Here is a 72,089-nt window from a genome sequence, read left to right on the forward strand (position 1 = left end):
TAGGGAATTCAGTATTCCGAGATCCACAGTGTCAAGAGGGTGACGAGAATACCAAATTTCAGGCATTAGCTCTATCTCGGATAACGAAAAAAGTGACCGACGGCATTCACTTAACGACCGAGAGCAGCGGCGTTTGCTTAGGGTCGTCAGTGCTAACTGACAAGCAACAATGCGTGAAATAACCGCAGATGTCAATGTGGGACGTATGACGAACGTATCCGTTAGGACAGTGCTGTGAAATTTGGCATTAATAGTCTGTGGCAGCAGACGAGCGACGCGAGTGGCTTTGCTAACAGAACCACATCGCCCGCAGCGCCTCTCCAGGGCTCGTGACCACATCGGTTGGACCCTAGACGGCTGGAAAACCGTGGCCTGGTCAGAAGAGCCCAGATTTCAGTTGGTAAGAACTGATGGTAGGATTCGAGTGTAGCGCAGACCCCACCAAGCCATGGACCCAAGTTGTCAACAGGCAACAAGAAATAATCCACGATCGGGAAAAGAGAAAAGCTGCTTGCACAACAATTATGCAAAACACGATGTAAGATGCCTACTAAGCCTAAAGCGATTGCTTCAGTCGAAACCCTGGTCACAAACGAGGCCAAAAACCTGCCAGGTGTACAGTGCCGCGTGTATGTGCCACATCTGTGCAGGTGAACCTGTACAGACAAACCGGAACGTGTGAGTAGAGCTTTAGTTTTATTTCATCTCTTTGTCTGGAATTTCTTTCTATAACCTCAAACGTCAATTAACGGAAGCGAGAAAACTGGTATCCACCATCTGTTTTCGCATTGCATAAGATGTGTTCAGTGTAGATTAGTATTTTAACTGCAGTGTGTTGCCAGTCTACAGCGGAGACTGGAAACCAGGGTCACATTTGCGTAGGCAACCATGCCTAAAAACTGCTATCTGACTCGTTGATGTGGCAGTGAAGGTGCTATTGATCTGTTGTGTGTGTTCCATACGATTGTGGCTTACTTTTCTGTCTCCCAAGTCAATAAGTTGCATGAACGGCAACTGTCACAAATGAAATTACCTCCACGGAATATTATAGTGAATCTCCAACAGGCACATTGTAACACTTACGGTCTGTCTGAGAATAATATGGTAAAATTTTAGAAACTCGTTCTGATGAAAAAATTGGCGAAATCTTCTGGTGGAATAATAAAGATGTCACCTAAAGCCAAGGTGATTCCCTAAATGTCGCTTGCTCCCTGCTCTCGGATACACAATCCCCTATCTCAAGACGACGATGATGATGATGTTGGTTTGTTGGGCGCTCAACATCGTGGCCATCAGCGCCAGCATAACTTCCAAATCTTTCCGTTTCTAATTTCGCCATTTCCCGAAATGATGATGAGGACAACACAAACACCCAGTCCCCGAGCTGAGAAAATACCCGACCCTGCCGGGGATCGAACCCGGGACCACGAGGCACCAATGCTAACCACTAGACCACGAGCTGCGGACCCCTATCTCAAGAGAAATTTTCTTGTCGCAGTGACTCGTAGTGCAGACCTTTCTGCAGAAACTTTGCTACTTGAATTTTACTGGGACAGGTGAGACAGTTAGTCTATAAATAAATAGTCAGCATGAATTTTAATGCAGTTCAGATACATTCTTCAGACACAAATGAAATTTGAAGCAGCCCTTCCACAATGTCGGAATGTTAGAGGAAATAGCTGTGTTACACACGGGAAAATATTTAAGCTGAAAAAATAAAAAGATAAATAAATTCGCTTGTTCAAACCTTACTATATTAAACGGAACTACAAGATGACACAGCCTACAAAGTAACTACCGTGATAGAGCAGCAAATAAAGAAAATGATACGAATGTTGAACGCAGTTGGGAGGAACTATATGGAGAGAGATAGAGTGGGAGTTGTTACGTACCCATGAGAGTTCTAGAGATCCGTTGCATGGGGCGGCACTGGCAGTTACGCTTCCAGATTAGCGGTAGCATGTAGGTGGCCAACAGTTCGTTGCGTCAACACCAGGCAAGCATGGCCTCATCCCAAGAAACTTCTCTGACCTCGGCCTCAGCTCTGGCATCGATCAGTATTTTATTCTTGCGACTCGACTGGATTACAAGACCTACTTTTTTTTTAGTTCCAATGTACCGCGCAATGGAAACTCCAGTGAAAATCAAAAATGTTTTATTTGTAACATTTAACTACACCTTCCACCTACTTCTCTATATTTTCACCGCTCTGACTTAGACATTTGTCTTAGCGTGGTACCAAATTTCCAGTACCCTCATCATATAAATCAGCCCCCTGTGCTTTCCTCCAGTTCTCTATGCTGGTCTGCAGCTCTTCGTGTGTGCCAAAAATGCTGTCTTCATTGCCAGCGGCTCATGTGAGCAAAGAGATTAAAATCAGAGGGATCAGGAGCGTCTTTGTTGTGGCTGCAGTGTGCGGCCGAGCATTGTCATGAAGAAGGACAATGCCTAATGACAACATTCCTCCGCGTTTTCAGAGTTTCCCTTCGTACACGATTTTTTTGAATCGCCTGATCCACTCGCTGAACATCAGCATCGGCATTTCCTTTTCTGACCGCTCACATCATGCACGTCTGTACATCCCGCTTCACACGTTCATGCACCATTGCCGCACTTTGCTGTCAGACAACAGTTACGTTATGTGGGCTGCAAGATATCAGGCAGTGCCCCTCAACATGAAGACATCGAATGACAGCAGGCACTTCATTCTTGGCAGGAGACGATATGGTTCTAGGAATCTTAACGTGCTCAGTGCGCTCTCAGAACTGAAAAGTCACTGTGCAAAACATCGGATTTCCAATGTGGTTTTAATTTCGAGACCAATCAGACCTTGTGGGAAAAAAACAGTCATGTGCGAGTAGGACTCGTGCTCTGAGGCTTCCGTACAGGCTTCATTATGATACAGATAGTTCATCCAAGCTTTGATGAGTAACTTTGACTGCATTGAAGTAAAAGCTGAAATTTTTTACACTGCCACGCGACCGTAGGCATTAGTATTGGACATAAATTTCAGTTTGATACCTCTACCAGTTCCTGAGAAGAAGGGTTCTTAACAGACGGACGTGATTGCATTTGCTTAAAAATAGAAGTTTCTTACGCTGCAGAGGGACCATAGGCCTCAGTATTTGATGTAAATTTCAACTTGATATCTCTACCCGTTCCTGAGATTCAAAACATCCGAGGTCATGAGTCCCCTAGAACTTAGAACTACTTAAACCTAACTAACCTAAGGACATCACACACATCCATGCTCGAGGCAGGATTCGAATCTGCGACCGTAGGGGCCGCACGGTTCCAGACTGTAGCGCCTAGAGCCGCTCGGTCACATCGGCCGGTCGTTCCTGGGAAAAAGGAGTCTTAACAGACGGACAGACAGACAGACCGACCACAAATCGCAAAAAAATACTTTTTATGTGGAATAATTACAAATTAACAGCTTTCGGATTTTTTCCTTTACTTTTACTGTGAAACCTTGCCCACCGCCAACTTTCATTATTCTAGGTCAATAGGAATTACCCTATAGGTTTTTATGAGTAAGTTTGCGAGTGTCAAAAATATGGTAGAAATGGCGGTATCTTTTGACTGCATTGACTTAGAAGCTTAAATTTTTTACACCGTCGGGAGACCATAGGACTTAGTATTTGACACAGATTTCAACTTGACACTCGTATCCGTTCCTGAGAAAAAAGGGGTCTTAATAGACTGACACACAGACAGACACCAAAGTGATCGCATGGAAGCTCCGTTTTTACAAACTGAGATACGGCACTTCAAAAAGAACTGCTTAACAGGCAGGCAGGACTAGGCAAGCTTGACAACAAGGCAATGGAGATCAAAGCGTACTGTTATCAAACATGGTAACAGACTGCCGCACCAGTGTTGACGTCACCAAAGAGCGAATGAGCAATGAAGAACTACAGAAGAACGAGAAATGCATGAGAGACGATGGTTGGGCGGGGGGGGGGGGGGGGGGGGGGAAGCGGTGTCTCGGGCTGTTTTATAACCTGAGTTACGTGCTTCTACGGCTGTAAACATATTCTGTGTTGCCAACACTGCAGGGGCGGGGGGGGGGGGCTATATTAAACTATGTCCTTTACGTGTCTGTGGGGAAGATGAGAACTTTTTCAGGGTTGAGGTTGTCCCTCTCCACGCGGCGCAAACGCGAGGACACACAGACGAACGTCTCCACAACAATTGGCAGTTTCAGAATTTCGCACGTAATTAATTTGCTTTGAGAAATTTGCGTACTAGGTTGATGTACTCGTGTAACACGTATGTAATCGATCCGTGACTGTGCTCAATGGATTCGTAATTTCATCACTTGCCAGAATGTGTGTACGTAATTTAGGGCAACTGATTCTTTGTATGGGCTGGATGTAACAGTCGATGTGGCCTCCACAATTTGAGGGTGAATTGGCCTGCAAAAGTTTATGATCTACGCCATTACCCACCTGTCAACATGGCAGTCATCCTTGGCCATCGTTTGCTGTCTAAGTATCCAGGCACACATCGTACGCACCGGCATCAAGAGTCGACGGCCAGAAAATACTTCGAAATGGAAGAGGATCTGCAGAAGATAGATGTTTGCTGCAGGAACTGACAGGTGACCCTCAACGTAAACGTATATAACTGTTACACATAAATGGGAAGATGGATCGGTATTGTTCGATTACACACTTGTCATTTATTTACTAGAAGCTGCAAGAATCTAGGTATATGCGGCCGAAGGGTGTCAAAGAGAGGCTGACAAGCCTTATTTAGACTTACTTCAATAGTGTGCCAGCGCAGACAATTAATCCTGATTCTCTAATAGATGCTTCGGAGTAGATCGTCGGAACAATGCGTCCATCACTCTAACTACACTTTATCGATGGATTGGTCGCTTTGAATTTGGCTCCTCTAGTGGCGTGGTACGTTACTGTCAGCCATGGATTAGCGTTCCGTCGTGAGTTGGGAGGGGTGACTGTCCCCCATCCCCCATAAATATTACTTCACATCACTCACACTTTTAACGTGACAAAGATGCCTACCATTTTAACAATAATAAGAATAAAAATATATAATATTTTTGTATAATAATAATTATTAGTTTACATCTGTATTTAAAACAGTGCTTTAGTATAACATTCAAGAATCTTCAATTGCAAGAAATATAGCACTTAAAAAGCATTCGCTTGAAAATTTGAGATGAACATGTGCCGACTAAATAATTTAGAAACTATAACAGGAACAAATTCCGTATTCAAATGCAGCGATATGTAAACAGGCAGAATACGGCGCTGCGGTCGGCAACGCCTATATAAGACAAGTGTCTGGCGCAGTTGTTAGATCGGTTATTGCTGCAATAGCAGGTTATCAAGATTGAAGTGAGAGTGAATGTGGTGTTATAGTCGGCGCACGAGCGTTGGGACACAGCATCTCCGAAGTAGCGATGAAGTGGGGATTTTCCCGTACAACCTTTTCACGAGTGTACCATGAATATCAGGAATCCGGTAAGACACCAAATCGCCGACATCGCTGCGGCCAGAAGATGATCATAAAAGAAGTGCAACTCTTCCGCAAATTGCTGCAAATTTCAATGCTGGGCTACCTACAAGGGTCAGCGTGCGAACCATTCAACGAAACATCATCGATATGATGACTGCACGACACAAAGCTTTACGCCTCGCCTGGGCCCGTCAACACCGGCATTGAACTGTTGATCACTGGAAACATGTTGTCTGGTCGGACGAGTCTCGTATCAAATTGTATCGAGCAGATGGACGTGTACGGGGTATGGAGACAACCTTATGAATCCATGGACCCTGCATGTCAGCAGGGGACTGTTCAACCTGGTGAAGGCCCTGTAATGGTGCGGGGGGTGTGCAGTTGGAGTAACATGGAACCTCTGATACATATAGATACGGCTGTGGCTGGTGACACGTACGTAAGCGTCCTGTCTGATCACCTGCATCCGTCCATGTCCATTGGGCATTCCGACGGACTTGGGAAATTTCAACAGGACAATGCAACACCCCACACATCCAGAATTGCTACAGAATCGCTCCAGGAACAGTCGTCTGAGTTTAAACACTTCCATTGGCCACCAAACTCCCCAGACATGAACATTTCTGAGCATATATGGGATGCCTTCCAACGTGCTGTTCAGATGGGATCTCCACCCCCTAGTACTCTTACGGATTTGTGGACAGCCCTGCAGGATTAATGGTTCCCTCCAGCACTACTTCAGACATTAGTCGAGTCCATTACGACAAGTTGGAAAAGAGAGAGTGGGAGGGAGAGACAGAGTAATACATATATACGCGTATCATAAACCCTTTCTCTCAAAAATAATTCTCTCCTTCATACTTCCTCTGTCTCACCAGAGATGACGTGTCACTGCTCTCATTTGCACTAAGACAGCAGTACAACGAGGTGCCTATTTGCTTCCACCGCTCTGAGTGCAATACGTAAGTTCTAATAAATGTTCTCCAATTTGCAGCCTTCTACAGTTGTTGTTCCCTGCGCAGCACGTAGTTCGTGAATTCGTTATCTTGAGGCTGTAAGAAACTCTTAACGAGAACTGTTATTTTACAAATAATTACATTTCCTATCAGTTTGTTTATACGGGATGCCACTCGCTTTTTTTAACAGAACATGAGAAACTTCACAATTACATTCCACTTTAGAGTCACAAATAATCTCTTTTCTTACACAGAATAATGAACTGCGGGAGGTCATCAGTCCACTAGACTTAGAACTACTTAAACCTAACTAGCCTAAGGACATCACATGCATCCATGCCCGAGGCAGGATTCGAACCTGCGACCATAGCAGCAGCGCGGTCCCGGACTGAAGCGCCTAGAACCGCTCGGCCACACTGGCCGGCCATTGTTACACTGTTCTCAACTATATGTTCCAGATACTCATACATTGCTAATAAAGTCTTAGCTAACACTGACCGCGGCGGACAAAATGTCTGTCCTTCGACACTGCCGAACCAGCTCTTAACAAGCCATAGATTCAAAATTGTTAAGGCTTTCGTGGCCACTTGTTGACAAACTGCCTATTGGCTTCTGTCTCGGGTTCTTCGGCCGACGTTCATCTAATGATTTTTAGATGAACGTCGGCCGAAGAACCCGAGACAGAAGCCAATAGGCAGTTTGTCAAACCATAGATTACTAATAAAGTCTTAACTAACACCGACCGCGGCGAGCAACATGTCTGTCCTCTAACACTGCCGCACCAGCTCTAATCTTACAGCCGAACCACTTCGCCCGCCTTTTCGGTTAGCAGTTGTTTATTAATACTTGTGAAATAATGGAAAGATAGAACGCTATTGAGAGATCCTTTAAATATGAAATTTATGTAAATACGCTGTTTAGTTTATCTAATATTAAAAACAGAAGTTTATCATTTTGGCGCCTAGGACGAACCTGTGGTACCACCACGATGGCTGTTCAGCCCATAGTGCACAAAGTACTATAGCATGTCTTCACGAATTGGTTCCATATCGTTGGATTGCACACAGAGGACCTGTTCATTGGTCGGCCTGTTCCCGGGTTTTGAAACCTGTTGACTTTTTTCTGTGGGGGAAGTTGAAAGACACTGTCTACGAGGACATACCAACAACACCTGATTGTATGCAACGACGTATTACTGCAGCCTGCTCGGATATCTCTGCTGAAATGCTAGCGTGTGTGCAGAAGTCATTCCATACAAGACATTGAGTGAGTATTGCAGCTGCCGATGTTCATTTTGAATACAACCTGTGATGGTAAATTGTCTAGTTACAGGACATAATCCACGTAACTAGTTTATGCACTTTTGTTGTTCTTTAGTGAGTGATACCACAGTCATTGTACAAGCGTCGGTTTGGGAACTTTTCCAGATAAGATAACTCGTAAACGACTCGCACTACAATCCTGCAACAAACACCACTGGCATTCTAATTTACCCTACTTTGAGTATGGTAATGCCAATAGGCATAATTCCATTTAGAAAAGTGTATGTTTGCACAAAAAATATACTTTCTAACTATAATTACAATGTGTTGATTGGCTAACAGTACGAGCCCCTAACTATGAATCCATTCTGTAAAAACCGCACATCAATAGCACTTTTCATTTTCACAATTTTTGCGGTGCAAGTTTTACGTGATTCACCCTGTGCATTTTCCTTACCGCATTACGTTCCTGCAAGCCACCAGGCGGCATTCAGTCTCACGGTAGGCAATGGTCACAATGTTTTCGCTCATCAGTGTATATCAGAACCAATATCATATTCTGAAACATCAAATTTCATATTTAGAAAAACACGAGGAAAACACCGTCAACGATCCAAAAATCCTTTGAAACTGAACATGCTTCAAGGTTTCCTTATAACTGCTATGAAGAATGGTTTTAATTTTAAGTATACTTTGTAGCTCTCTCATTACCTTCCTACCACAGAACTGTGCTTGTACAGAGCGCAAGATGAAATAATCAAATTTAATACAAGTCTAACAAAAATGAAAGCACCAACACTCAGCATACATTCCTCAAACATGCTGACATGGACGTGGAAACTCTCCATTTCTTTGTTATTACATCTTTTTAACAACTCTTCAAAGATTATTAATTACAGGAAATACACAGTAGCAGAACTTACATTCCTATATACTAAAATCTTCCTATGTTTAGATGAAATGGTATTAATACGAGTCCTAATTAATCATGTAGAATCCCAAACCCACAATTCCTGGGGATATACATATCTTGCACTTGTTGGTTGGCCAGGCAAAAACTTCGAGTAATGTTGTTTATGATAGTTCAGGTTAAAAAAATAAGACAAGTAAAATACACTGAAATATCTTACTGCAGTCAGTGTTGCCACCCTCGTACTAGGCAACAATAATACAGCTTCATCTTGAAAAATATGCATATCTGTAACTGTGAAAGCATCTACTCCCTGCGCGTTTGGAAAGAACATCAGAATGAAACTGGCTACGCCTTTCTTTGATTAATTCAAAAAATGGTTCAAATGGCCCTGAGCACTATGGGACTTAACTTCTAAGGTCATCAGTCCCCTAGAACTTAGAACTACTTAAACCTAACTAACCTAAGGACATCACACACATCCATGCCCGAGGCAGGATTCGAACCTGCGACCGTAGCGGTCGCGCGGTCCCAGACTGTAGCGCCTAGAACAGCTCGGCAGCCCCGGCCGGCCTTTTCATTAATTCCTCACTCGTATATTCGAACGAATCGTCTGTTTCGGGTACTGTCCTCTGAGCGAATGTCACCTGAATGCAATTTCCTAAATCTTCATCCGCTTTCAAATGTTTTCAGTTATCACGAAATAGAATTGGAAAGATTCTCCACCCGAGTGCCGAAAGCGACGTTGCGTTTCTGGAGGATATGGTGCTGACGCAAGCACAGAAGACCCGGAGGTAGCAACTTTGTTGTTGGTGGCGGAAGTTAATCCCTCAGCACAGGAAATTGCGGGCGGGGGGCCGGCTGCACTTAAGTCGGGACAAAGGCGCGCGGAAGCGCCAATAAAGCCTTTAACGCGTCACGTCGTGACAACTCAGTTACTCACATAAGCACGCAATTTCATTCACTCAAAATATAGGGGCCAGTTCACCGATTTGAACTTCCATCTCACACATGCTGATTTTGATTACTTCCTGCAAGCAGCTGTATTCTATTTTGACCATATGTTTCGACTACAAGTATGCTATCGCATTTTTTCTCTTTTATTTGTAGACTTATTAATAGATAAATTCTTCGCACCGGATTCAGTTCACTTAAACTTAACACGCTGGAAACTGAGAATTCCGCGTCAGGTACTATCTATTTCTAAGACGTCTTCATTCCATTCTTGTCAGATTTACGTCTCGGGTACATGTCCCGCTTGTACAGTGGTTGTTGCACTGATGAACAAGCATGCCAGAGATGGCTGCCAACGCTTCTGATTGTTTTCATTACAATGTATGTCGGATGGATTGTTGCAAACAAAGCATTAACGCAAATTTGAAGACAAATATTAATTAAACCGATCGTAACTTTGTGCTTGTGAGTATAGCTGTCCAACGTTAGACAAGAGTGATTTAAGTTAACCACTGGAATTCCATTTAACACTGGAAAAAATATACTTTTTACTTGCACAATACACAAAATGAAATAATCAACTTTAACACAAGTCTAACAAAAATTAACGCACGAACACTCAGGATTCATTCCTCAAACATGTTGACATGGTCGCGGAAACGCTTCATTTCTATGCTACAACACTTTTTAACAACTCTTTGAGGAATATTAATTAGGGAAAACACACAGTAACAGAACGGTCATACCTATGTACTAAGATCTTCCTATGTTTAGATGACATGGAATTAATAAGAGTCCTAATCAATCATGTAGAATCCCAAATCCACAACTCCTGTGGATATACTTATCTTGTGGTCGTTGGTTGTCCAGGCAAGAACTTTGAGTAACATTGTTTATTCCAGTTTAGCGAAAAACTACATCCATAGTATGTCACCACAACTGCCCACCTCCAGTTGAGGTTGTTTCTCTTATTCTGGTGACCTTTGGCGTCATTTCCTGCATCTGAGTTACGAGGTGCCTTACGAATCGAATTAAATTTCATGTCGTTTTAAGATATGTTGATGGTCAACTATATGGGTAACTCATTGCATCTAAATGCAGTTCGGAGTCCCTCACAAATTGCCGATTCTGTTTGCACGCAAACTGTGTTTATATTGATTGAACCGAGTTGGGAGGGGGATGGAAGCGCTAAAACGTACGAAAATTAAAATCACTAGATACATCCAATAATGAAACCAAACAGAATCTTATTGTGATATATTTCCTTTTGCTCAGAGGACTGCGAAACTGAAATTGGTTTTAAGTCCAGGCAAAATATTATGATGTTTATCAATATTTTAATTATTTACTAATAAGTAAGCCAACGGCCTTGCCGCAGTGGTGACACCAGTTCCCGTCAGATCACCGAAGTTAAGCACTGTCGGGCTGGGCTAGCACTTGGATGGGTGACCATCTGTTCACAAGCGACGTGCACTCAGCTCTTGTGAGGCAAACTGAGGATCTACTTGATCGAGAAGTAGCGGCTCCGGTCTCGTAAACTGACATACGGCCGGCAGAGCGGTGTGCTGACCACACGCCCCTCCATATCCGCAACCAGTGACGCCTGGCCGGTCGGTACCGTTGGGCCTTCCAAAGCCTGTTCGGACGGAGTTAGTTAGTTTCTTGTTGTTGTTGTGGTCTTCAGTCCTGAGACTGGTTTGATGCAGCTCTCCATGCTACTCTATCCTGTGCAAGCTTCTTCATCTCCCAGTACCTACTGCAGCCTACATCCTTCTGAATGTGCTTAGTGTATTCATCTCTTGGTCTCCCTCTACGATTTTTACCCTCCACGCTGCCCGCCAATAGTAAATTGGAGATCTCTCGATATCTCAGAACATGTCCTACCAACCGATCCCTTCTTCTAGGCAAGTTGTGCCACAGGCTCCTCTTCTCCCCAATTCTATTCAATAACTCGTCATTAGTTATGTGGTCTACCCATCTAATCTTCAGCATTCTTCTGTAGCACCACATTTCGAAAGCTTCTATTCTCTTCTTGTCTAAACTATTTATCGTCCACGTTTCACTTCCATACACGGCTACACTCCATACAAATACTTTCAGAAACGACTTCCTGACATTTAAATCTATACTCGATGTTAACAAATTTTTCTTCTTCAGAAACGCTTTCCTTGCCATTGCCAGTCTACATTTTATATCCTCTCTACTTCGACCATCATCAGTTATTTTGCTCCCCAAATAGCAAAACTCCTTTACTACTTTAAGTGTCTCATTTCCTAATCTAATTCCCGGAGCATCACCTGACTTAATTCGACTACATTCCACTATCCTCGTTTTGCTTGTGTTTATGTTCATCTTATACCCTCCTTTCAAGACACTGTCCATTCCGTTCAACTGCTCTTCCAAGTTCTTTGCTGTCTCTGACAGAATTACAATGTCATCGGCGAACCTCAAAGTTTTTATCTCTTCTACATGAATTTTAATACCTACTCCGATCTTTCCTTTTGTTTCCTTTATTGCTTGCTCAATATACAGACTGAATAACATCGGGGATAGGCTACAACCCTGTCTCACTCCCTTCCCGACCACTGCTTCCCTTTCATAACCCCTCGACTCTTATTACTGCCATCTGCTTTCTGTATAAATTGTAAATAGCCTTTCGCTCCCTGTATTTTACCCCTGCCACCTTCAGAATTTGAAAGAGAGTATTCCAGTGAACATTGTCGAAAGCTTTCTCCAAGTCTACAAATGCTAGAAACGTAGATTTGCCTTTCCTTAATCTATTTTCTAAGATAAGTCGTAGGTTCAGTATTGCCTCTCGTGTTCCAACATTTCTACGGAATCCAAACTGATCTTCCCCAAGGTCAGCTTCTACTAGTTTTTCCATTCGTCTGTAAAGAATTCGCGTTAGTATTTTACAGCTGTGTTATTAAACCGATTGTTCGGTAATTTTCACATCTGTCAACACCTGCTTTCTTTGGGATTGGAATTATTATATTCTTCTTGAAGTCTGAGGGTATTTCGCCTGTCTCATACATCTTGCTCACCAGGCGGTAGAATTTTGTCAGGACTGGCTCTCCCAAGGCTGTCAGTAGTTCTAATGGAATGTTGTCTACTCCGGGGGCCTTGTTTCGACTCAGGTCTTTCAGTGCTCTGTCAAACTCTTCACGCAGTATTATATCTCCCATATCATCTTCATCTACATCCTCTTCCATTTCCATAATATTGTCCTCAAGTACATCGCCGTTGTATAGAACCTCTATATACTCCTTTACCCATTCTTCTTCTACTGTATTTCTTTCCCCCACTCCTGTCAATTATTCTCTTATGCTCTCCCTGAAACTCTGTATAACCTCTGGTTCTTTCAGTTTATCCAGGTCCCATCTCCTTAAATTCCCCCCTTTTTGCAGTTTCTTCGGTTTTAATCTACAGTCCATAACCAATAGATTGTGGTCAGAGTCCACATCTGCCCCTGGAAATGTCTTACAATGTAAAACCTGGTTCCTAAATCTCTGTCTTACCATTATATAATCTATCTGATACCTTTTAGTATCTCCAGGGTTCTTCCATGTATACAACGTTAGTTAGTTAGTTAATAATAATTAAAACACCATCTTTTAGATAAAAATAGTTAGCAGAATTGAGTTGTTTTGAACTCTTGCTTTGATTGAAATACATCAGTTGCTTTAAAAGACTTTTCTCAAAAAGAGCCAAAATAAAGATGAGCAGTGTCCTTGTATCAAGCTATGCAGGTTTATTTTATGTAAGGTACCTCCCTCCCTCCTCGACTGAAATACATCAATCGCTTTAAAAGGCGTTTCTCAAGAAGTGCCACCAAAATAAAGATGAGTAGTGTCCTTATATCAAACTTTGCAGGATTATTTTGTGGAAGGTACACACACCCCCCACCCGCCACCCCCCCCCCCCCCCACACACACACACAAAACCCTACTATGCCACTTCGTATAACAGGTGGTTCTGACTTCCAGTACATGTTAGTATGGCTGTGTATGATTTCTAAAAGGGAAACTAAATACGAAAACTTAAGCCACACTAAGGAAACTGATAAAGAAAATACAAGTAATAGAATAAATTTGAAAACGGATATATAATTTCACATTACTTAAGTAGTGGTCGAAAGACTGTTATGTTACATCAGAACCAACTTTTTTTACGTAGGTTTTAGGCTACACTTCGCAAAGGATTTTTCACCTGAAGCAATCGGCATGAAACAGATCAATTGGTCACTGTCTCTCTCATTTTATGAAAAGAGCTTAGAGGTCAATATAATTGTATCGCAGTACCACATGAAACATTTCTTACTTGAAATGTTCAAAATGCCATCCGCTAGCAGTGTGAAAAGCAAAAACCCACAGTCGCACTGAATCCAGAATGCTGAGATGGATCCATAGAGTACTGCATAATGTTTCGCCGCCTTCTGCAAAAGGGATGCGAAGATTCGCTGCATATTTTACCACATTTCGATTCGGAAGAGTTTTAGAATTCTCCCACAAACAGAAGTCTAGAGGGTTCATGACTGGAGAACGTAGAGCCAGCGAGTTGGTTCATCCTTCTACATCTATATCTCCGTCTACTTCAATACTTTGCAAACCACAGTGAAGTACGCGGGAGAGGATATTTCCCATTAATCAGTTATTAGAGCCTCTTCTCATTCCATTCACGTATAGAGCAAAGGGCGAATGATTGCCTGAACGCCATTGCGTCTAACCTGGTCCTCGTGATACCTGCGTAGCCGATACGTGGAGAGGTGTAGTAAATTCCTAGATTCGTCACTGAAAGCTGGTTCCTAAAACTTTGTACGCAGGCTTTCACAAGGCAATTTGCATCCATCTTGAAGCATCTGCCAGTTCTGATTCTTCAGCATCTCCGCGACAGTCTCCCATGGGCGAAACAAACCTGTGACCATTCACTTCATCTTCGTACACGTTTAATATACCCTGTTAGTCCAATCTGGTTTTGGTCCCACACACTTGAGAAATATTCTAGGATGGATCACACGTGTGTCTGGTAAGCAATCTCCTTTGTAGGCTAACTGCATGTCTCTAATATTCTTCCAGTGAACTGAAGTCTGCCACCTGCTTTACCTAAGACTGAGTCCTTGTGATCGTTTCATTTCACAACCTTACATATTGTTACAGCTAGTCATTTGTATGAGCTGACCTATTCTAACTGTGACTCACTAATTTTGTCATCATAAGTTACTATTAGTTTGCCTTTTCTGAAGTGAACAGTTTTACATTTCTGAACCTTTAAAGTAAGTTGCCTGTGTTTGCAGCACCTTGAGATAGAATCAAGATCCACCTGAATATTTGTGCCGCTTTTCTAGACAGTCATTCATTACAGATAACCACATCATGTGGGAAATCTCCGAGATTGTTATTAATATTGCGTGAAAGGTCATTAATGTTCCTATAAGTCTGTTACGGAATCTGTTATTTAGAAGCAGATTGGTATTAACACTTAAATGGGGAAGAAGCATATGTTTCGTTGCACTGATAAGTTATATGTTCTTGCAGATCAAGTAGAGTATTCTGTAAGAAAGCTCTGTTCAGTTCGGCTGCTGAGTCTGGATGGAAGGCCCTAATAAAGATTCACCAACAGTGCGGACCCCAACATTGACAGAAAATCTTTGAGTGCTTCAATATTTGAGTGCGGACTCCCGTCCACCCACCTCTGCTGATTATGAAAATTTACAATATCATCAAGTTGAACACAACAGGACTAAAATATGATTTGCCACATTATTAAATAAACCACTTGCAAAAGTGAACCCGTGCAGGATTGTCAGCTGTTGACAGTATTTGCACACGCTATAAATGGTATGAATACAGCAGGTTACCACGAACGCTCGCCATAAAGCCGTGTGGTCAATGTTTCTTGTTGCAAATACTTGTCTAAAGCTGACAGTAGGATCATTGTCTAACCCATACAATTAATGGATATCCGTCAGCTCCGCATTTGATTACATTTCCATTTCACTGTTTCGGAAACCAAGACCGTGGTGAAGACTGAATACAAGTATTGTGCTCACCTATCATTTATATTGCAGATACTACATATAAGGCAATGAAGTGAGTCGCAAGTCAACGCAAGGAACAGTGTGATTCCCATGTCAACATCATCTTCAGCGAAATGGAACACAAAACACTGGAGGGAACTTAAGAACTACAATTTAAGTAAACTTAATCAATTTTTAACGTTTAATGTAAGAAACAGATTCATGCGGTATATTGGTGTATTCTATATTGGTGTTTAACGTACTGTGAAGAGCTTTAGAAATTTGTTTCTCATCACTGAAAAGTACGCGTTTCCGGGCCCACGTCCATACAAAATATTTTCTTTTTCTACGTGACTTGAAAATTTGATCATACCCCCTCATTACGCTCAGTACTATATCGTAGCCTTCCAGAAGTTGAATCCTTCCAAATGTGGAATAGAGTCGGACTGTGACGAGACATTTCGGTTAAGAATTAAAGGCATATTTCCAACGATATAAATCGTAATAGAGCTCTTAGCCAATTCACCAAACATAGGAACAGAAAACAAACATGACATTCTCAAGGACCATACCAGCAATCTCTCAGAGAGAGCTGGGGACGCGTTTAAAATTATATCTCAAGGTCGACGGATTAGGGCTCCACAGATTTTAAGTGCCATTTTTATATTGTGGCTACCATGTAGATTAGGCTGAACACACTGTGATGCACTTCACAGTGCTTTTCAGAATATAGATTTGGACGGAAATACACGAGGTGTGTACAAAGAGTAAGGTGAATTTACATTTTTATGAAAAAATATTTGTCTGTTCATCAATATTTATGTTGTCCCCTTCAAATTAATCCTCCCCCCCCCCCAGACACAATCCACCTGTGCCAACCCTTCTTTCAATCATAGAAGCACTTCTCAAAAGTACTTTTTGGTACAGCCTTGAGTACTTCCAGCGATGCAGTTTCTATTTCCTCAATCGTTGAAAATCTTCGTCCTTTCGTATGTCTCTTCAGTTTGGGAACAGCAAAGAGTCGCAGGGAGGCAGATCCAGTAAATATGGTGACTGAGGCATGATTCTCGTGCTCTTGGCCAAAAAATCTCTCACAAGCGACGACGAATGAACAGGTGCATTGTCGTGAAGCAAAAGTCACGAATTGTTTTTCCACTATTCCGGACGTTTTTTGCTTATTGCATCTCGCAAACGGCACATAATGTCAAGGTAATACTCCTTATTGACCATACGACCTAGAGGTAAAAATTCATAACGCACTATGCCACGGTAACTGAAAAAAACAGTGAGCAAAACTTTGACATTTGATCGCACTTGGCGTGCTTTTTTTCGGTCTTGGCTCTCCGGGATGCTTCCATTGGGACGACTGGGCTTTGGTTTCGATGTCATAACCGTAAACCCGTTTCGTCACCAGTTATGAGCCTTTTGAGCAAATCAGGATCATCATTGACGTCATTCAAGAGCTCCTGAGCGATGTTCATGCAACGGCTCTTCTGATCAAAATTGAGGAGTTTTCGGACAAATTTCGCTGACACATTTCTCATGCCCAAAACATCCGAAAAATTTGCATGACACGACCCGACCGATGTGCCAACGTTCTCAGCAACTTGTCTTACGGTAATTCGACGATTTTCCAAAACAGTTCTCTTCACAGCTTCGACGTTATCAGCTGTCGTTGATGTGCTTGACCGTTCAGAGCGAGGTTCGTCACTGACATCTTTTCGGTCATCTTGGAAGATCTTGTACCACTAGTAAACATTTTTTTTTTTACTTAGAGCAGTCTCACCGGACGCCACTGTCAACATTTCAAGTGTTTTAGATCACTTGATACCATTTTTCACAGAAAATTCTTTGTTCCATTTTTTATAATAATCGAAAATCGCCGAGCGCACTAAAACAAGTCTAACCTTTCTATCTGTCAGAAACAAAGTATGCGGTACACTTGAAACTGTGGACATATGTTCGGGACATGTGTACCAACATAACAAAAAAAGATCGATAGCCGAATGTACATTTTCTGCGGAATTTGAAAAGTCACCTTACTTTTTGAACAGCCCTCGTAGATGTAGAAGGGGTGAAACAATTCGTGGCCTTTACGTTCTCCGGACATACACTCACTAGACGTTTGTTTTTGGGATAACTAAAAAACTCTTATGTATCGATATGCGGTGGGAGATGCAGATAGTCTTCACACACTCTTTGCTGAATGTTGCGAAACGCTATGCAATACTCTAAGGATATATCTCAGCATTTGGGATTCAGTGTGATGGCGGTTTTCTGTATATCTTAATGCTAAATAAGTAAATAAGTGGAATACTGTTTCTTTCAATCTTTTCCGTCTGAATTCGGGAAGTCAGAATTTCCCATTTTTTTTCGTAGTTGAAGGTCTTTTCCTTTTTGCCTTCCCTTATTCAACCTACTGTGTTTTGCCGGTTCTACCTGTGGATTCGCGAACCCTGTCAGATTTGTTGGCAAATTTGGGAAGGGCAACCTGTGCGTATGTATCGTTATCTGGCTGGAATGTTACCAGTCAGGCCACACTTTGGCAGGTCCTCACACATTAAAGTGGAAAATATCCTGTGTTGATTGTAGCCTGTAAGTTCTAAGATTCCTTCCATATTCGAGACTCTTAGCTATCATTCCACTTTATTCTTCAAAAGTTAGCTCAGATACTTGGAAACTGATACACAGGGTGATTCCTGTAGTATTGGTCAAAACTAGAAGAAAAGTCCTACTATGACGTGTCCGGAAACCAATACCTGCTGGGATACGGGTCAGTTTGTTCTGTCATTCCCATTTCTCTGTTACATAGAAGCAGGCGCTACAGGCAGTCTTGCAAGTGGTTACCACGCGTCCCCACCCCTCTTTCAGCTTATCTTCGAGGGGAATCACGCATTCTTTCAGATGCATCTGGCTCCGTTCGCATTGCATCACATGCATCGGTCACACGTTTCTGTAACAACTACACATTGCCGATGGGTTGAGCACATACTAATGCCTTTAGGTTTCCCCATAGCCTGAAATCCAACAGATTCAGATACGGTGAGCGGGAATGCCATGCTGCCGGTCTTCCTCGACCAATCCATCGCCCCTAGAGGTACAGTCGCACCATACGTTCAAAATTGGTTGGTGCCCCGTCGTGCAAAAACCGTAGTCGCTGTCTTTGTGCAAAGGCAGTATTCTCCAACAGCACCTGTTCAGTGGACTGGTTCGTGAAATCAAGTGGAAATCTTGAAAAAGTTGTCAATTTTTTAAATAGTGTAGCTCAAAGAATGATTGTAGTAATCCTATGTAATTCTTACCACCTTTTAACAGATCATTTGGGAACAATCTGATATATGAACCACAGCTTTGGTCTTACTTTTTCTGAATTCAATTTTGCCTTGCAAGTGAAATAAAGCATGTTAATTATTTATGTACAGCGTAGATACACATATCTTGAAACAAAAACAAAGTAGAAGCTTTATTTTCTCTGTAAGTTCTTTACGCTGTTTTGTTTAAAGCTAGCTTTTAAAAAGATGTTGCTCTCATAAACTATGGTTCAAAAATTTTTAATAATGATAATCAAAAATTTCAGTAATTAACTCACAGTTTTTCTTTAAAAAGTCTTTAATTTTCTAATTTAAGTCATAAAAATAATCTGTTCCTTAGTTAAATGTGTTTTAAGACAATATGTAGAATTTCAGCCCTCTGCCTTCAATTGTTTTTAACCAGTGTGTGCCAGAACATAAAAAACGGAACTTCCCGAAAATTCAAGTTAAAGTTAAATCTTGTTTCTCTACCTACCCTGCGTAACACTAATGCGTCCCAGGTCCATATTCATCTTGTTTCTAGTGTTGTTCTCCCTCCCTTTTCTTTTTCAGACATATTCTTATTCTTGCTTCTTTGATGGCTTCCAACACTAATTTCTCTGCTTCAACGGGTCTCCTGAGGTCAATGGCAGTTAAAGTTCTTTGCATATGTAGTCCACCAGGCACTCCCGTCAATTCCATAACCTTAAACCTTGACACTGCACCCAGCACACCTATTTTCAAAGTACGTAGTCCTACCAGAGTAGTTTCTGGTATCCGTTCTCATATACAGTTGTTAAAGCTCTCATTTAGGTTTTGAGTCTTATCATGTAATTAATTCTCTAATAGTCAATGGTTCAAATGGCTCTAAGCACTATTGGACTTAACATCTGAGGTCATCAGTCCCCTAGACTTATAACTACTTAAATCTAACTAACCAAAGGACATCACACACATCTATGCCCGAGGCAGGATTCGAACCTGCGACCGTAGCAGCAGCGCGGTTCCGAACTAAAGTGCCTAGAACCGCTCGGCCACAGCGGCCGGCTCTCTAATAGTCTTATGTCCTAAGACATTAGGGACTAACATGTCATAAAAAAGAAACAAGTGAGAACAAAATTATGTGTTTAACAGAGCTGCTTGACTGACATGTGGCACCGTCATCTGTACAAACACTTTTAAAATCCTCTAATTTTGGGACTTTTTTCGGTACAATTTCCTCGAAGTAAACTTTTCCTCGTTCACAAAATTACAGAGATTTTTTAAGACAAAAATTAAAAAATAAATTTTTGACACTTATACCTGTACTAGTCCCCCTAATCTGTTTGGAAAATTGTATGGCCCTATGAGTCTGTCATCGATAATTCCTGTCCATTCTTTGATACTGAAGCAACTCTGATAGCTCACCTCTATGACTGCTCGAGGATTTTCAGATTATAACCATTCAGAAATGCGCAATGCACTGCAACGGTAAGACCGGCTACACCGCCGAATACTACACATTACTCGTCACAAGTAAGACGGCCCGTATCTGAACCTTTGACTAATACTACCTCGTATAGAAACATGTGACACTTTTTTAAACACTTCGTACGTAAAAATGGATCCGAACCTGGCGCCAAGTCTCTCTCGCGGCCGCCGGTCGCAGTGGGCTCTTGTCACGCGAGACACATTACGTAACGCATTGTTCCCAAGATTGGCCAGGAAACTTATTCGAAGATATTTTTCTGTACTGCTACGCTTGAAAAGATCGTCTTCGCTTTTTTTAACAAAGCAATGTTAAAATTATCAGTGCTCCAAAACCAATGACTAATACTCTGCAGTTTTTTCCATTCAGAAAGATTCAGAGATACGACTATTCAGCTGGAAAACGGACACCACTAACAGCGAACGCGCCGACTCCAACTGGTTCCTACCAATTTCCGCAGATAGTCTCCACAAAGACAAAACAGGATAACAGTTAAAACGCAATAGATTTTCTCTGCAATCACGGCTACGGCAAGAGCTGCAAAACGAAAATGACGAATATTCTTTTGGATTGATCACATAGCATTTACATCGAAATCTTTTAGGTTTAATCATATTAAGAATGTGTTTCTTGATGTTCACTGGGCTTATGAGGAAATACATCTTAACAGTCAGGTCTCTAATGCTCTGTTGCGTAACATTCGTGTTGAGGAAAGTGTAACTTCAAATTGTTTTCGTTTTCAACTGTGGGCTAAATAGAGCTGTGGGCTAAATACTGATTAGCAACAACCAGCTACCGACTGGTAACTTGCGACGGCGCATTTAAAATCCTCTTCGGTGCTCCAGATGGGGCTCGAATGTAAAATCTCCGCCTCGTTAGGGCATGATGTCTGCCCTTATTCTGGATCCTCTGCTCAATGTTTCCTAGTATTGGTCGCCGCAGCTTGACTCGGAAAAAACTGCATTGTCGCTTCTGTTTATTCGCATTCCAGCCGAATTTTTGCAGTCGAAGCAATAATCTCATATCTCTACAATTCCTGAGAACTTACCTCTGGTAAAGGGGCAAACTACAAGCGACAAACAGTTACGTCAGTTTAAAAAGGAAAAAAATGAGCGCGATCGTATTGTGTAGCCGAGGCACATCTCCACGCCGGCAATGCGCCATAAAATGCGGCGAAGATAAGCCCGCTAGCAGCCATGTCTGCGTCATTGTCAGCTCTGTCGTACACACTCCATTCCCCTAACCTGATGTAATCTGACGTACTTAACAATAAAAACAAATGGACTGCTGTAAATGCACAAGTTGACAAATTACAGCATTACATTCCCGTACAGAACAACACGGATGGCTCAAAATGACACCAACGCTGTGACTTCGACTACAATATGTAAACGTATCAAATCACTATAATCCAAACACTCAAACACACACACTTTCTCACAACACGTGCGTAAAACAGATCGTGACAGGCTATCGTTGCCCATAGCTGAAACAGATGTTGATTATGACTGCCTGTTGTAAGTGCATTTTCATATACAAGGTGTCAGTCGTATAGACTAGCATACCATAGAAACAAATACGCGACTAACGGAGTAACAGCAATTAACTGCATCGTAGGAATAGCACATCACTGACACTGGAGGCTCTTTGCGATGTCGATGAGAATTCTGGACATTCGGAAAATCGTCACTGTGGAGGACCACTAAACTAAAATAAGAGGCTGCCAACCCGAGACGCTATAGATCCATAATCCATTCCTAGGCCTTAGTTCCGGTTGACACTTCTACATCTACATCTACATCCATACTCCGCAAGCCACCTGACGGTGTGTGGCGGAGGGTACCATGAGTACCTCTATCGGTTCTCCCTTCTATTCCAGTCTCTTATTGTTCGTGGAAAGAAGGATTGTCGGTATGCCTCTGTGTGTGCTCTAATCTCTCTGATTTTGTCCTCATGGTCTCTTCGCGAGATATACGTAGGAGGGAGCAATATACTGCTTGACTCCTCGGTGAAGGTATGTTCTCGAAACTTCAACAAAAGCCCGTACCGAGGTAGAGCGTCTCTCCTGCAGAGTCTTCCACTGTAGTTTATCTATCATCTCCGTAACGCTTTCGTGATTAGTAAGTGATCCTGTAACGAAGTGCGCTGCTCTCCGTTGGATCTTCTCTATCTCTTCTATCAACCCTATCTGGTTCGGATCCCACACTGCTGGGCAGTATTCAAGCAATGGGTGAACAAGCGTACTGTATCCTACTTCCTTTGTTTTCGGATTGCATTTCCTTAGGATTCTTCCAATGAATCTCAGTCTAGCATCTGCTTTACCGACGATCAACATTATATGATCATTCCATTTTAAATCACTCCGAAGGCGTACTCCCAGATAATTTATGGAATTAACTGCTTCCAGCTGCTGACCTGCTATGTTGTAGCTAAATGATAAGGGATCTTTCTTTCTATGTATTCGCAGCACATTACACTTGTCTACATTGAGATTCAATTGCCATTCCCTGCACCATGCGTCGATTCGTTGCAGATCCTCCTGCATTTCGATACAATTTTCCATTGTTACAACCTCTCGATATTCCACAGCATCATCCGCAAAAAGCCTCAGTGAACTTCCGATGTCATCCACAAGGTCATTTAAGTATATTGTGAATAGCAACGGTCCTACGACACTCCCCTGCGGCACACCTGAAATCACTCTTACTTCGGAAGACTTCTCTCCATTGAGAATGACATGCTGCGTTCTACTATCTAGGAACTCATCAATCCAGTCACACAATTGGTCTGATAGTCCATATGCTCTTACTTTGTTCATTAAACGACTGTGGGGAACTGTATCGAACGCCTTGCGGAAGTCAAGAAACACGGCATCTACCTGGGAACCCGTGTCTGTGGCCCTCTGAGTCTCGTGGACGAATAGCGCGAGCTGGGTTTCACACGATCGTCTTTTTCGAAACCCATGCTGATTCCTACAGAGTAGATTTCTAGTCTCCAGAAAAGTCATTATACTCGAACATAATACGTGTCCCAAAATTCTACAACTGATCGACGTTAGAGATGTAGGTCTATAGTTCTGCACATCTGTTCGACGTCCATTCTTGAAAACGGGGATGACCTGTGCCCTTTTCCAATCTTTTGGAACGCTACGCTCATCTAGAGACCTACGGTACACCGCCGCAAGAAGGGGGGCAAGTTCCTTCGCGTACTCTGTGTAAAATCGAACTGGTATCCCATCAGGTCCAGCGGCCTTTCCTCTTTTGAGCGATTTTAATTGTTTCTCTATCCCTCTGTCGTCTCTTTCGATATCTACCATTTTGTCATCTGTGCGACAATCTAGAGAAGGAACTACAGTGCAGTCTTCCTCTGTGAAACAGCTTTGGAAAAAGACATTTAGTATTTCGGCCTTTAGTCTGTCATCCTCTGTTTCAATACCATTTTGGTCACAGAGTGTCTGGACCTTTTGTTTTGATCCACCAACCGCTTTGATATAAGACCAAAATTCCTTAGGATTTTCTGCCAGGTCAGTACATAGAACTTTACTTTCGAATTCATTGAACGCCTCTCGCATAGCCCTCCTCATACTACATTTCGCTTCGCGTAATTTTTGTTTGTGTGTAAGGCTTTGGCTATGTTTATGTTTGCTGTGAAGTTCCCTTTGCTTCCGCAGCAGTTTTCTAACTCGGTTGTTGTACCACGGTGGTTCTTTTCCATCTCTTACGATCTTGCTTGGCACATACTCATCTAACACATATTGTACGATGGTTTTGAACTTTGTCCACTGATCCTCAACACTATCTGTACTTGAGACAAAACTTTTGTGTTGAGCCATCAGGTACTCTGAAATCTGCTTTTTGTCACTTTAGCTAAACAGAAAACTCTTCCTACCTTTTTTAATAGTTCTATTTACGGCTGAAATCATCGATGCAGTAACCGCTTTATTGTCGCTGATTCCCTGTTCTGCGTTAGCTGTTTCAAATAGTTTGGGTCTGTTTGTCACCAGAAGGTCTAACATGTTATCGCCACGAGTCGGTTCTCTGTTTAATTGCTCAAGGTAGTTTTCAGATAAAGCACTTAAAAAAAATTTCACTGGATTCTTTGTCCCTGCCTCCCGTTATGAACGTTTGGGTCTCCCAGTCTATATCCGGCAAACTAAAATCTCCACCCAGAACTATAACGTGGTGGGGAAATCTACTCGAAATATTTTCCAAATTATCCTTCAGGTGCTCAGCCACAACAGCTGCTGAGCCAGGGGGCCTATAGAGACACCCAATTACCACGTCTGAGCCTGCTTTAACCGTGACCTTCACCCAAATTATTTCACATTTCAGACTTCCGTCAATTTCCTTCGATACTATTGCACTTCTTATCGCTATAAACACGCCTCCCCCTTCACTGTCCAGCCTGTCTCTGCGGTATACAGACAGATTATCTAAATACCTTCCGTAACATTACATTACGTTTTTCCCCCTCCTGAAGTATTTACAGGTAACACCCTTCATCTAACTGAACTAACTTACAATTTATAATTTCCTCAAGTTGCTTTGTTTGCTTTTGTTTCTTTAATTTGTGTAACAATAATTGCTGAAAACAATAAATATCTGTAATATGGAAGAATTTGTGTTATATAAAGTAAAAATTGAAAATACGAGTATACAGCCTGTTTAAAATACAAGGTAACAGGTCCATAACTATGCAGTTAAAGGAATGGAAAAAAATGTATTCCTACACTTTTCAGAGGAATGCTTGGCAAAACTACGAATCGGGGCAGACTGGCTGAGGCCACCCGTGCGGCCTATATTCCCAGGCAGGCGTGCGAGTCCACTGTGTCACATCTCATTTAGCTTATTGCCTATTCCTGGAACTTTGCACCTCTTTTGGTTATGTAGCTATGTTTTGATTCCGTGCTTGTAATTACTTGCTTACTTTCTGTGTCCTGGCGAGAACATCTAACATCTCTCCTTTCAAAACTTGGCAGCTTTAATGGCTTCGCCATGGCATAAAAATAAATCTTTTGCTGCGCATACTCCATCCTTGGAAACTTGAACAAATGTTCAATCGCTTGAGTGTCTCCGAATTTACACTGGTTATCTTCTGTGTAGCCCCACTTAACCACGTTTATTTTGCATTTTGCGACTCCTCTTCTTAATTTATTTGGCGTTCTCCATGTGCTATACTATAATTGCTGCCCTTGTGTGATTTCCTCTTTGATGTGCAGGTTTGTATTTTACAGAGAAGCTAACATAATGATGCGAGGCGGCACTCAGGTCGCCCTTCTAGCGGGGCTGTCCGTTGAATAAAGCTCTTCTTTCACTTATGACGAGTAGGAACTGTTTGGCGGTTATACATTAAGTGCCGTAGATCGGTTTCCTGCTTCTTCGTCTCTTCTTCACTCGCTACTTTGCGTCTGATATTTGGCTGCGCTACGGCCGCAAGTGCGTAAATTTTGTTACAGGTGTAGGCATTAGGCATCCGGTGTCAATCCTGACATCTCATATAAAGCGACATCCCCTCGTTTGGGGTGGCAAGGCGCCTCACATACTGGTGCCGCATGCTCTCCAGCCGCAAAAGAGTCCCACTGCTGATGATGGAACAAGTTTAGGCTGTGCTCCCAGTGCTGAACCAGTCAGTTAACGTATAATATTGTTCCTTCTGCATATTTTTCGTTTCAGAGCACTGCAGTGTTTTTTAAATGACAGTGTACGGTCTAGACTGACTCCCAAGTATTTTACTTTGGTGCAGTGTCATAGTCAAACCCTTCACTATTCTATTTCCAACTCTCTGGGGCTTCTCTATAACGCAGGTGAAATGTGCATAATTGAGTTTTTTCTGGATTAGGTCGGTGCTGATTTTCTTCATAGAAGTTCTTACTTGGGCACTAATGGTAATGTCGTCTGCATATATTGATCTATTTATTTCCAGCTGGTGTGACTGGTCACTTGTGTATATACTGTACAGAATAGGGGAAAACGGACAGAATGCTCCCAAGTGGTAATCCATTATTTTGGTTTCTCCATCTGCTTTCCTTCCCTTGGAGTGTTACGTAGAATCTTGGATTCTGCAGCATGTCTCTTAATATGTAAGTCAGTCGAATGACATTTGCTGTTTCACAGACTTTCGTGAAGAGTTGTTGGTGGTTTATCGCATCATATACAGCAGAAAGATAAAGGCAGCAGCAGTTATTAATTCTCTTTCAAAACCGTCTTCAGTGTGTTGAGCCAGATTTAGTACTTGACTAAAAAATGCTTTCCCTGGTCTGAATCCAGCTTGTTCGGGATAAGGCTTGTACCGATTTTGGATGCCATTCCCGACAGAATCATTGTTTCAAATAACTTATACAGGTATTAGGTTAAGGGAACAGGCCAAAAATTATTTGACTCAGTCGGCTCTTTATCAGGCTTTAGTAACGCTACTATCTGTCCTTTCCTCCATAGTTTGGGAATCTGAATTGTTTCCAAACATATGTTCACCATCCTCACAAGTAATTCATTAATTTTTGGACCAAATTGATTTAGTTCTTCACTTCGTACGTTATCAGGGCCTGCTGCTTCATTTTCTTTCAGTTCTCGCTCGCCAGTTCTTCAGGTGAGAATGGAGTTTCTAGAGATTCACTCTCTCCTATGTTTTGGTTGAGATTCAACCCAGTCAGCTTCTATCTTGTCTTACCATTCGATAGCACGTGGTGAGCAAAAAAATGGCTCAAATGGCTCTGAGCACTATGGGACTAAACTCTGAGGTCATCAGTCCCCTAGAACTTAGAACTACTTAAACCTAACTAACCTAAGGACATCACACACATCCATGCCCAAGGCAGGATTCGAACCTGCGACGTAGCGGTCGCACGGTTCCAGATTGTAGCGCCTAGAACCGCTCGGCCACCCCGGCCGGTCGTGGTGAGCAATCTGGTTTGGAGTGATATTTGTACTCAACGGCGGGCTCGTAGGATCATTGCTAAGATTTTTTTATGAGGTTCAGCGCTCCTTGACTGTTCTGTTTCATGTCCACATGGGAAAGCAATTTAGCCCATCTCTCCCTTCTTTGTTCAGTTATATTTCGGATTACTTCTTCTTCCTCTTCAGTTGTATCTACCGGGCGAGGTGGCACAGTGGTTAGCACACTGAACTCACATTCGGGAGGACGACGGTTCAAACCCGCGTCTGGCCATCCAGATTTAGGTTTTCCGTGATTTCCCTAAATAAGTCCAGGAAAATGCCAGGATGGTTCCTTTGAAAGGGCACAGCCAATTCCCTTCCCTATCCTTGACACAATCCGAGTGTGTGCTCCGTCTCTAATGACCTCGATGTCGATGGGATGAGCAGCAGGGCAGGAGAGGCACAAGGGTGTTTTGGAGTGCAGGTTATCTCGATCAGGGGCAAGCATACATTCAGGGGTAAACCTATTCTCTTTTAATTGACAGGTCTTTAATCTATTGTTCTGCTAACAGGGTTATGACTCCATAGGGATAATCCGTCCTTCTGAGAAACCTCCCGTCCTCCTCCCCCCTACCACTCAGGAAATCTCCAACCCACCCCCCACCCTCTCACTGATACAAATACACTTTCAGGCCTGGTTTATTCGAATATCCCCCTCTCACTCTAACAGTTTAATTGACTACTTAACTAATTGATAAATTAATTAACCTCTCCCCATCTGGTAAATTCCCCAACCCTCCCCTCCCCTCTCCCCCTACCCCACCTGGAAATTGGCGGCTCTGTACTGGAGAGGAAGGATCTCGTGACACGAAATTCAATTACATAGCAGAGGGTATATTATTTATTTCTATAAAATTCAGTTTGCGGAGGTTGGAGCTCTCTTGCTCATCATTCTTTGCTGTTTGGAAAGATAAAGGTCTTGTAAAATACATCGAAAAGAAGTAATTAAATTGATCGCTTTTTTTATTCCGCTATCACGGAGTATGTGATAAAACACCCATCACACATAATTACGCTGTTAAAAATGGTTCGATCCCGAAGCACGCCCCATCTGCCATCCTGTCTCGCCACTCATGCAGTCTGCTCCAGTCACGCACCCCAGGGCCCACATTGGCTGCCAGGCTATGCCACACACTGGTTTCCACGCGGGCACCATGACTGACAGACAGGATGTCATACTAATCCCCAAACAAAAGCACCCCAGAAATTAATGTCGAAACACGTGCTCTTTCTCTGTTTCTCCTCATGCCACTGTTGGGCCTGCATGCGCCGTTGGTCGTGGTCGGACCGAACTGCAGACAAAGCAGCGTTTACCCTGTAAACCCCCTATGAAATATCCTGAAATACCGCAGAAGTCGCTAAACAGTTAATTTCCGGTCACGTGGTCCTGATGTAGGTGATATAAGACGAGTGCGATAGCTCGCCGCTCCCATTCACAGTCAGTCTCTGGAACGAGAAGGACCATGAAGCGTCGCTAGCAGTTGAGACTCTCATCTGTCTCTCCATCACAGGAGAAGCATAAAAGTAAGTAGTCATTACATGTCGTTGCTACTATTACTGCATGAAGCCGTTCCCTTTCTTTGTTCAACTTTATTTCATTGTCTGTGGATTCTTAATGTGTCTTCTTCTTCTTTTTCTTTGTTCAACGACTAGCAGCAGCCACCATTGCCTCATCAGGGCTTGAAGCAAACTCTGGCTAGTCAGGATCAGCAGCAATAGCAGCACTGTGGGACCTTGTAGCTCACCTAACCAGCATGCCGGAGAAGGACAACGAGTTGCTATTATCCATCCAGCTCATTGGTTTAAACACCCAACAAGTCCCGGACTCTCAGAAAAATTGTGCAGACGGCCCTACACCACGTGGTATGGGTCAGTACTGGTCTCTGACATATACACCTTCCCAGAACATTCCGGTGTTACTGCAAGGACAGAGTGTTGATGTTGTGGATGACAAGCTACTGATTCACATCAACAAGTTACTTTTCACATCAACTTACAATTTAACAACTAGTGGTTCAAAGCACTTAAATATTGGTGTAGGAGCATCAGTAGTCAGTGACTGGCGTGTTGTGTTACAAACTGAAACCGTATAGAGAAGTGTTAAAGTGCAGTTTACAGAGCTGTCGGGCAGAACATTACATCAACTAACAGATGACCTCTGAGTATTCTCCATTACTGGACATTTACTGTATGGGTCTGATCCTTTGCATAACATCATTTTACGACGGCGTGACACTCATGGTGAGATCTGGAGGTCGATCCACTTATCTGCAACACTCCAACATTACAAACTTTTTTGGTCTACAGTTGGTGCTATCCATTGTGTTGGAAAGACTGAACCGTGGGCTGCTGTGCCTTCAAACTGTGTATAAAGGCAACATGAACTATATCCATACGTACAGTGTGCATGCTGATGATGTAGAACAGTACATCAATACAGTGTCAAAAGAAGAAGCAACAGGAATTCTCGCCAGTTTAACAGAAATACATGCTGAATTTACTGCATACAAGAAACAGTTAATCTGGAAATACTGTAAAAAATGAATCAGTTGTTTTTGTTGTTGTTGCTGATGTAATGCAGCCTATGTATCATTGCTGAAATGTAAATCAAATAGATATAATCGCAAAACATTGATGTCTCTCTTATGTAATTACGCTGTCATTATATAACGTAAGATGTAGCCGTTGTAGCTAAATCGGTAAGACGATTGTGGTAAGTGGCTACATATATTGTTATTAGTACAAGTTTTCATTTGTTCTATAAAAACCCACTGCACATTAAACCTGATGTAGTCGGTGTCATGGCTGGGTGGCTGAAGCATCAGGACTTTGTTGTTGGTGACTGGTGCTCTGAAGATCCAAAAGAAGACCTGAAGAAGAAGAATGGAAAGTAGTGGACCAACCTTCACGTCACCCAACTCTCCATTGCTGCCAAATTTATTCAAGATGGCGGATCCAATATAGCGGCAATAGATATCGCAATGTCACAATGATGGGTGGGAAGTTCAAATTTTGGCGGGAAGATAGGAGAATTGGGCTACCTCCACTAATCTAACCCTGTCCCCTCCCAACCTCCCCCCTCCCTAATCTCCCTCCCCTCCCCCAGAAAATGGCTGGAAGTTTAAGTTCCAGCAGGACAATGCAACACACCACTGTTACCTCCACTAACCCAAGAAAATGGTGGGAAAATAGGTCACTTGGGCTACCTCAACTAACCCAAGTCATCCAACTGCCACCTCTCCCTAGGAACCGGTGGGAAAAGGATTCAGCCTGTGCTGGATAGGATGAACGAAAGTCTTTATTTTGCACACAGTCTTTATTTAAACAGTTAGAGGTAGTACCTCCATCCAGTGTGTCCACCATGAGATCCAAGTCCAACTGACTTAGTACACAGTACTGCCACCAGAGGGTGCTGTCATCCCTTCTATGATGTAATCCAAGATGTGTAGTCTGGGGAAAATGACGGGAAAAGCACTCAGCCTGTGCTGGCCTGCTGGAAAGAGGAAGGAGTGTACTTTATTTATTTTGGAACAATTTATTTAGGGATGGATTTGACACAGTATATTTATTACAAGAATACAAAACACTCACTCTGACGTGCTTGGGATCGCAGCACACAGCACACAGAGCTTCAAACTACTTTTGAATCACCGAAATAATGCAGTACACAGAGCTTCAAACTACTTTTGAATCACCGAAATAATGCAGTACACTGATGTACAGATACGCAAACAATTCGTAAATTACGGAAATAATGCGTTGCACACCATACAGCGCTGCAAACTACTCGTAGATCACCGAAATAATGCATGTATAATGCTCTGAAGGGACGCTCACTAATTGTAAACTGTCGAAATAACGCATTACACACCCTACAGACCTACAAACTACTAGTAGATCACCGAAATAATGCATTTAAAACGCTCTGCACACATGCTTGCTAATTGTAAACTGTCGAAATAATGCATTGCACAGCCTACAGATCTGCAAACCACTCGTAAATCAACGAAATAATGCAGTACATTGATGTGCAGAGAGGCAAACAACTCGTAAATTGTCAAAATAATGCATTTAAAAGAGTCTGTATACACGCTTGCTAATCATCAACTGCCGGCCGAAGTGGCCGAGCGGTTCTAGGTGCTACAGTCTGGAACCGTGCGACCGCTACTGTTTCAGGTTCGAATCTTGCCTTGCGCATGGATGTGTGTGATGTCCTTAGGTTAGTGAGGTTTAAGTAGTTCTAAGCTCTAGGGGACTGATGACCTCAGAAGTTAAGTCCCATAGTGCTCAGAACCATTTGAACCATTTATTCGTCAATTGTCAAAATCATGCACGGAATGCCTGTTAACAAAATAATGCAACAGACACCAAAACAGCTTGTATATTGTCAAAAGATAATGCATGGTTCAAATGGTTCAAATGGCTCTGAGCACTATGGGACTCAACTGCTGTGGTCATAAGTCCCCTAGAACTTAGAACTACTTAAACCTAACTATCCTAAGGACATCACACACATCCATGCCCGAGGCAGGATTCGAACCTGCGACCATAGCGGTCGTGCAGTGATAATGCATGTGTAATGCTCACAACACTTATACAGCCCAAAATAATCCAGTTAACCAACACTCAGTGCAGGAAGAAAACGCTTTCAAACTATCATCAACCCCAACTCTCAGAGGCTCCAACACGCGCACATGCTTTGCAGGTCCAGCTGGACGCAAGCCAGTGCCAGTGCTCTCAAGCTGCTGCCGACGGCATATGAAAGTTGCGTCTACAGTTACAGTTCTTTGAGTGTCATACTGATGTCACATCTCTACGTAAATAAACACCTAGTCACCCTCTGGACCGCGCGCATATGTTCACCACTGCTGGTGTGAACCCTATCTCTACCTGTGGTCCAGCGAAGACCTAATTGCCGAGCAACTCACTCTCGTGGATGCTGCTGAAATCCGTTCCATTGCTTCCTTAGAATAGCACAGGCTGCTTTCTCCCTAGCGATCCTAATGGGCCACGTGATCTGCATATAGCCGTGCATGTGTGCTTACCAGCCAAGCATACCTGATGCATCACCATGAAATGCGCGCATGGCGACTAAAGGTTCTCAATGTTATACTGATGTCACATGGCTATGTAAAATAAGGGACTCTCTTTTGTAGGAGCTTTCGTGATGTCTCAGCCTGTCTGCATGGGAATTCTTGCCCTAACAGAACCTGTTTACGACAAAAATAGCGAGAAATATTGCCAAATGTATTCTTCCTCAAGGACTAACGTGGCACCTTGTCCACCACGTGTTACCCTTCCTGCTTTCAACATATAAACATTCTCACCGCTACGTAGAGACTCCTATGTCCCAGCACGACGGATGTCTTGTGAATGAATGGAGCATTATGTTTGGCTCTTATTGAATTTACAAGCCAAACTACTGATGCCGCCGGTGTGGAAGCACCACCCGCCTTTTTTCCTTTCTGCAGGCAAAAGAAAAAAACTCTTTTGTACAGATCACGGTATTGCACTGACTATAAAACCCTGCAAAGTGGTCTAAAGATCGTCAGATACAGAAAGACTCTTATTCAATTACACTGCTCTGCCATTGAGGGACGGAGCTTGGATATTAGGGTGTGAAACCGGTGTCCAACCCAGCAATATATCACGACGTACCTTGTCGATGTAGTAAACATACAATTCGTATCCTGTGCCATACAAAAATCGCCCCTTTTTCATCAGTCATATAGCTATCGGCCGCCAGACACTCGTACGTATACTGCAAAGACATACAGCATAAGCACATGGACCATAGGTATACTTCTTGCTGCACTAGGCATTTCCCTGCGAGGATGGGCTGTAATCCACTCTCGACGTGTGACAAGAGTGCCCTCAGTGTACCGAAGTCACTCTCAGAACTGTTGTGCAAAGATGAATGGTTCAAATGGCTCTGAGCACTATGGGACTTAACATCTGAGGTCATCAGTCCCCTAGAACTTAGAACTACTTAAACCTAACTAACCTAAGGACATCACGCACATCCATGCCCGAGGCAGGATTCGAACCTGCGACCGTAGCGGTCTTGCGGTTCCAGACTGCAGCGCCTTTAACCGCACGGCCACTTCGGCCGGCCTGCAAAGATGAGCTTGTTTCCCTTTGGCATAAACGCAACCACTGCATATAACTCAGTGGAGATATTGTATAACCTCTGACATGGCATCGAGACAGAATGAGTTACAAATGCTGGAGAAATATCTAATGGTGGCGTGAGGGAGTTGCAAATATCGGTTTCATACAACATACCTTAGCCGAATCACTTTCTAAATTGAGTAATTTTATTACTAGATTACACCATCGGCGACGTGTAACCGCACTGTTGGTCTGATAATATACACTCTGGCGATCACCGTCTACGTTCAGTGCCGCGGTATTTGTCTGGAGAAACCCCTTTATTCAGAGGTAATATCATTCCTCGATTAATAAAGTCAGTATAGCGTTTTACATGGATACTTGTATGCACCTGTAGAACCAAGACCGCTTGTGATGGTAATATGGTTGTGTTTTTTAACATCTGGCGGTTTGTAAGACGACTACGCCTCTCTTTCTAAGACACAGTCATACCCCTCGCAAGAAAACTTATGAGGCTTGTCCACCCATTGCTGATTTTTGGTCAGTATTATTTCGTGTCGCTGGAAATCAGTTACTGACGAAGTATTATACTTAGTAGAAGGGGATGCGTGATAGGTTCGTCATGAGCATCAGGCTTATAAAGAATGTGTGTGTGTTCCGATATGTGCAAAGAAAATGACTATGTCCAGTCATAAGGAGGGTATGGATTTGACATGAAATACTGTGATAGCAAAAGGTAGAGTTTGTCAAGTCATAAGATCGGTACAGATATTTCTATTTCCAGACCCATAGCCGTTAGCAGGTTGTATTTCCGATACTTTGCTCATCGTCGAATGTCGTCCAATTGAGACCACGACCATAATATTTAATTGTAAGTACAGGGATAAAATATATATGAGGCCGGGTTTTCCCTAGAACGACTCTGACTGTGTGTGCTTGGCATGCAGCGCCGGTGGCCTGTTGTAGGGATGATTCACGTTTTCCGTTAACAGCAGGAGCCGTCCGAATGGAAAGGCCTGTTGGAGCATAGGAATGCAGCTGACTTAACCGTGTCGTCCTCTAGACGGCCGAATAGCGAACTAATACTTAGTATGTGTTGGGTAGCTTTCGTGATCATGTGGAAATTTGAGAAGATTCAATATGGACGTGTGGATGTGCTGGACCGTTACTGTTTCCCATGTAAATTGTTCAGCTGACTGCTTCTGCATATTTTGCGCCTTTATTTAGTTGAGGGAATATCGATTGTGGTGCATCTCGCAGGTGAAAGACAGGTTCTCTAGACATGAGAAACACCTTAGTTGATTTTGTAAATCGTATTGATGATTTGGAATCTGCTACATCACCGACATTGGCATTTGCGGGTGGAAGTATCAGTTTCCTCTATTTTCTTGTTCGAGATTTCACTTAAAAGTCACTTCACATACGGGATAAGTTTCTAGTTACTCAGTGGTTTACAGCAAGCTCCACCTCGCTAAAGTTCCGGGTTTGTAGAGGAATAATTTCCATTCCATATCTTCAGAATTATGTTGCAGGAGTGATCAGTAGAAAACTGCTATGTGCTTGATATCGAGAAGTACCGCGTAAATGGTATGATATTCTGGCAAACCATGCGAAAATACATGTGTTCTTGTAATCCCAGAGTCTGGAGATGTGTGTAGAAAACAGACAAGCAAGCAGGTCTGGAGTGTTTAAATAAACTATGTTTAAATAAACAATATTCCACACATTGTCTAAATTGTTTAAACAATATTCCATACACTGCAATCGATTTCCTCGCAAATTCTGTAACTAAATAAATAAATGATATTCCACACTGCCATAAATAATTAAACAATATTCCATACATTGTCTAAATTGTTTAAACAATATTCCATACACTGCAATCGAATTCCTGCCAAATGAACGATCAACTGAGTCTTTTTCCCCGCCAATTTCTGGGAGGGGGGAGGGGAAGGGGCTTACCATTGACCAATTTAATTAAGTAGTCAACGAAATTGATAAGAGTGTGACAGGCTATTCCAATAACTCAGACCTGAAAATGTACTTGTAGCAGCAAGGGGGAGAGGGTGGGTTGGAGGTTTCCTGAGGGTAGAGGAGAGGGGGGAAGAAGTGGGGGAGCAATAGGTTAAGGACCTGTCAATCAAAAGGAAGGATTCTTTTAGCAGTACAATAGGTTAAGCACCTGTCAAGCAAAGGAGAACAATAGGTTAATGACCTGTCAATCAAAGGAGAACAATGTGTTTGCCCCTGAGTGCATACCTGATTCTGATGTAGGCAACCTGCACTAACAAATTGCACTAGCAGCTCTGGTGCCCTACTACTTAGGTCAATGTATTGCTGCATTTGTAGTTTATAACACCATGCATGGAAAAATTAAGTTGGCTTTAGGAGTGATGAATTTCAATTGAGTTATGATTGCTACACGTTGTGCACTAAAGAAAAAGAAGATGGTTGGGAAGCAGAGCTGTTTGAAGAACTGTATCATGACAGCGATGTATACAGCTAAAAGTACTCTGAAGCAGAAGGGTACTGGAAGAGGAGGAAGAGGATCAGTTAAAGCACCTCAATTTCTACCAATATGGTACATTTCTTCCCCTAATACTACGTCTGTGGTTTTCCTAGATATAATATTAGAGTCGCACAGGGTAGCCGCATGGTCTAGGGCATCTTGCCACAGTTTGCGTAGTTCCCCCCGTCGGAGGTTTGAGTCCTCTCTTGGGCGTGGGTGTGTGTGTTGTCTTTGGTGTAATTTTTTCCACTAGCACTGGAATTTATTATAAATCTACCGAAATTTCGGAAATTTGTGGTAGGTTCCTATGGGACCAGACTTCTAAGGTCATCGAACCCTAGGCTTACACACTACATAATCTAACTTAAACTTTCACTGAGAACAACACACACACACCCATGCCCAAGGGCGTATAAATCTATGCTAAAACTTAATGTGGAGATACTTAAATTCCACAGTCCCAGTAGCATAGCTTTTACAAAAATTCTGATGGGCTGTGCACACTTAGGAACCAATTTCAACAGCCCCAAAAGCAAAGGTTTTTACAATAACAATAATTCTGATGGACTGTGAGCGATATATATATATACACTTGAAAACTAATCTGACATGGATGGGAAGCAGCAGGTGAAAAACTTAAAAACTGTTTACAAGACACACATTGTGCGTAGATACACATATTTACTGGCTGTAGATATGTTAAATATGAATAAATAAATATATAAATATCTTTTTCTCGTTATGATTTTTTAATATTTTTTGTTAATGTTTTTTTAACCTTTTTAATGTTTTAACTTTTCTCTCTCTCTCTCTCTCTCTCTCTCTCTCTCTCTCTCTCTCTCACACACACACACACACACACACACACACACACACACACACACACAAACTACTTACACTATCATAAAAGGGATGTACTACTACTTTGCAGATTCTCTCTGTCTCTCTCTCTCTCTCTCTCTCTCTCTCTCTCTCTCTCTCTCAATCATAGTCCCCCACTCCTTCTCTTGCTACAAGTTACTAGTGTGAGTACGGGAGAGTTCCAGTCCTGTCATCACAAATGACCCTTTTATCTTCACGAGACGACAGGCCGATTTTAGACTGTAGCACAGTGTACACGTCATGCCCCCTCAAACGAATACTAGCTTGCAGTACCATATGCAGCAGGTGCGGTGCAGCACCGTAAACACCGCTGTACAGGCACCACAAATAGTCTCTGATAGAGAGTGTGTGTCGAATTCGTTACCTTGGTACCTCAGTTCTTGGATCACAGTTCTTCAGCCAATAGCTGAAGCTATCTGTATTCATATATAGTAATTTAGGATCTGCGAAATGAGTTTTCGCAAACTCGTAATGAAAGTGGTACATGTGGAGTCTGGATGGGTCTAGTACGCACATCCCCACATAAATAAGTTTCGTGAACTCTGCTGCAGTCTTCACTATCTCCACAGCAACAATGTTCTTATTCAATATGGTACCCGCTTAAAATTTGGTCTGGCAATGCATTTTCTCACGCCATAACGCCCGTCCTATTCCGTTCTAATACAAATTTCATGTCATTCCCTCAAATTCTCCATTGTTTTACCGAAAACTGAATTATTCATTCATTTATAAGAATCTTTCTCGAAGTGACACATCTCGCAAGCTCTCTTTCTTGTATTTAAATCAATATACAACTTCAACCAAGAGGACTGCTTGATGGAAATAGCCCAGGTGATTTTAACCAGCTCCATCCCAAAGCTGAGATACTGCTGGAAATTACGATAATGAATAATTTATCTCCACTTATTCCCCAGCGTTGTCATCGCTTTTGACGTGGAGCCTCCTCATGGAACTAGTTGCTCTGGACACAGAGGCAAATCAGTGTGCCTGTCACGCAAACTAATAGGGCATGTGACTTCTGCCTCCATCACATACCCTAGATCAGAATCAGCTGCCATAACCCCCTTGATTTTTCCGCCTAATCCCTTGCAGTCGTCTTCAGGCACCCATCGAAACTCACCAACCGTTAATAATTTCTGCACGGCATACCCGTATAAGTTACTTACATCCAGGTACATTATGTAACTCGAATCAAGGGATGCGTTGAACCTCTCACCCATTCATGGATTATTTGCCTTCGCACTCTCATGGACACATTGGCAATGTCCCCCATGGATCCATCGCTCAAAGCAAAGAAGCATGTCAGTATCTGTCAAAAGTTTGATGCTCGCCTTCGTTTTCTTGAGCATTGTGTCCCAAGACAACCCGAGTGCCGTGTAATGAAAGGCGGGATCAAGAGAATATGTGGCCTTGCATAGACTCCGGAATTTCTCGAAAACGTCTACAAGCAAGTGCACATCTGTGTCCATGTAATGCTGTGCCTACTCTCCTAAAGTGGAGATGCTGAATTCTCTCCAGACATCCAAGGCACGCTCATACTCTGCATCGCCTGTAAGGTTGCTGGAGGATGCAGTTATGTCGGGTATCATGGTTTCATTGAGTTTTGCCATACTATCCACATACTCATATGATAAAACCCCTTCCTAGTCAGAAATTAAAACTTCTCCTCGTCAGGGAATGCAGCTCCAGTGATATGCAAGGTAGAGTTTCAGCCAGTTTCTGAAGTGGTGCCTGCATGAAACGTAGCGTATCAAGGATTTGAGGCGTAATTCATGGCATCATTCGTTTGGAGAATGAAATGTATTTCTCGACGCTCTCGGGTATGACATTTACCTGATTTTTCTCCATGCCAAAACCAGTCAAGTGCTCAACTAGAAAGTGAGCGTCAAACCCACTTAAATTATGGAAGAAAACGGGTATGTGCCTTTGTAGCTGGTACTTCAAACTGCACGTATGGTGAGCTGCACCACGGAACTTCCTCGTAAGATGACAGTGGTCCCAACAAGGAGTTTCCGCTTTTCTGTCTAACAGCAGCACACAAATATGACAGTCAACCGTGTTATTGTACAAATTCTCATTCTCCTTCGATTTGGTCATGGAAACATTGTCGCTGTAAAGCTTATCAACATCCCATGAAAGTTTTTCGAGCTCAGTGAGCAGCCAAACCGCAGAATTATCCCTGACATAAGATTTATAGTGGTTAAGAGTCGAATCATAGGACGATACTATTTGGTACACTGCCATATATGGTACTTGTTTTTCTGTAAAGGTGGGATGTGACGCCGCGGGGTCACCTTCACAATGGGTCACAGAAGCGAGGAGGCATTCAAAGTTCGTGTACACTACAAACAGATATCGCTCCTGGTGGTGAGAATTTTGAAACTTTATGAATTCGCTTTCCTTAGTAGACATAATAACACACACCGGGTTCTTGGAAGCGCAGTCTTCTAGATGTGCCGCTAATAACTTGTCTGAGGAAAAATTATTCAGGCACCTTAAGCAAATATACTTTTTATGTTCTTTTTCGACAGTTGGCTGTAAAGGAGTTGGGACATGTCTTTGATCCAAACATAATGATAATTATCACCTTCAGAGAAGAGTAGCATGTTTACATGCATCTTACACTCACCGCCAAATTCTGAGAAATGGAGGGGGGTGGCGACAATATACTTGTCCCACTCAACTGGCTTGCTTTTCTTCTCCACGCCATAAACATGATCCAGTATTATGGTTTTCTGCGCCTCAAATTTAGGTATGTCCTGGATCATGATGGGGAACCCAATACCATCAGAGCTATAACACTAGTGAATGTCAAGGTATCCACCATATCGATGTGTACACTCTGGATTCTTTTTAATATATCTTTCGCAAGCCTGGATTGACCATGCAAAACAAGCCTAATCCTTTTGATTTTTGACATTAATACATGCCTTCTTGTTAGCTATTTCTTTAGGGGCGTTTTTACAGCTAGAACCTCCATTTACTGGATCATGGACATGTGTATGGATGTCCAGGAGTAGTATTTGGCTGAGTGCTTTAGCTGGCCCTCACACTTCCATCTCGAAAAACCGATCCAGTATAGCACTCAAGGTGGATTTACGAAACCACTCGGCGATTTATGTGCTCCGCGTTATCACACCATTTTCCCCTAACGATAATGTAGACGTCTCTTCAATGCCCGAATCAACTTTGGGGGGGGGGGGGGGGGGGGAGGGTGCGACAGTTCGACGCAGAGCATCGCACTGCATTTAATGTGCCCTCCTGCCTGATTCTTGATCCTCGTGAATGAGATTCGATTCTCAAAGGCGTCTGCAATCACAGAGTGTTGTAACTGCAGTATGCTGCCCTCCAGGTCCGTGCCGCCAGTCACAGACCGTGCTGAGCGTGACGTTAGGTACGGAAGCCCAGGCCACACGAACATTCGCAGAACCGCTGGCGCGGATGCAGCGGCAGCTATGAAATATATATCATCTGATTTCAAGGAAACTATTCAGAAGAAAAATTTGATTCTGGTGCATGTTACACAGCCTGATATCTTCTCTAGATAAAGGACCGAATTTCGTTTCGTTACTCGTCGTGGTTACTTGCTATGTCGCATTTACGTAAACCATTACACGAAATTTTAATGAGTGTGCATAGGTAAAAACGCATTGCGTGGACCTTGCGTACAGTTCATTTTAGGTAATACATTATTGCATATGAAATTTAGTCAACATACCGAAATTACTTTTAAAGCTGAGAGTGGAACGATGGCTATCACCGATCTCGAGATATTGAATGATATGTCGGCGGACGGGCTGTGCGGTGACCGCACGCGGTTCGCTCGCGATGTGACTGATACTTCGTCCTGCTAGTCGTAAACCATGTTGTTGTGTCAACCGCAAATTTCGTAAACGGTTCAAGAAATCGAAACGTTTTTTTTGCAAATAATAACTTGTAAAAAGTCATGTACTTCGTCGCATGATAAATATCCAAAATCTATTTATCTACCGAGATATGAACGTAACTACAGTTTTTCATAATGGATAGATGCATTTTTTTTAAATGGCATTTAATAGCATGTGGAATGAGAATGAGAACTACAGTTCCTTCACACACGTGACCGGGACACACTACGACGCCACCGGCAACTCCAATGACACATCCGAAACTTGCTCGCGGCAAGAAACGCCGGGACTGGCGACAGACATGCACCCGTCTTAATGCTACCCTGCCTGTCATCTCGTGTAAGTACTGGTCAGCCTTCTGCTGCCTTACCGGATCTAAACCCTCCCTTCTACCCTCTCCTATGCTTCTTACCTCTCCGATATCTTTACCCTCCCAGTTCGATTACTCCCTCTTCCCTGATGTCTGCGATCGAACTGACACCTCTGCCCCTCCACTCGCCCCTGGCTTCCAGTACTTGGACAACATTATACACACTGAACTCAATGCCCCGATCACTACTCAAGATATCATATCTACACTCCGCATGAAATGCAACACCACTCCCGGTCACGACCGTGTTACCTATTGTCACCTCTGTGAAGCTCCCACCTCTTTCCTCTCCACCCTGGCCAGACTATATAATGTGGTCTTGTCCAACGGCTTCTACCCCAACCTGTGGAAAACCTGATCCAGATGTCCCTCAAACCCGACAAACCACCATCCACTGTCTCCTCCTACCATCCCATCAGCCTTACCTCAGTCTTCAGCAAGGTCCTAGAATCCATCCTCACCCAATGCATCCACCGGCATCTCCACCAGCACCACCTCCTTCCTGCTACCCAATGTGGCTTTCGACAGTCCTTCTCTGCCGATGACCTTCTCCTTCACCTCATTCACCTCCTCTCCGAACAACTCTACTCCTGTCGCTCCACCATCTTCCTCTCCCTTGACTTTGAACGTGTCGTTTCCACATCTCCTCCTTTTCCTCGAATGGATATGGATCCTTTACATCTCCCACAAATTTGATCCCCCTCACCCGCTTGTCCCTCTCATCCTTTCCCACCCCCATCCGCTGCCACACCTTACTCCCATATCCCACCCACTCTCCATCTCTCCACACTCCATACCCTTGCCCAAGGTGGCTTCCGCCAACTCCCCCTCCCTGATGATGGCCTCATTCCCTCCATCTACACCTCCTACCAACTTTGATCCTCCCCTTCCTCCCCCTCTGTTTTTCCTCCAGGGCACCCTCTCTCCCTCCTCTTTTCCTCCCTCCTTCCCCTCCCCCTGGGCTTCCAAAATCCCCCTATCCCCTCCCCTCCCCCTCCCTTCTCCTCTCCAACTGGCCTCAACACCCTCCCCCTCTCCCTCCGAATGCCGGACATTTGCCACACTGGACATTTGCCACACCAGACATTTGCCACGCTTGCCCCTTCGCCAGGTAGCTTGAGTAGCGATCCCTCAGGTAAGGGACGCCCTTCCTCGTATTTCTTCTGTCCACTTTCAAACCGCTGTCTCCACATCTTACTCGATACAACTAGTACGTAAGGGGCCTTCTTATTCATCTTGGCGAAATACAGAGCTTCTTTTCCGAAATCGAAACATTTATAACTTTTGGGAAACGAAAGCAATACCGACGATTATGTCAGTATGTAATTAGTTCTGCCAAGTACAAATATAGATTCCTCTGTCTGTACGGTAGCTTCCTTTCACGCTTACTGATTGCGATAGAAACAGTCCATCGCCATGGGAGCCACAAGAAAGGAACGATGTAACGAGAATGCGAATGTACGCTAATCATTTCTTTTTGATCACTGAATTTGTGCCTAATTTAATTACTGCAACTGCATACCCAAAAGACAATAAGGAAAGAATAAATGGGTATGTGAATGTTTGAAAAGAAGAACGACATACTCCATATTAATTTACTCTCTAAAAACATTAGCTAATAAAGTGTAGTGAGACAATGCTCTAAACATAACTGAAAACACGTTCTCTAAATAGAGATAAGAACACCTATGATTGACATGTCATCTAAAGCCGACGTACATTTTTAAAATGTTAGAAATAAGGAAATGAAGTAATACAGAATGCTACGCTTGTAACGTACGTTGTTGCTCTAAATTGTTTAGCTCTGGTATTTAAAGGGTCACAGAGAAAGCATCCTAGGTTCTGGAGGGAAAAGCCGTAATTGTAATTATCTGCACTACAACAGAAACAAGGAGGACAACTTAAGGAAAAATAATGTAATGTGTGTTCAAGCTCACAATCGACATTGAAGCAGATAGTTCCTATGACTTAGTATGGGCAGAGGTTATATTCGACAACCGGAATAAATTAATTGTTCTAAATGCTTTTTTTAAAATTATTTTTAAGAATTAGTTGACGAGGCCATTCAGATTGTAAATGGTTACGAAAACACACTTGACCTCTAAGCCACAAATAATCCTGAGCATCACGACGGATACAGGGATTAGTGAACACGTAGTCATAGCGAGGTTCAATTCCGTAACAAAGAAATTCACCAAAACTAAACGCGAAATATATCTATTTATAAAAGCAGCTAAATATTCGGTTGACGTCTCTCTAAGAGATAGTCTCCAATCCTTCCAAACTATGTGAATGAAGACCATATGTGGCTTAAGTTCAAAGAAATAGTATCAACAGCATTCGAGATATTCATACCAAATAAATTAATAAGAGACGGAACTGATCCCCCATGGTACACAAAACAGGACAGAAAGCTGCTGCAGGAGCACCTCAAAAGGCATGTAAAATTTAGACGAACGCAAAATCTCCAAGATTGGTGAAGTTTTACTGAGGCTCGAAATTTGGTGCGGATTTCAATGCGGGATGCATTTAATAGTTCCCACAACAAAACTCGCTCTAGAAATGTGGCGGAAAATCCAAAGAGATTCTGGTCCCAAGTTAAGTAAACCAGCGGAAAGGCTCAGTAAGTACCTTTACCGCGCGACAGCGACGGTAATGTTACTGTTGACAGTGCCACTAAAGTGGAGTTACTAAATGCATTTTCTGAAATTCCTTCACCAAAGCAGACGAAGTAAATATTCCAGAACTCGAAATAAGAACAGTTGCAAACATAATTTAGAAGTAGATATCCCAGGTGTTGCAGAGCAACTGCAATTACACTGTCAGTGACAGAGGAAATGATCAACTATCTTTTCAGAAAGTCTCTAATGTATAAGAAAGGTACGTCTAATACATTTGTTTCTGATGTTCTTTAGTAACAATTAGTTTTCAGTAGTAAGCTCCTTGCTTTTACTGACCTGTTTAAAGATAATCAACAATTTAGTAAGAAATTTTAATTTTTAAAGGACTGTATCTAAATGTACTTAAGTAGATTTACATCTAATATAAATGTTTGCAGCTAAATGTAAATAAAAAATATTTGAGGTGCCAAAATTGTCAACCTTAGGATCAGATCAGTTTTGGGATGTCAATTTTAGGTGCAATTCAAAGATTCAGTTCCCATTTTCTTTTACAAAAGCGTATACTATCAGTTCAACACACCATGATATTTTAGGTGATAGTTGCGACTCTGAAGCTTCAGAAAATAATTTTAGAACTCACAATTATTTAATAGTATGGGCATAATATTGGAAGGTAGAAAAAAGTTATCTTAACGTGACAACAATAAGGATACTTTTGTCAGGCTTGAAACACTTTTTAATTTTTGCATTAAAGGCTGATTCGCATCACACTTTGCACAGGCTTTGGACCGTCAAAATGATAAATGACCATCTACCATTCTGGCGTGTATAAAATCAGCCTAAACATGCTGAATTAATATACACTCTATTTACAATTACAACTTAATATTAGCTCCAATAATACTGCTTCAATGTTTTAATAATTTTATCTCAGTAATCTGCAGGGACTCAGTGGTCTTCACAGTTTTTTAATACATTATTTTAACGTATTTTAGTCCAGTTTCTGAATATGGGCAATGGCTATCAAGCAAGGCCTAATGTTACCAGTCTCTTCATAATTCTTTACCATTCTCTCTATCCTGTCGTCCAGCTTCAAGTACTTCTTCTTCCTCCTCTTACCTTCAAGATTCATTTCCAATTTCATGTACATGCAGTTTGTAAGCTCTGCTTCCTTTTTCAAGCACTCCACCAAATAGTTGATTCTAGGGTGAGGGTTTCCAATAGTACTATTTATTTTGTTGTGCCACCCTTCATCAGCATTCGTCGTTCTGCGAATTTTTCTGCATGAATCTCAATCCATCCATTGCTTACGTCCACAGCGCTGCACACATGCTGACGTGAAGTCTTAAATCCTCGTTCTGGCGGCATTCCTCAGTTAGACCGAGAACTCGAATTCTTCTCCATAAACTCTTCTTCATATGAAAATAGAATACATTTATTTCAATTGTGGGAAAAACTTGACGAATGGCCGATATCGCAGCTGCCTCAAAGTCGACCTTTACTTGTTTAGGACACCACTCAGGGACTGCCTGTTTTATCAGACGAAACAGACGAAAATATGTGTCTTTCTTATTATTAGGGAGCACTGCAAATACAGTAGAAAGAATGTTTGTTTCTTTAACCGGGCCTCCTAATTCTACGTGTATGGTGTAGATTTGTGCAAACTGCTTGAATCAGCTCTTAAATGTTCCATCCATAAAAAAATGGGCACATGTTTTTAAACTTTCTTTTCCTTTGCTTCCTCTGAAAATCATTATTCTCTCCTCCTATCTATCGTTTTGCAGAAGAAAGCTACTGCCATCTCCCATTTTTAATAGGTCTTCATGAAGATCAATTTCATAAGAGTTATTAGGCTCTTGTTGGTTCCTCCGCGCTTCACTCCATCGACGACGCATGGTTCTCTTCATAGATTCTGAATTAGGCATCACTGTAATAAAGTCATAAGCTTTATTATGTAGATTTCCCATTTCATCCGCGTATATCACCGATAACTATGTAGTTCCTTCTCGAGACTTTCTCTTCGCCCTTTCCACTTGCTTTCTCACTTTCAGAGCCGCATGGTCAGGTGGTCCACAGAGATGATCTAATACGTTCAATACTTCTCCCTGCAATGATCCGCTTTCGGCGTAAGCACATCCATGTAACACAACATTCTTTAGATTCCCTCTGTTTAAGATACGCGTAACCTTTTTAATGGGCAGGAGGCCTGCCCTTGTTCGTTGTAATAACTTCCACACTGATTGTGACCGTTAGGAACTTCCAAAGCAAACTGGGCGGGCGGGTGAGGAGGAGGAGGTGGTGGAGGGGGAGGAGGGGGAGACAAGGGACCCAACCCTTCGGAGCTGGTAAAATCGTGGCAAATGTGCGGCGTGGCAAATGTCCGGACACCCTCACACCTCTTCCCTTTGGCAGGTCCCCGGCTTTTTGCGTGAACAGTACATCTTCGTGCGCCGGAGATCGTCGCCAGTGCTCGTGCGTGTCTTCACGTCAGTGCTTCAGTGTCTCCCCGTTTGTGCTCCTCCGTTCACGTGTGTAAACTCGTTCTTCCCCGTTGTGTTTAGTGCTAAACGTTTTTTTAATTCAAACAGTGCGCCCGCGAACGGCCTCATTTATTTTACTATGTCTATCTCCCGTTTTTGTCCACCATGTTTGGCCGGCCAGAGTGGCCGAGCGGTACTAGGCGCTACAGTCTGGAACCGCGCGACTGTTACGGTCGCAGGTTCAAATCCTGCCTCGGGCATGGATGTGTGTGATGCCCTTAGGTTAGGTAGGTTTAAGTAGTTCTAAGTCTACGGGACTGATGACCTCAGCAATTAAGTCCCATAGTGCTCAGAGCCATTTGACCACCATGTTTGTTTGTTTTTTTGTCTTTCTGTTTCCTTTATGTGTTCACTGTGGCCGAAGAGCGGCATACATAGGGCGCTGCCGGCCTACCTTTATTGTAAAGGTGTTAAAATAACAATAACGAAAAAAAGAGAACTACAGTGACATGGAACACATTAATATCTACAATATTCTATATACACTTACAGAAGTTAAGCCGAAATTGATTTGCTGGTGTGTCATAAGATGTAATTTGCTAAGTATCTACAGCTATTGATTATTTCCTCTGGTAAGTAACAAACTTTTTTCTTGCTCCAGTGTACTTTATTTGTTCAAGACGCGTTTCGCCTTTTACTTTAAGGCATATTCAGTGGAATCTAGAATGATTCAGTTTTGTTTTGATATGTGATACTTGCAGATTATAAAACAGTTCACATCTTTTTTTACGTTAATAACTGATTACTTACAGTTAATCGTGTTTTTGGCGGACATCTGCGTTTCCCCTCACCTGGTCACATGCTGGAGGTTGAACTAAAACTTAGCTTACGGAACATAAGCACATTTTCATGTTCGCTTTTTTTTCTTCTGTCACTGGCTGTAGACATTTTACCGAAAACTCTGATTTAAAGTGGTAACTCCAGTGTGTTCACCTCATGTCCCTTCCTGTTTGGTTTGTTTATGTACATGTTACCAACCTAAAGAATAATATGCTGAAAACTAATGTTTGTTTATTTCTGTTCTTCTTATATCTGCAGGTGTGTGTGGCTAGCCAGCGATAGTTATAGAAAGTTGAAAGTGAATGCAGTAGTTGTCAGACAGTGGTTGAAAGGTTTGGTGTTCAGCTGATTTCAGTTTTGGTTTAAATTTTTTGTGGAGTTCATGTAAGAGTTAATTCACTGCGTACATTAATAGATAAAATAGTAGAATAACATTTCAACGGATTATTATTATCAGAATACTGGCACCCAACGCCTTTGTCCTCACTCTTACAAGAACTCTTCCACAAGACATTTAAATCAAACCTCGAATCAGCTGAACACGAAAACTTTCAACTATGCTCTGGCATATATTACATTCACATTCAATTTCTTCAGCTCAGCCTGACTAATTACACGCACACATAAACAGATACAAAGAAAAAAGAATGAAATAGTTTTCAGCATATGCTTCGTTAGGTTGGCAGCGTGAACATAAACAAACCAAATAAGAAGAGACATAAATTGAACACAGTATTTACTACTCTAAATCAGTTTTTGATAAAATATTCGCAGCTAGTGGCAGAAGAATAATTGTGCTCCACACCAATTAGCGCAAAGAACATAAAAATTGTTAAGGAAAAAGTTTGTAACTTGGAATTAATGTGCTTACGTCTCGTAAGTAATTTTATAGTGCGATCTACAGCCTGCGGCCAAATGAGTGGAAACGCAGACGCCAGCCAAAAACTCGATTAACTGTCAGTAATCACTTATACACGTAAAAAAAAGACCTGAACTGTTTCATAATCTACGAGTAACACAAAGATTGCACTGGAAGTGCTTTAAAGTAAAAGGCGAAAAGCGTATAAAACAAACAAAATACGTCTCAGGAAGAAAATGGCGTTTGTGATTTGCAAAACGAATATTTCTGTGCTTGCTGCAGGTGATGGCCACGTAAACAAATTTCTTATTTATTATTTCGTTTTGCCTTAAGATATTTTGTTTATTTGTAACGTTTAGAATACTTTATAATTACATGTAATAACACTTGATTGCCAATTACTCTTTACAGCATCGCTAAAATAGTCTTTACAGTCAGGTGTATAGTCTTCGATAAGTCGATTTCTTTTACCGAAAGATTTTGCATCCCTGATCGAATCTTTGTGTCAAACACTTTGGCATAAAGCACCAAATATAATATTATGTGAACCATTTTCAATATCCATAAAGTCTCACTGATCACAGTCGTGCAAGTAGTTATGATGGACTAGTCATAATAAATGCTTTCACAGTTACCACTTTAGGCGTTATAACCCAATTGCCGATTTCATTTTTGGTTGCCAAAATACCGTATTTATTTTTTATTTAACCTGCTTTCCCCGCAAAAACGGTAATTAAAAATAGTTTCACACGACGTTCGTGCATCCTATAATATACCTGAGAATGGTCACATGATATCTGAAGTCAGCGGAAAAGTCTCCACTGCACAAAAAACGTATGCCAGCATATGTAAACGTGCATTACGATACATTTACCATCGATGACTTCTACAGCGTTTGAGAACTGCCAGTGCATTCGAAAGTCATGGATAATACGTAACCAGTCATTGGTTGTTGTTTCATGAAGGAATACATGTCTTATGGAAAACGCTACAAATGGCAGAGTGGCCATAACAGTAATTAAACTCTAGCATTTGCTGACAGACGCCATAAGAAAACTGCATTCAAGTTGTAACTTTTCCCTACCATAAGACTGTTTGCAGAGACTAATAGAAATGTATACACAAATACATCACAAATATATGTGCTAGAGGCTACATTAAACAAATATTCTGGCAATGAATACGCAACTGTCCTACCTAATGAAAAGTGATGTTATTCGCTGTTGGGCTGCGTTAAAAAGAAATACAATTCGTCTGCGTGTTGATACAGTGTTCCACAGTAGTCTATCCTCTGCAGGCCTCTTCATCTCTACATAATTACTGCATCCTATATCCATTCTAATCCGCTTACCGTTGGTAAGCCTTGGTCTCACTCTACCATTTAGCCTCCATTACCAAACTGACGATTCTTTGATGCCTAATAATATGCCCAGCCAACTAAACCCCCTCGTAGTCGTGCCATCCAATTCCGTACCTCTTCTTTAGTTACACGATCCTTGTATCTAATCTACAGCATTCTTATTTATCACCACGTTTTGAAAGCGTCCATTGTCTTCTTGACAGAACTGTTCATCGTCCACGTTTCACTTACATACAAGGCTACACTCCACACGAATACCTTTGTAAAATAGTACCCAACCATTAGAATTTATATACGATGTGTACAAATTTTCTTTTTCAGAACGCTTTTATTGCTATTAACAGTCTTCATTTTATATCATCTCTACTTCTGCCTTCTCAATTACTGCTTCCCTTTCAAGTCATTGAAGTCTTCGAAATGCAGTTGGGTTTCTTTACAAGTTGTAGATAATCTTGTGTCCCTGTGTTTTGTCGATGACATCTCCCGAGCTTCCAATAATGTTTTTCAATTAAGATTGTCAAAACCTTTCTCTAAACATGCAAATGCTATAAACACAGTTTTGCAGTTCTTCATTCTGTCTACTTAACTAAGTGGTAGGATCAGTATTGCCGTGCGTGTTCAGACATTTCACAGGAATCTAACATTGTGCTTATGTTAGTTTGTATAACCCCTCCCCCTCTCCTCTCTACATATTCCTTCGACATTCTAGCCTTCTCCTATTTGCTTAGTTCTGGCTTGTCAAATGAGTTCTTGACAGTTGCTGCTCCTTTGAGCAAAGTTTTCTTTCTTCTTTCTCATTTTCATTCTAATATGTTTTCCAAGTGCAAAATCGCGTTGCGATTTTGGACTCGCTATCACCGAGCAAGGTGGCGCAGTTGTTAGACACTGGACTCGCATTCGGGAGGACGACGGTTCAATCCCGCGTCCGGCCATCCTGATTTAGGTTTTCCGTGATTTTCCTAAATCGCTCCAGGCAAATGTCGGGATGGTTCCTTTGAAAGGGCATGGCCGACTTCCTTCCCAGTCCTTCCTTAATCCGATGAGACCGAAGACCTCGCTGTCTGGTCTCCTTCCCCAAAGATCCCAACCCCAACTCTCTGTCAACGTCATGTTTAGACATTTCTATTTCCTGTGGCCTGCTTTATTTGCTGCATTTTTATATTTTTCCCTCTTGTCAATTAAATTTAATATATCACGTTTTATCCAACGATTTCTACTGTACCTTCTTCCCGTTCACGTACTCTGCTGCATTCACCACTTCTTCTCTCAAAGATATCCATTCGTATTCTAGCGAATTCCTTCCTCTGTTTCAATCAGTCGTTGCATTACGGTAACTTTAAGATTATCGAAAATCTGTGGGTCTTCACTTATTCAAGTCCTATCTCCATAATTTGCTACCGTTTAATGTCTCTTTAGTTGTAAACTGCAGCTCGTAACCAATAAATTATTGTCGGTTTCCGTCTGCACCGGGAAATGTCTTACAATTTAAAATCTGGTTTCGAAAACTCTGTTCCAAATATGTATTATTCTTTCATGATTCTTTTGCACGCGGGATTAGCCGAGCCGTCTGAGGCGCTGCAGTCATGGACCGTGCGGCTGGTCCCGGAGGAGGTTTGAGTCCTCCCTCGGGCATGGCTGTGTGTGTTTGTCCTTAGGATAATTTAGGTTAAGTAGTGTGTAAGCTTAGGGACTGATGACCTTAGCAGTTAAGTCCCATAAGATTTTACACACATTTGAATTTTTTTGATTCTTTTGCAAGGTGCTAGCGATGATTGCATTACGCTCTGTGATAAATTCTGTCAGGTGGCTCCCACTTTCATCCCTTCCCCCAAGGCTTTGTGTTCTTACTGTTTTCCTGTACCTGCTACCGTATCACATTTTAAATTTTTGTCTTGCTTAACTATCTGAACAATTTCTTTTATCGTACATTGTTACAATGTGTTAGGAGATAGTGAACAATCATGAACGGTAGCCATCAAATCTGTTTATGGTGAAATGAGAAAACATGAATAATGAAATATGTGGAAGAGTACATTGAACAGAAAATGAAAAATTGGTATGCCTTCAACCAACTTCGTCTTTCCTTCACGTAGGTGTAAGATAAAGTTAATCAAATGCACCGGGCGTTTCAGTGGGTCCCGCCCCGTACCTCAGTGGCTGTCCGTCATTGGCTACCGCTAGCGTCTGCCGCTTCCAGATGGGAACGCCAATTCCGGGAGCCGCCGCGTCAAAGCGGAAAACGCTTGCCGCTGCCGTTGCCGTACTATTACTTTCCATTAATTTCAAAAGGTCTTCGCTAAGGTGAATTTCTGAACTAGAGCCAGGGTTCTGTGTTGTCCCAATAGCTCCTCTTCTCGCCTTACACCATTGAGTCTTGGAACTGCCATAATTCGGAATATGTATGCCACGAGTTCTAATCCTTTATCTTTCAAATCTTGAAATTCCTGCTTAAAAATTTGGGCTACAGGCACTGTCTTTTCTTCACGAACTCTTTTTCTGCAACTATCAACGATTTCACCATTTGCAATTTTTAAACAGCCTTTGCACCTACTCCCTTCATAATTGACGCACATCCAGTTCGTATATTCTTCGTTTTTCCTATAAATACGGTAGCGATGATCATCCTTGATAAGACACGGCCTCCCTTTCGTTGTTGTTATCACTTCCATCGTGTACACTGCATAGAACAGAAGTCGTATAGGAAAACGCACGGAACGAAAACTATCGACGACGATACTGTCTGAAAAAAGGTGACAACACCTACACTGAGGGTGGGCGACTGAGGTAGACAAGCAGTGAGGGAGGCTCTGTTCGCAAACACCCCGTAGTGAACCGGTTGATCGGGACAGCTTCGCTACCTGCTGCACCCTTGTAGGAAACCCCACGATAGGAAACCCCACGTAGCCAATTTCTCGGGTGCTTTTGTTCGGGGATTAGCGTCACATCCAGTCGCAGGGCCCGAGCACTGCCGCTTCTCAAGCTGTCGCTGGTGTGGCGCGAATCAGTAGCCGATACGGGCCGTGTGGTGTGCGGCTGGTGCAGCCTCTGCGTGGTTGAGATAGGATGAGGGACGATGAGTGCTTCACGAGCGAACGATTTTTAACAGCACAATTACTTGTGATCGGTCTTTCATGACAGTATTCCTTGCGCGATCGGAATAAAAAAAGCGATCGATTTAATTACTTCTTTTCGACGTATTGTAGAAGACCTGCAATTTCCCAAACAGCAGAGAAGAATGTGCAAGAGAGATCCAGCCCCTGCACACTGAATTTTTTATAAATGAACATTATACCATCTGCTATGTAATTGAATTTCGTGTCATGAGATCCTTCCTCACCAGCACAGAGCCGCCAATTTCCAGGTAGGGGAGGAGGAGAGGAGAGGGGAGGCTTGGGGGTTTACTAGATGGGGAGGGTTTAGTTAATTGATCGATTTAATTAAGTAGTCATTCAAACTGATAGAAAGAGAGGGGGCTATTCGAATAACCCAGGCCTGAAAGTGTACCTGGATCAGTGAGAGGGAGGGGGAGTGTTGATTTCCTGAGGGGGTAGGGGTGGAGGTGGGAGATTTCTCAGAAGGACGGATTATCCCTAGGCAGTCATAATCCTCTTAGCAGAACAATAGGTTAAAGACCTGTCAATCAAAAGAGAACTGATGCAGACAACCCACACTAAAAGATGCCCTTGTGCCCCCCTTGTCCTACTACTGGGATGTTAAACCCAATCTTCCATCCTTCCTCCCTTCAGTTGCATCTGCTGAGAACGGATCTGCATGGTACTTGCTAAGATAGTCATTCAAGAGGTCTTGTGTACTTGAGTCAGGGCCAGATATTAGTTAGGTCCTACACTGAAGTGGAACATGCCTCCTTGACGGTTTCTTTATGAGTTCGACAAATACTTTGTAGTTTTTTGGGTCTGCCTCTATGTTTTCAACTTAGATATCCATTTATTCTCTGAAAGCCTTCCATTTCGCTTCCTTGAAGTTAAAACGGTGTTTGAAGGCTAGACTTTCTACTCTGACAACTCCAGAAACTATACGAGATATAGGGCAATGTTGCATCCTGGGGAGGGGTTCTTCTACTGTTTTTGTAACATGATGAACTATGTTCCCAGTAATGAACCTGTTGTCAGGATTATACTCCTTCTGCCATCTGCCACCATTAAATGATGGCCTCAGTTTAGGATCAAAAATAAGTTTCAGTCCCTCTCTTTCTGTCCAACTCCCTAGTTCTTCTCCATCTGTATCAGTTGTTACTCCCGAATTGGCTCTTTGGCTGATAAAATCTCCCAATACAATCTTGATGTTCTGATTACGAAAATTATTTGGCTTATGGAAGGAAAAATCAATGTTTAGCGGTGTGTACACTGAAATAATGGTTCACGGCTGTAGCTCAATTGTTAAAATGTCAATGTTGTTTGTGTCTGTCATACTTGTTGGCTTGATTTCTATATCTGGTCTTACAAAGGGAATACTACAATAATTTTCGTGAAGACGTTCTGATACAATCTTTATCCTTTCAAATTCTGATCTTCGGTCGTTTACCCCTCTGTGTGTTTCTTGCAATGCTGAAATGTCCCGTAACAGTTGTTTGCACTAATAGTAAGATTTTTTGTCTTTGGATAGTCCTTCAATATTTGATAAAGTCGTCACAATTTTTGATCTTGAAAAGGTCGAATTTTGGAATTACCATTTCTCGCCGATGATTGCCGGTGGTAGAAGGTTGGTTGGTTGTTTGTGGAAGGAGACCAGACAGCGAGGTCATCGGTCTCATCAGGTTAGGGAAGGACGGGGAAGGAAGTCGGCCGTGCCCTTGGAAAGGAACCATCCTGGCATTTGCCTGGAGCGATTTAGGGAAATCACGGAAAACCTAAATCAGGATGGCCGGACGCGGGATTGAACCGTCGTCCTCCAGAATGCGAGTCCAGTGTCTAACCACTGCGCCACCTCGCTCGGTGGTGGTAGAAGGGTTAGCCGTTGACACTAGTTCAACGTTGCCAGGGTACGCCTGATTCTGTCAACAACAATAATTTGCGGAGGCTCCTTCCATGTACCACTTCTTGTAATTAATATATTTACTGTGGAAATTCTACCTAATGTAAGATACAATCATTATTTTATCAAATTTCTAAGGGGTCTTTTTGTGAAGTACGTAACTTTACCGCCTTGTTTAGGACGTTTTCATTGGTGAGGTATATATTTTGCTGAAAGGTACAGGAAAGACAAAATATTTCTTTTGCTTTTCTTAACTTTGAAAGATAGTGCCATATATCATCTGGATCATTTCGTCAATCTTCATTTAAATCCGGCCAACTGTGAACCGTGATTTATCCCATCGTTTGTTTTAATTTGTTCCCTAGCTCTTTTTCATTTTTGTTTATTATGTCTGATCCTCAATGAAACTGTTTTTGCGTTCCATATCTTTCTTTTCCTTTTAACCCTAAAAAGATTAGCATTAGTACTAATTTTTTCTCGATTTTGAATGTTTCGATTCGATACATTCATATCTTCAAAATCTTTTAGAATTTCATGGAGGTACTTGTTTGAGCTTTGTATCGTCAAAATAGAAACGACATTTTGCTTAGCATTGATGAGGAGAGGAAAATTTGAAAAACACTGACTAAAAGAAGGGATGGGATGATAGTACATGTTTTAAGACACGAAGAAATAACTGTCACAGCGCTTGATGGAGTTGTATAGGGTAAAAACTTAGAGGAAGGCGGAGATTGGAATATATTTAGTAAATTATTAAAGACATTGGGAGAAAGTGCTACTGTGAGATGAAGAGGTTGAGACAGGAGAAGATTTCGTCATGGTCGTGGACCACATCAGACCAGTCAGAGGCTGTTGAGAAAAAGCTAGAATAATGGAACGTTCCACAGGTTAATCCGTGGTCTCCCACTCTTAATACATGTGCAAAAGTATGGCAGGCTTATTCCGGACTGAATTTGTGTGTTTTTCGATACTTCTTTTTCTTTGGTACTTCTTAATACCTAGCTCTCATTTCTAACTGTTTTAAGCCGCAGAATTTCTCGAAATAATTTTTCTTTTTTATCCATTTGCTACTTAAAACACACTTTCATTGTAGCGTTGAATTTCCTATTCATAGAGCACCGGTTAAGTATGAAGCCTGAAACATTGTGAAATTAGGTATTTTCAATGCTTAAAGGACTGTCATAGGTGAAATTTGCATTAGCTACAGAGAAAAAAATACTAAGTGCAATTGGGAACAGGATACGGAGCGCTCGGATTTGTAATCTGACACTTACCCCAGAAACTAGCAAGCTACACGTGCGCAACTGAATACAGCCAAAGCCGGAGGGTCTGGTCTGAAAAAGTACAACAACAATCACTAGTCTTATACAGTTTTGGAATCGTCATTGCGAAGTAAAATCCAGAATAATAAGAGGGTTTTAGATAGAACCATGTTTAGGATGCCACATTTAAGAATGTACACTCTATTATTCACTACTCGCATAGTAAATGAAGGAAGGAATATAAGTTAAAAGAACAAAGCTCTGAACCTGATACGTTTACCTGTGGAGCTAATGCAGGGTTTTTTCAAGCGCGATCTGCAATATGTGTCTGCAGTTTTTACCTGAAGTACATGTTATTAGCTTGTAATAATCTTATTCATTGTGTAGCAGTCATCTATTATAACGAAAAGCCGGCAACAGAAATTTCTGTTTCGCTCCAGCCACAACCTTTTCCGAGCACTTACATCGCTCTTAAAATGGGTACATTCACATCTTTTACGTGGCCCAGGCAACTTCTAACCTGTGATTGTGTGTGGTATAAAGGAAATAGCATAGAAGACGCTAGTATCATCAGTTATGGACTCTCATTTTCAAAATTTCACCGGCGAGAGCTATACATTATATTGAACTTGCCGCCTTTTTCCCAATAGATTCTGTAAAGTTTAGCATTATTGTTTCGTAAAATAAACGTCCACACGCCTCTGATATGAGTCATCATAATCATAGTCTTGTGGAATTTCTTCTCCAGTACACGCACTGTGATTCCAAACAGTGCACTGAACACACCTGTACCACAATTCTTTGTCCTCCGCCATAGGTGCATCTTAACGCGATAATTCAATTGTCGAAATTTCTCAATGTTTTCCTAACTGATGAGATGTGGGGACGCTGCTGTGTACTGTAAAGGGAGTAAAGTAGACGTCGGTATGATCAATATTGTGTGTATATCTTACATCGCCAATAGAAGTGTCACTCCATATCAATCGCTTACTGGCCCAATTTCATAACTGCGACCGGCTGCGACCTCGTATGTGACAGAACGTCGTTATGCTGCACTCCACGCCGTACCGCGTGATTCACATCCCCATTACGTCTGGAGCGTCATGCTCGGCCCTTACACGGACGGACTGTGGGTTCTATTCGCCAGCACTCTCTGGACCAAGTCGGCAGAATGCGCTGTGGTCTAGCGCGTGATACTGGTGACAGTGTTTCGTGTTGAGATGCTGTGGATGAGAGGATGAGAAAGGTACGGACCATTACTCCGGTAAGATGTTGTTTCTTCATCGTCTGTATTTACCGCGTCTTTGACAGTTATGATTCGCCCTGTAAATAAGTATTATCAAACGTGTATCGTTTGAAAATTGAACAAAACCTTTGTGGGACGTTCCTATGAGACCAAACTGCTGAGGTCGTAGGTCCCCAGATTCACATACTACTTAATCTAACTTAAACTAACTTACTACGCTAACGACAACACACACACCCATGCCAGAGGGAGGACTCGAAACTCCGACGGGGAGAGCCACGTGAACCGTGGCAAGACGCCTCACTCCATTAGATGTAGAAGTGCTGACACATGACAGAAAATTCGATCGGCTTGCATGCGGGGGCGACGATAGCAGCCACTGTGGGGCTGGGGATGCGGGTTGGGGTGGGTGTGGGTGTGAGGAGACGTATTGGGTAGACAGAAGAGCAAAACAACCTTCATATAATAATAAATTATAATAACCCTTGTACAACAACTGTACTATCGAACTGCCTTATTGAATTAGTATTAAACCGTCTGGATTACTGAATAACAACAACTTGTATAAACCTTTGTATAACCGACTAGAGTGGTCTAATGAAGGCTATAAAATAAAAAAAACTGACTCATAAGTCTGATAAACTGTAACTACTGGAAAGAATAGTGACAATAAAAACACAGGGTCGGAAGCTGCCATCCGAGTTCGACATGCCTTCTGGCAGCCACAATGATACGCATCGATTGGATCTTCCGAGAGACGAGATGCAAATTGCTCTCCTCTAGCACAAATTTGGTAATCAAAGCTGAATAACGTAATGAAAAGGGTGGTCCTGACAAGTGAGTTCAGAGTGTCGGTTCTTTCAAGAAGCGTTAATAATTTCAATTAAAGCTGGTTCATCTATTTACTGAACTCAAAATCGGTCCAATTTGAACCTGATTTATTACAAAGCCTGCATGACAATTTAATAACACGAATTTTCGGCCAAATATAATATGGACAGTAATAACATACATAGCAAATAACACAATCTTTATAGACATTCAGCAGTTAAAACTAATAACTGATTCACATAGAACGCCGTGGGAATAAAGAAGAAAGGGATAATCGTGACATACACAACACTGACAGAAGGAAACGATCGTAGAGTCCGGATTGCTCCGACATCGCCACAAGATAGAGGACGTCACGTGCTGCTACCGTCTCTAACTGAATCGTTAATGAGCCTTGGAAGCCTAATCAGAACCATCAGGATTCTGGAATCTAACTGTTCAGTATCACCTGCCTACCGAACAATTGATAACACCCATTCCCGACCGTCTGTGCTGCAGATTCTCACCATGACTTAAGCTGTAGAATGGAGCAGTGCGGGCGGCACCCGATAGATTGAGCGCCGAACACCGCGTGACTTGCAGAGCTGTCGAACAAAAGCCCATCGGCAGAGGAATGGCGGTTATCGCTGGAACAACCGGTTTCCGGCTACATCGGTTTTTTAAACCTCTGTGTAAACTAGATGTTAAAACCGTTCAAAATAACCGGTTTCTGAAATAACTGATTTTCAGTTTCTTATGTCTATTGTTTCCTGTAATAAACGCAGAAACCGAATATATTGACTCCCCCAGATTCAAGAAACATAGTCCGCAGGTCGTGGTAGTGCGGTAGCCTTCTCGCTTCCCGCGCCCGGGTTCCCGGGTTCGATTCCCGGCGGGGTCAAGGATTTTCTCTGCCTCGTGATGACTGGGTGTTGTGTGTTGTCCTTAGGTTAGTTAGGTTTAAGTAGTTCTAAGTTCTAGGGGACTGATGACCATAGATGTTAAGTCCCATAGTGCTCAGAGCCAAGAAACATATAATTGAAATATTAAATTAAACACATAATTAAAAGAAAACTTAGTCCGTCTACTGTTCGCTGCTTTTCTCGAAAAGTAGTATGTAGTTGAACACTACAAAAATTCACGAGTATTCTCCTACTGAATCTAATTTTTTTAAGTTCTACTCAAAAAACATGTTATCGAGGTTCATAATACCACTATTTGGGCATTAGAATAGTCACTGCAAAAAGGTGATGAATGAGTTTGAAGAACTCTAATTTTCGAGTTAATTTGTCCGTTTTGAAGGGCTACAAGCACGTCATGGCATATTATGTGGACGCAGGCAGCAGATCAGCTACTTCCTATTTTTATCGTAAACTAGGACTGAATTCTTAAGTTTTAAGTAATCTTCTCAACTGATTTCGCAAGTCTGTTGTGGCTCCTCCCATTTTTAATCTTTTAAATCAAATGGAGCGTTGTATTTCATTCATACCGCACTTCGTAAAATACTTCCAGACTAGGGATGGAGCCATTCTGTAATACAACTAGTGTCGGACGACGACAGTGGGAAACTACTATATAGACCAGGTGAGCAAGTATTGTACACTGCATGTACACGTATACCATCTAATAGGCCACATCTCACGGTAACAGGTACATTATTGTCTCAGCGACGCTGTACCAATTCTTATGCCATGTGTTTTCTGCTCGCTTCTTTCAGCATTTTATTAAAATAGCAGAGATCACCTTCTCCATTTTCTATTATTACGCAATATTTCAAAGCAATGGAAATTTTATGAATAAAAGTTACTAGTTTTTTAAGAAACAGTTTAAAAAACCAAACATTTTAGCACTGCAATTGATTTTTCGTTTTTGTACCTAGTTATTAGTAAAAAATTAAAAAACATCTGTTATATCCGAGGCGAAACAAATACTGAAAAACACCGGTTTTTCAGAACTAAAATAACTGTACTGTTTTAACCAGTTCGTTTTTCCCATCCCTACTGTGTCATTGTTCGCACAGCTGAATCCATGTCACTATCATACAGTTGATCCCTGTCTCCTCTCGCAGATGTTCACATAAAACTATACTTCACCAACGCCAAGGCTCCGTTAAATTCTGTACGAAGAAGATGTTTGTAACAAAACTGCTAAACAGTTTCTAGAAAAAGATTAGCGTCCACCCAATGGCTTGTGTTTCTGCGAGCACAGTTAGTAAAAGTTAAACACAAAATTCCCAGTCTTTGGGGACGTAATAATTTCAGCCAATCCGCGGTTCGCCCGTGTCTGTAATTCTCAGAAAGCGGTCTGCTATCTACCTCTCTCTGGCATATTTTTATAAGTAGCCAATGGAATTCCTTCCTGTGTTTCCTATGACAACAGAGGCCGTTCACCCTGGATACAGACAATGTCTGAGTGGCGGCACCTCTTCCATAAAAAGGGAGAACAGAAATTCTAAAAGGAACTCAACTATTTCTTTCCCCAAGAGAAAGAGAGAGGTCTTTATCGGCGAGTGGCGTTCCATTCTCTTCCTTTCTAGGAAGCAAACGGATTCTGTAGACCAGAGTTGCGACCGAATAGCTTTGGCTTTGTAAAAAATGGGCAGTATTCTGCACAGGGCCAAGTTTTCGTCACGGCTCATTATAACGGCGTTTTAAGGTGGAGTCGATGGACCTTCATGCTGTGATGACCACTGCATTCAGAGAAAGAGACTGCATCGCCTGCCGTTCGTGCCTACCCTTGTATATGTATTTGTAAAATGCAAATACGAGACCACCACAGCTATACAATTTACTGGAAACAAATGAATATTTCTGCTGGACCGAGACTCGAACCCGGATTTCAAGGTTTATGCGAGCGGTCGCCTTAATCACTTCGGCTATCCAAGCACGTTCTCCGGGAGACCCTAACTTCCATATGTTTCCATTAGAGCTAGCACAATTATGTGATTGCCGCAAAGGGAGATACTTATTTAGTTTTCTCCTCAGGTTTATTTGGCTTAGGCAAGAAATACATTAGTGCAGTGTATTTGACAGCGTATGTGAAGTTCAATGCAATATTCCTTGGTACTGCACTGATACTAAACAAAACTGTCGGTGTCCTACATGACCTGCACATGGCCCACTGATCTTCGTTCGACGTCCTGTTAGAACGGGACTGACCTGCCACGTTGACTACCCTGGAGTTATCAAATCATACCTGTTCCTTTCTGAGCTCATTACACGTTCCAGACACGCAGCTTGAAAAAATTCTTATGCAAAAGATGCCCAGCCTGGAGAGAACATTAAAACGGAAAATGATGCCTTAATCGTTGCTATCACCGAGGATGCTCATAATCAGCACTGATATATTTAATCGATACCACAATGTCTCAGATGCGAAAATAAGTTAAAGAAATAAAATAAAAATGAGACAAATCAGTCCATAAGAGAATGGCGCATTTCAGGGTTTGCTAACAATGATAGACTCTTGGATACTGAGAATTAATGTTGAGATTTATCATAGCAATGTAATAGAAACTATTAGAATGTAGTGACTAGTTTCCTTTGGTCATTTGCATAAAACTGATGGCGACACATGAAATAAACGAACTGCCAAATACAATTGGCAAGAGAAGGCAACAACAAGCTGCATTCAAGTCGTCGGAAGAAATTTAAAAGCAGACAGTAGAACAGAAGAAATAACCGCAGGTAGAAATTGTTATACGATGTAAGCGATAAGTATGGAAGAATTCAGAGGTTCGAAACAAAAGGAAACCTGTTGAAGGAGGTCTGAAGAACAGAAAAAGAAATGCAGTGAAAGAATTAATTCAACTCCACTCCACTGTCCCCATCTACAAATCGTAACGTCTGGTCATAGAGAAAGGCCAAGTGAGATGCAGTGTAAACAAGTAGGACAGACAATTTCGTTACTTCGAACCCAGTAGGACTAATGGAACAGTCTACGTACGTGTGTAAAACGTACTTCGTCCAGTTCTAGAATTTATCGATTCTTTCACCTATGGCAATGTTTGTTAATGTGAAAAATGACGAGCTGCATCGTGGCTCGTGGTCCTCGTTAAAGTGTACATCTCCCTGTAACTAGGTGATTATTAAATACAGAGAACGGAAGAAGAAAAGGAATATTAGTTCCAGTTGGTCTGTGCCTAGTAAAGCACAGTTGAGTTCAAGCCAAGACTCAGATCAATGTGAATTCTAACATCTTCCTGGCGAACTGAGCATTCAAAGCAATTTACGGATTGTAGCTTGTCGGATTGTCGTTTACTACGCTCCACGATATTTCGACTGGGCACCTGCCAGTCATATTTACATGAGCCATTGAAGACTGAAGAATTCCCCCGTTGCACAATTTATTAGCACATTGTGTGTATTCCGAGCATGCGTTAAAATCGTGCTGACAGACTGAGCACACTACTCAGTGGGCAGCGCCGTCGGTAGTGGATTTTCGGGACTCCACATGAAAATGCAGGCAGTACACATTTAAACCAAATGACTCAGGATTATTTCTATATATGAAGACCTCGGCTGTAAACAGTGGTAAGCAACACTCGACGGGAAACTGAGTTACTGCATGTAAAACATAGTACGTGATGTGTTTTAGCACTACTATAGTTCAATTCTTTTATCTTGGCGGTTCGCGCATGCCCGCCCAGACGCGGGAGATTGCTGCGTTGCCAGTTGTACATGCCAAGAGAAGCAGCGCCATAGTATAGTTCGCAAACTTACGTTTAGGGGGGGAGCGCGCAGTTTATGAAGTAAAGCCACCACGGCCGCATTAACCCTTTCGCTGCTACAAAGACGTGCTCCCTGCATTCCGCGATGTGCGCGATTTTGTCACTGCACTGCTCACCTGTGCAGACTGCTTTGACACTCTTATCATTCGATTCCACAACAACTATTTGGCCCAAAAATTTGATTTTTACACATCTTTTTGACTGATACCTTTCCCCCATAAATGACTTAATTTTATTTCGATGTTCAACGCAGTTATTGTGCAGCATTAGATGTAGTAAACCATTGCACGAAATTTTGAAGAGTTTGCAGAGGTAAAAGTCCATAGAGTATACTTTCCGTATGGTTGATTTTAGTTGCCACTAGAAATTTCAAAAATTACATTGAAACGAATAAAATTCATGAAGTAAGACACTTCGATATTGTTCTTAAATAAAGAAAATATTAAGCACCGAGCAAAGTTTGAACTCAGAACCTTTTACTTAGCAGCCATACACTTTAACCATTATGCTAACGCAGATCGTTGTTTAATATATTTCCTGGAGGACTACAAAGTATCACGCAAAATACCGACAAACACTGTTGGTATGATTATGAATTACTCACGTGTCGTCGAAGTACAATAGGAAATAAACAATTACCTACCTGTTCTTTATTGCGAAAAAGCGGTTAGGGTGAATGTTACAAACACCTTTCCTTTCTATCGCCTGAATTAGGAGGCTTATTGCTTGTTTGGTTTAATTAATTAATAGAATATGAAGCAACTGGTATAAAGAATGCTTTTTCCAAACTTTCTATGAAAGAAAGTCTGCTATCAAGACATTGCTTTTGTTCAATTACTTTATTTATGACTGAACGTTTCTAAAACAGAAGACACTCGTCCGTGCTCTGCACTGCAGTCGAGCTCTGGCAACGATGTTCTCTGTTCATTGGCTGACTGTGTTTTGTGACGTCAGATGCGCTGAACGAACCTAAACTCGGCCGCCGTCATAAATGACGCGCGCTTTAGTTGATAGTTCGGCGATAATCCGAGGGATGGCAGCTCTATCTCGAAATTCAGATTCTTGTTAGTGGGCACTTTGGCAGGATGTGTGCATATAAACAGGGTTAAGTGCCACCACATGGTTGCATGTAATCGTAACGTGTGCGGTGCTAGTGCCAAGAAAATGCTTTCCAGAAACGAGCTGTACGAATCGGGAAATGCGTGATAAAGGTACTGCATATGTTCCTGGACGGAAATTCGGATCAAAAGGAGTTACTAACAGATAAATGTGCGTATTTCGTTAAGCAAGTAAACAATGTTAAGTCGCGTCGCTTGTCATAGTTTACGTACGTTTACGTAACACTGCAATGGTATGAATGTTAAGGGCCATCATTAACATTGTTTGCTTGCTGCAGTAAGGTACTTGCATTGGTTTCTTATAAAGCGTTATCTACAGCCGTATCTACACGCTGAAAACCATACAAACAAAAGTCAACTATGTATTTATCTGCTTACACACATTGTTATTACTGCATTTACGCAGGGTGATTCAAAAGCAACCATGAACATTTCGTGTGTGTAATGTATGCCTCAAACACGAGTAAAATGTTTAATAAAATTTAGTCTGAAATTGCTTTATTTCTGATGCAGAAGAGTAGGTATCACAAGTGGAACACAAACAACACAAAATTAATTCTTCTCAGAAATCAACGACACGAAGGGAACCGAAATTCAACACAATTATGTATTTTACATTTACGCCACAACATGCTCTAAATGATGTCCATGTAGGTGAAAACAATGACATCCTCAACGTCTCTCAAAGCTCTCGAAATGTTACAGGTTGCGTTCATCTCATTCTGCAGTGTTGCACGGCTGTTTTCAGTCCGCCGCTGTAGTTGTGCTGCATTCTCAGTTACAACACCGTACACGAGCTCCTTGAGATGCCCCAAAAGGTAGAAGTTCATGGGGTTAAGATCCGGAGATCTGGCGGGTCAAGCAGCTGGTTCTGCACAACCTATCTACTTATTCTACTCTCTTGCCTCCTAATTGCAATGTGCAGGGGCAACGTCGTGCAAAACCATAAGTTGGTTCGTGTATCGAGTGGGACATAATGAAGGAGACCATCCAATTCACGTTCCAAAAACTATCGCTTCACTCTGCCAGTCAGACGCTATGAAATAGCATGCGATCCGAGTAACTCATTGTCCACTACACCACACCAAATTTTCACTGCAAAACGATGTTGATATCATCGTACTGTAGTTACGCGAGGGTTCTCATACGTTCATACGTGCATGTTATAAGTGTTCACGATACCGCACGGGTAACGAGGCTCTCGTCCGTAAACAGTACGCAAAGATCGAACAGTGGATCAGCAGCATGGCGCTCGAGCAACCACTGACAGAAATTCTGATGTCTCCGGTAGTCTACAAGTGTCAGCTACTGTGCCTTCTGCACGTGAAATGGGCGGAATTGCTGTCTCCGAAGCAGGCGCCATACAGTTGATTGAGGAAGCCCTACTGTGGCACTTATAAGGCGGGTACGCGTGGTCGGATCTTCATCTACCATTTCCAGGGTGTTCTCAACACCCACTCTATCCAACTGAGGCCGACCTAGCACTGGCGGACCACGAATGCCATATTCTATTAAACGCACGTCAACACCTGTGAAAGTCTGATGGTTTGGTACCTTTCTGCTTGGAAACATTTCCGTATACCGTCATCTGGCTGTTCGTCCATTGCCTTCTGCTGCGCCGTCAAGGAGCTGCACGTGCGTGTATTCACCGTTTGAGTACCCAACTTTACGGTACACAACAGATGCAGCTTATGAACTACCGACAGAATGAACGTACGTAGTACGTTTGGTGCAGCTACATTACAACAGCGCCATACATTACAACAGACCACACCGAAGTCAAGTAAATAAAGGCATTTCGTGCCAGAATCAAGCGAGCAGCGCAGAGGGGTCTACAAAACAAACATCAGTCAATATGCAGGCGAATACGACACGCCAAAAGGCTGTACTGTCCCATGATGTAGTGTCTACCACCACTAACATTGTGCATCATAACTCGGAAATAAAGCTGTTTCAGACAGAACTTTATTCAACATGTCACTCTTATCTTGATGCATACATTACACCCACAATTTGTGTACAGTTACTTTTGAATCACCCTGCATACCGTAAAAGGCCCGTGTTGCATTTATATTTATATTTGGCGTATGTATCGAAGTCTTGACATGAAAGAATATACAATTAATGCAAATGATCATAAGAGCCGACATAGAGATCGGAAGAGGCTAAAATATAGCGGCATCTAGGAACAAATGAAAAAAGGAGAAATGAAGGAAAGGAAAGTAGAACATACAGGAGCATGGTGGTGGTGGTAGGGGGGGGGGGGGTTGTAAAGAAACATGAGGGCCCTCCATGTGAATGCTTTAAAAAGTGTTTCGAGCGGATAAGTGAAAAAGACAAGCAACACATATTCAGGAATTTCTAGCATCTGAATTGCTATGACAGGCGAAATGCGTACCTACAAAGTTATTTAACATCAAAAACTGTTATTCGTTAAAGGACAAAAGAGGTTATATCGAGGAGACGTCAAACTATTGTTTACACAATGAAGTATGCACGGAAAGACGCCATTGTTTGCAAAAACATATTTCTCAGTATTCATGGACTCCAGAAAAATAGGGGTAATGTAGAAACTTTTGTGGAACATTTGAACAATGGTTAGTTTCACCTACGTTTGATGGCAAAGGCAAACACGGCAGACATCATAAAACGTATTTAATGGAAGACATCAATGACGTGAAAGCGGTTATTGAGATAATTTCCAAATACACGCATAACTACTCTTGAAGTAAATCAGATGGCAATATTTAGGTGTTAATATTCAACACAACATTATTATGACACATATGTTGATGAACGTGTGGCGTCAAACAAAGCAGCTGTTTCTATACACAAGTTTCGACAAATATTTACAGATGAGTACAACCTAAGTTTCAAGAGCCCTAAAATGTCCACCCTCCCCCCGCCCCCCTACCCCCATGGACCTTGCCGTTTGTGGGAAGGCTTGCGTGCCTCTGCGATAGACAGCCGTACCGTTGGTGCAACCACAACGAAGGGGTGTCCGTTGAGAGGCCAGACAAACGTGTGGTTCCTGAAGAGAGGCAGCTGCCTTTTCAGTAGTTGCAGGGGTGACAGTCTGGGTGACTGAGTGACATAAACCAAAACGGCCTTACTGTGCTGGTACTGCGAACGGCTGAAGGCAAGGGGAAACTGTAGCCGTAATTTTTCCAGAGGGCACGCAGCTCTACTGTATGGTTTAATGATGATGGCATCCTCTAGGGCAAAATATTCCGGAGGTAAAATAGTCCCCCATTCAGGTTTCCGGGCAGGGAACAACTCAGGAGGACGTCGTTACCAGGAGAAACATAACCGCGTTCTACGGATCGGAGAGTGGAATGTCAGATCCTTTAATCGGGTAGGTAGGTTAGAAAATTTAAAATGGGAAATGGATAGGTTAAAGATAGATATAGTGGAAATTAGTGAAGTTCGGTGGCAGGAGGAACAGGACTTGTGGTCAAGTGAATACAGTATATAAATACAAAATCAAATACGGGTAATGCAGGAGTAGGTTTAGTAATGAATAATAAATAGGAACACAGATAAAGTACTATGAACAGCATAGTGAACGTATTATTGTGACCAAGGTAGACACAACCCACCATAGTAGTACAAGTTTATATGCCAACTAGATCCGTAGATGAGGAGGAGATTGGGGAAACGCTTGATGAGATAAAAGAAATTATTCAGATAGTTAAGGGAGACGAAAACTTAATAGTCATGGGGGACTGGAATTCGTTAGTGGGAAAGGAGGACAGGGAAAAGTAGTAGATGAATATGGACTGGGGGAAAGGAATGAAAGAGGAAGCTGACAGGTAGAATTTTGCACAGATCATAATTTAATCATAGCTAACACTTGGTTCAAGAGTCACGAAAAAAGGTTGTACACGTGGAAGAGACCCGGAGACACAGGAAGGTTTCAAATCGATTATGTAATGGTGAGACAGAGATTTCGGAACCAGGTTTTAAATTGTAAGACAATACCAGGGGCAGATGTGGACTCTGACCACAGTTTATTGGTTACGACATGCAGACTTAAACTGAAGAAACTGCAAAAAGGCAGGATCTTAGACGATGGAACCAGGATAAACAGGAAGAACCAAGTGAATTTCAGAGGGAGAATTAGGGAACGAATGACATGAACATGGGAAAGAAACACACTAGAAGAAGAATGGGTAGCTTCGAGAGACGAAATAGTGAAGGCAGCAGAGTATCAAGTAGGTGAAAAGACGAGGGCTAGTAAAAATCCTTTGGTAACAAAAGAGATATTGAATTTAATCGATGAAAGGCGAAAATATAAAAATGCAGTAAATGAAGCAGATGAAAGGGAATACAAATGTCTAAAAAATAATATCGACAGGAAGTAGAAAATGGCTAAGCAGGAATGGCTAGAGGACAAATGTAATGCTGTAGAAGCATATATCAGCAGGGGTAAGATAGACGCTGCCTACAGGAAAATTAAAGAGACATTTGGAGAAAGAGAACCACACATATGAATATCTAGAGCTCAGATGGAAAAACAGTCCTAAGCAAAGACGGGAAAGCAGAAAGGAGGAAGGAGTATATAGAGGGTCTATACAAGGGAGATGTACTTTAGGGCAGTATTATGGAAATGGAAGAGGACGTAGATGAAGATGAGAAGGGGGATATGATACTGTGTGGAAAATTTGACACAGCACTGAAAGACCTGAGTCGAAATAAGGCCCTGGGAGTAGAGAACATTCCGTTAGAGCTACTGATAGCCTTGGGAGAGCCAGCCATGATACAACTCTTCCACTTGGTGAGCAAGATGCATAATACAGGCGAAATACCCTCAGACTTCAAGAAGAATATAGTAATCCCAATTCCAAAGGAAGCAGGTGCTGACAGGTGTGAAACTACCAGTCTACCAGTCTGAGAAATCACAGCTGCAAAATACTAACACGAATTCTTTACAGAAGGACGGAAAAACTGGCGGAAGCCGACCGCAGGGAAAATCAGTTTGGATTGAGGAGAAATGTAGGAACACGCGAGACATGCTGACCCTACGCCTTCTGATAGAAGATAGGTTAAGGAAAGGCAAACCTACGTTTATAGCATTTGTAGACTTAGAGAAAGATTTTGACAATGTTGACTGGAATACTCTCTTTGAAATTCTGAAGGTAGCGGGGGTCAAATACAGGGAGCGAAAGGCCATTTACAATTTGTACAGAAACCAGATGGCAGTTATGAGAGTCGAGGGACATGAAAGGGAAGCAGTGGTTGAGAAGTGAGTGAGAGAGGATTGCAGCCTATCCCCGATGTTATTCTATCTGTATACTGAGCAATCAATAAAGGAAACAAAAGAAAAATTTGGAGTAGGTATTAAAATCCATGGAGAAAAAAACTTTGAGGTTTGCTGATGATATTGTAATTCTCTCACAGGACTTGGAAGGGCAGTTGAACGGAATGAGCAGCGTCTTGAAAAGAGGATATAAGATAAACATCAACAAAAGCAAAGCAAGGCTAAGGGAATGCAGTCGAATTAAATCAGGTGATGCTGAGGAAATTAGATTAGGAAACGAGAGACTTCAAGTAGTAGATGAGTTTTACTATTTGAGAAGCAAAATGACTGATGGTGATCTAAATAGGGAGGATATAAAATGTAGACTGGCAATGGCAAGATAAGCGTTTCTGAAGAAGAGAAATTTGTTAACATCGAATATAGATTTAAGTGTCAGGAAGTCGTTTCTAAAAGTATTTGCGGGAAGTGTAGCCATGTATGGAAGTGAAACATGGACGATAAATAGTTTAGACAAGAAGAGAATAGAAGCTTTTGAAATGTGGTGCTAGAGAAAAATGCTGAGGATTAGATGGGTAGATCACGTAACTAGTGAGGACGTATTAAATAGAATTGAGGAGAAGAGGAATTTGTAGCACAATCTGTCTGGAAGAAGGCATCAGTTGGTAGAACACATTCTGAGGCATCAAGGGATCACCAATTTAGTACTGGAGGGAGCGTGAGGGGTGAAAATTAGCAGAAGGAGGCCAAGAGACGAATACAGCAAGCGCATTCAGAAGGATGTAGCTTCCAGTAGGTACTGGGAGATAAAGAGGCTTGCGCAGGATACAGCAGCGCGGAGAGCTGCATCAAACCAGTCTTTGGACTGAAGACCACAACAACACCAACTACAAAATGTCCACCTGCCACGTGTGCGATGCATTTGTTGTATCAATCAAATATACTGAGATCTGTAAGATGAAAAAGAAGTAGATTCATTGCGAATAAAACAAGAGCAGCACAAACGAAAAGCCAGAAGCTTTGCAGTCAGCGATACATGAAGCTATTACAGTAGGAAAACAAGATAGCAACGTTCGCGTAATCACATTCTATGTGCAACAGACATTTTGTACAACTAAATTGACCACAGGGCCAATGTTTGCAAGCGTAAAATATGTTGCTAGAATTTTAGCGTCCATTCATGTGGAGATGTGCAAGGACATTTTTTTATCTGAGATGAATCAGTAGTTAACATAGGACCGAAAGAAGTAGCAAGCTGTATGAAGATGTATTTCAAAAGAATGACACCAGAGATGAAAAACTGATAGCGGTTTCAGACAGCTGTAGCGGACAAAACAAGAACTGGCCTTCAGTGTCATTTTGGTTATACTTGTTAAAGTAAGCTCGTTTCACGTACAGTGAGCATAGACTTCCGCCGGTGCTAACCAGCGACCGTAACTTTGCTAAAAACTTGAGAACATGCCAGGTCACATTATCAGATGGTGCATGGACCTGATCATTGGGAAGAAGTACTTAAGACATCCCCTAAACAGAAACCATTCAAGGAAATACGATTGACGCAAGGTTTTTTCTACAACTTCTCTGCACCGAAACAGCTTTTTCGCCAACCACAAGGAGCGGCCAATGAACGGAAGTTCAGTATAAGTATGTGTGTGCGGTCAGTCTTTTCTGATGAGCGACACAACCTATTGCGACTTTAATGTTTTGCAACATATACAACGGCCGTCTGGAATCGGTTCCCCTATCAAAACACGTATGGTCTTCGAGCAGTAAATCATTAAAGAAAGCACTCAAAACAATATGCCGTCGACCATTTCCTATTAAATGTGACATATTGAATGAAATTATTTCATGTTTAAAACAGATCTGTGGTGTGTTTCATTACTGGCACGACTCCCTCCAAGTGGAAGTAAATTCATCACACCACCAACAGGAAGAGCAGGAGGAGGGGAGGGAGGAACAGGGGGAAGTAGATAGCTGATTTTCATGTGTTTAGTAGATATTACAGGACTACAATTTATCTACTTATAAAAATGATGAGGCTACATTGAAAGTATGTCTAGAGAAATTTCTGTGTCTCATAATTAACAGTGTATAACTTCAGGTGGAAACTTGTAGTGTGTTTGAAAACAAATGAACATTTGAAGCCCCACGGACAAATGAGGTAAGTCCATTTAATTAGAAAATTTGTGTATAGTAAATTCTTATGGCCAGCTGTCGATAATACAAGGCAGTTAAAACGACATTCAAATAATGTGGCACCGAGATACAAAGGTTTTCCTTTTAGTTGTAATGAAAAGAACGTTTTAAGTCGGTTTTCTCACTGAAAGATTGGGACAAGTTCAAGGTTTACTTCAACTGTTTAAGTCACACCTGTTAGATCAGCTGCGTTAGCGGCTGCAAACACGATCGGTTGAGTTTCTTACTCTTTCTTGTTTCTTTATAGAAGAGTGTTCAGTTTGAAGTGTGATTGTAATGTGGCTCCCAGGATATTTAAACCGCGTAGATCATTACAAGATGAAAGTGAAAAGCTATCTTTTTATCTATCAGCTAAAAAGAGAAAAAATTATGACAGAACGAGTAATGCTTGTAGGGACTTTAGGGCAATGTCTCATGAGTTAGGGACTGCCTGCAAATACTCATTGTTTGAGTGTTTCAAACAAATCAATTTGTTAGATGATTGAAATGAAAAATCTTCCTATTTAACCAGCTTAATTTCTATGGTACTAATTGCCTGTAGAAGGCTTACGCATGACGATTCCAATGCCAGAGATTGCTCTTTACGATTCAGTGTAAGAATCAAACGAAATTATACCATGAGTGAAATTCCTGTTTGATGAAAGGTTTTCATTACTTTGCATGGAATTATCGGTTTACAGTTTCCACATCTATCAAATGCCCAACAGTGATGCAATATTTTTAACTTACACTGAAGATGTAGGGAATAAAGGAGCGAATGAAGGTTTTTTTTTTTTTTTTTTTTTTTTTTTGCATTGCTGTCTGAGTGAAATACTTGATCCAAAAGTAAGGGTTCTTATAATATTCTGTGATTCACGCTCAGGACAGAATAAGAACTATCCAGTGCTCATATACCGTCACTATCTCGTTCATACCATTAAGAGGTTAGATACTGCCAAAATAGTATTTCCAATAAGAGGATACTCTTACGTGGAATGCGATAAAAACGGCAATGAAGACGGTTATTACAGAGGTACCAAAAGAACGGGATTAATGCTTTTGAAACCTTGAGAGAAGCTCTGGTTGTGAATGAAGATAGTTCGTTCAAATGAAGGTTTACTTATAATGGAGCGTGACCACCAGTACATTTGGAACATACTGTTGGTCTGCAAGTAGCAGCTGAGCCTGAATATCAACCGCAGGGACCTGACAAATTCTGATGGTCTCATCTAGCATTAATGGGAAGTGTCTTGTAATACGAAACTTCTTGAAAGTTAAATCATGATTGTTTTGCAAATAAATA

Source organism: Schistocerca piceifrons, chromosome X (genome assembly GCF_021461385.2).
Source record: "Schistocerca piceifrons isolate TAMUIC-IGC-003096 chromosome X, iqSchPice1.1, whole genome shotgun sequence".
NCBI lineage: Eukaryota > Metazoa > Arthropoda > Insecta > Orthoptera > Acrididae > Schistocerca > Schistocerca piceifrons.